Source organism: Primulina eburnea, chromosome 9 (assembly GCF_022965805.1).
Source record: "Primulina eburnea isolate SZY01 chromosome 9, ASM2296580v1, whole genome shotgun sequence".
Classification (NCBI taxonomy): domain Eukaryota; kingdom Viridiplantae; phylum Streptophyta; class Magnoliopsida; order Lamiales; family Gesneriaceae; genus Primulina; species Primulina eburnea.
Genome location: NC_133109.1, coordinates 28,134,127 through 28,195,074, shown reverse-complemented (window position 1 = coordinate 28,195,074; position 60,948 = coordinate 28,134,127). Strand labels below are relative to the sequence as shown.

The following is a 60,948-nucleotide window of genomic DNA, read 5'->3' as shown; positions in this document are numbered from 1 at the left end:
TCTAAGGTATCACTGGAAGATGTCAAGAAAAGGATCAAAGAAAATTATAACGAAGATCCTTTGGCATGGTGGGACAGAAATCAACTCAGGGCTTGCCTTAAAATCAAGGAAGGCAAAGAGTATGAATTTGTCCGTTGTAAACCCATCCCAATGAACATCATTGATCAGAGGGATATGCAGATTATAATCAAGGAACATTTGGACCTTGGATTAATCAAAGCAGGGATATCACCATATAGCAGTCCAGGTTTTCTGGTAAGAAATCATAGTGAAATTAAACGAGGAAAACCCAGATTAGTTATTAATTATCAAGAAATTAATAAGATTCTGGAGTTTGATGGATATTTTATACCTAGTAGAGAACACTTGATTAGTTGCATTCGCAATGCCAAGATATTCTCTAAATTTGATTGCAAGTCTGGATTCTATCAGATTCGAATGCAGGAAGAAAGCAAGAAATTCACAGCTTTCTCCACACCTCAAGGACATTATATTTGGAAAGTATTACCAATGGGATTGGCTAACTCACCCCAGATATTTCAAAGAAAGATGGATAATCTTTTCAAAGATTATTTCAAGTTTATGTTTGTTTACATCGACGATGTTTTAATAGCATCCAAAGATATGAATGAACATGTTAAACATTTGGAGATTTTCTCTAATATTTGCAAGAAAGAAGGTCTGGTTTTATCTGAAAAGAAAGCAGTCATTGCTACAAGAAAGATTGAATTCCTCGGAATTGAAATCGATGAATCAGGAATAATTCTGCAAAAACACATAGTAGAAAAGGTGCAGAATTTTCCAGAGAATCTCAAAGATAAGAAGCAACTTCAAAGTTTTTTAGGGGTTGTTAATTTTGCTGGGATGTTTATTAAAAACCTAGCAAAACACAGGAAGGTGTTCAGTCCATTGTTGAAAAAAGATGCTAGATTTATATGGACAGACGATCACACAAAAGGACTTATCCATTTAAAGAAGGTTTGCAAAAATCTTCCAAAGATGGCTATTCCTCAAGACGAGGATGATCTGGTATTATATACCGATGCCAGTGATCATTGGTGGGCTGCAGTATTAACAAAGCTCACACCAGATGGAGAACAACCATGCAGATATTGTAGTGGGTTATTCTCAGACGCAGAAGCCATAAGATGGCATATCAACGAAAAGGAATTTTATGCAGTAAAAAGGGCTTTTGAAAAATGGCCGTTATTTTTACTTGCAAAGAAATTCACTTTGAAAGTTGATAACACTCAAGTTAAAGCCTTTTTAAGGAATAGAATTGAGTCTAAACCGGAGAAGGCTAGATTATTACGATGGCAAGCTTTATGTCAAAATTATATTTTTGATATTACGATAATAAAATCTCATGAAAATATTCTTGCAGATTTTTTAACAAGAGATGGACAGCATTGACATTGATGCTATTATCAAGATGCAGAGGCATTTGAGGGAACACCTTGAAATGCTTCAAACCGAGTTCAACAAGTTAGCTGTTAACGCAGAAGTTGCGGGAAGGCTACAACAAGCTGATAAGAGAATTGTCTCTGATCGAATTACAGGATATTTACAGGCATATACTCAGTTATGGTCTGTAACGCAAAGGCCTATCCTCCAGGGCATTGAGAGACCACTGGTTTCTCAAATGGAGAGTTTTAGAGTACAGGACTCTATAACTGTAGCGGGGGATTCAAATACCCCTTGCACAAGTGTTAAGTCGGGATCATCATCAGATGAGTCGGCCAAAACAAAAATTGAGACTCCTGATCCTTATCTTGAGTCTTCAAGTCAACCCTTCACCTCGGGGATTGAAGAGGGAGAGATTAACCTTAGGCCTCGTATTGACAAAGGCAAAACTAAGGTTGATACTAATGAAAGTATAATTTCTCCATTTCAGGTTTATCAGCAGAATTGGGAGAAATTAAAAACACGAATTAACATTAACCCAGCCACAAGCAGGGTTGACGTTTCAGAAAAATATCCAAGGGTATGGATGAAACAAAATTCATATCCAAAGGAAGTTAAAGCATGGTATGAATTTGGGGCTCTTGCCTCAGTTTATACTACATCACCCAGCTTTCCAGAAATTTCAGGTCTACCAAAATGGATCCAGGAAGCTGTTCACGAGACTTGGGCAAACAATGATTATTTGTCCAGGGGAGATGTTCTGGAGCTATACTTTTTTAGTACAGCACCAGAACCAGCAGGAAAAGGTTCTCACGAAGCCTTTCATTTCATCAAGCTAAGGAGGCCAGATTTGAATGTCCAGAAATTTATCAAGGACCCTCCGACAGAAGAAACACCCCTGGTGTCTTCAATAACTGAAGATGACATTTCTACCAGAAGAGCTTGGGGTATTTGGGTCTGTCTCACTGAGATGGACAAAGTCAAGTTTCCGTTCAAATTCTACAATCATTCAGTGAACGGATCATTCCTGTTAAATACCATGACAGGAAAAACAACAAGTTTTGCAGAAGATCTATTTGAAAAGAAAAGAAATCTTTTGTGGAATAGCAAGCTGCCGGCAAGTAAAGAAACTCGTCGGAAATTCTGTAATATGGCACATGTAGGAAGATGGTCTGAAAACATCTGTCCAGAATGCCAAAACCAGAAGGAACCGGAATTTGGTAAAGGATTCAAGCCGAGATCTGATCGGAAACACTTTACCGATACCAGTACAAGTGGGGATGGACCACATTCACGATTTCCTCGAGGAAGCCGAAAGCCGAAGATTCCTCGACAAAATTAAAAGGGACATGTGACCCTCCATTACAAAAGCAGGACCACTACCATGTGAGTGGTAGAAACAAGACAACCACTAATTAGTGGTAAAGGACAAATAGACCACCAATAACAAATGGTGGATGACTCAGCAAGCATTGGATACCAATCTAAAAGGAATCCAATGAATAAAAGTAAATTAACTGGTCCCGAAAATTCATCCATAAATAAGGACAAAAAGGAAACCAGTTAACACACCAGAATCAAAACTTAAAAATGTATCGTGTATATTTGAAAGTTTTGAAAAGAAGAATAACATACAAGAGGAAAGAGGCAGAAGCACTGAAATGGTTAGTAAATCATTTCAAAGAGTATAAAAAAGATGAAATTACTGCCGATATCCTGGAAACTCATCGTCAATGGTATCTAAAAGAGATAAAGGAGGATGAGAAGTTGATGTCAAGATTAATAATCTAGACAGGGACCCCTCAACCACCAAATGGTCCCCAATGCAAGCTGTAAAGATTTGAAATCCGAAGTTCAAATCCGAAGGAGCCCTCTATAAATAAGGCAGGAAGAAGGAAGTGAAGATCAACAAATATTTTCTCCATTTCTTTCATACAAGGTTGTAATATTTTCTTTCAAGTTTTATGTGTGTTAAGAGTTCAGCTACGATAAGTAACTAAACAAGTTTCTCCTCCTCTACAGGAGGTTACTATGTAATAAATAAATGTTTGTGTTTGAATAAAAGAGATCTTGGCTCTTAGCCCCTCTCATGTATTATTTTTCAAAAATTTGATCTTTTGCTGTACGCTCTAAGGTAGGAAACGAATTAGAGCTGTGCTAAGTATTGCTGAAGGAATCTACGTCAGTAACCATCGATTGCGATCGTGTGGTTGGACTGTGAGGAACAGTTCGTAAAAAACGGTGGATATAACCCCGTGGTACTCTAGTCAAAAAGGTAAAAGATTCAATTTATTTTACGGAAGCATGATGGGCCTTTTACTACAAAAAAAAAAAAGAAATCAATAATTTGAAATAAATATATAAGGGCAAACTTGGAAATTTGAGGGATATGAGGAGTTGAAACAAAGTTTTAATGGGGTAGGGAGTTAAGAGGAGGTTGAGAATGGAAATAGGGAGTTTTTGACAAATTCCCCTTAATATTATTGTTTATGTTATTTTACAATAAAATTATAAAAATATCTTGATCCTTTGCTAGTTTTGGTAAACCCCGCAAACCCAACTCAAAAAAAAAAAAAGATTAGATGTTTAAAGAAAGACTTTGTTGGAAAGACTTCATTGGATTACACACACATGTGTATATAACAATAATTATTAATACAAAAAATAGTAGATTGTGTCAAAGCTAGTCATAATTGGTGGAGTAGCTGAACATTTGGTTAATTGTCAGGAGTTCGATTCCTCTTATCAATACTTTTTTGGACGAGTTTGTCACATATGGCTTGTCCAATGTGGTTTATCTGACTAACGTTGTTTGCAATGTATTGTGTTAGTTTGGAAGTTTACCCAATACACACCGAAAAATAACGTTTACGAGTTCTTATGTTATTAAAAAAAATAGTAGACTTGGTTGTCCATAACCTTTATGTATTAAGAAAACTAATGTAAAAATTTGTGATTTAAAATAACATAATGATTAGTATGTATGTGTCTTTAATATTATTACTAAACATCCATTATTCTTACGAATGATTTCTTGCATTTTATCATTATAATTTATACCGTCTTAGTTAAAATTAAGCTGGAGACTTTTTATTAAAATAACCATAAATATGGTTTGTTCTTTGCTATCGGGTCAGACCACTCACTAATCCAGTCATCCAGATATTAATAAATATCAATTTTTAAGCTTGTCATGAAAATCTTGTTCAGACTTGGTTTTGTGTGCGTCGATCAAGCCCATAAATATACATATTCAAGTTTCTTTTTTTAAAAAAAAAAATCATTTTTACACCAAATTATTCAAACTTAGCAAGTACTAGGTAATATAGATGAAACATTATTAAATCTTGAAGGCTCAAATCATACGTAAAAAATAGTCTTTTGGTATAAATAGTTGTGTCCGTACATCATCTTCGGCACTATGTTAGAAACATAAAGGCAACCAATCAGAGATCGAAAACACATTTGGTCGCAATGATTTTTTAAACTGTTCTGACGAAGGGATTGAGGGAACATATATATACATATATATGTATATATATATACACACACACACAATTAATAAATACATACACAGATATTTATTACATGATGGTTCCCATAGTTCCATATTTTTTGAAGGTCTGCTGTCTTATTTATTGCTTTCTTGTTGCCCTTTTTCCCAATTGGTCGACCAAAATCTTTTGTTTGTTTGAACGTAAATAAATTAAATTTTCTATTTTTTTTTTTCATTTGTAGACAACTTTTTTGATGATCATCTGACTACGAGTTGGGTTCCCACACGACGTCGGTGTTCTATGTTCAGTTCCTCTCACATATTTATGTGTGACATTTATCGGTTGCATTTATAAAAAATTAATCAGATATTTCATTATCTCAATAAAAAAAAAAATCCATTATATTTTCTCCATAAAAAATATATTACATTTCATTACGATCAATCATATTCACTCGCATTTTCTCACGTCATTGTACCGGATGTTCCTTCGGTTTCGTCTTGGTTTTCTTTGTCATTTTTAATATGTTTGTTCAGCTATCAGTTTTTTCACCAATCATTGAACAAAAACCGGGCTTCCAAATTTTTCGGTCTTAAGCTAGAATATCTCTTATTCAATGTATTTCTTTCGATACTAAAAATTTATTCTGCCGCAGCCATTGAAACGTGGCAAGTTATAATTTCTTTTGCTATTATGGACAAAATTAATATATTTTTGTTATTGTTACCACCATCGCAATTTGTCGAAATATGCATCAATCAAATCAAAATTATAAGTGGTAAAATAATTCTCAAGTTTATGACTGGAACTTGAGGATCCGTGTGGACGTTTCATACTTTCCATTAACAAAAATGGTGTTTTAGTTTGTTTAAAAGTAATATTACTGGTGGTAGTTGAACAATTTATCCATAATATTTGAAATTATATTCATTATAAATATAAAATAAATTAGTTTAATATTAAACAAAATCAATGGGTTATTAAGAATTGTTTGTGTTGTAGGGTCTAAAGAATCATAATATAATATTGACATTTCTTGTAAATAACCTCTTTTAAGTCTATGATCTAAAACTAAGCACATAAAAATATTTCATAAAGTTAGTAAAATATTTTTCTCATTTTGCTTTGATAATATAAATATATTGAACTAAAGCATCATAATTAAATTTAATATGTTCCCTAATTATACATGCAATGTTGCGACAATATGTTAAAACTAAATAAGAAGTAGGATAATGAACAACGGATAATTGGTCACTAGCATCATTAAAAAAAATTAAAATTTCACAAATACTAGTGCATATGTTCCATTGATTTGAAAACAAATAAATATTACAAGCTTGAACACGTTGATGAAAAATATGCATAACAAATTTTTATATTTAAAAGGCGATAATAATAATTTATATGTTAAATTCCAACGAGTTGAAACGTCTCATGCAAACTGTTTATGCCTCATACCATATATTTTATAAAATTTTCCACATTGTTTCATAATTTGGGGATGTGTTTATAGATAATGAATTGAGTTTCTAATTGGTTGAATATGTGATGCTTAATTTTTTAATTCATCTTGAACACACAAATTTAAAATATAACATGTGCATCTAATATGAAATTTTTACCACCTAATGATGATTTAAATATTTCAATAAGCTCAGTAGTACTAGAATAATATGTAATAGTATTATCAAAATAAATTGAAAAAACTTAGAAGTTAAATCATTTTATTCTAAAATAAAAATATAAGTTGAAAAATATTTTTTGTCATGTGTACTTCGTTAAAATATCTATATCCAAGCAAATACTGGCCGGGTAGTTATTCTTAGAAGATATTATTTTTATAATGTGAGAATCTATCATGGTTAAATTAAACTCTTGATAATTGATCAAATACTCACATATTTCACCAACTCTTACATCTCTTAATTTTGTAATTAAACTTAATTGATCATATTCTAATACCACCCAATAATTTACAAGATTAATATACGTAATAATGCAATTAATAATAAAAAGAATAGGTCTCTTGTGAGATGGTCTCACGAATCTTTATCTGTAAGACAGGTCAACCCTATCGATATTAACAATAAAAAATAATACTCTTAGCATAAAAAGTAATATTTTTTCATGGATGACCCAAATACGAAATTTGTCTCACAAAATACGACACGTGAATCTGTCTCACACAAGTTTTTGCTTAATAATAATAATTATTATTACTGTTACTTATTTAACTTATAGATGTAGATGTTTATTAATTAGCCAAAAATAAATTTTAGGTAATCAAATTATAATTATCTAAAAGGAAATAAATAATGCTAGTAAATTGGTGTTTGATTTATCTTTTTTTAAAAAAATGTTGTTTGATTTTCATTTTTGTAGAAAAAATAATGATGATAATTGTTGCTCGTTCGACTAAGAAGACGTCAACATCATCGGTACGACGCACAAAGCAACCAATGACGGATCGAAAACACATTGAGATTATATAAAGATTTTCGAATCAATCAATAAAGTGATGGAGGGGACACCAACCAATCGCTTTCTAATGGATTCCAAATAAATTATATATATATATATATATATATATATATATATATAATTTTGATAGTTTCTTGATATTTGATAAATAATTTTCATCTCAACGATGAATATAAAAATAAATACAATTGTTAGACATTATATCAATATCATATATATTTAATCAGTAGATAAAAAAATTTCATACTATTATATATATCAATAGATAAAAAAATATTTTATATATTTAATCAGCATTGAGATTCACCAAACTCACTCCTAGCAGGAAGTACAAATCGAGCTCTAATTTTTTGATCATTGTCAACTCTCTTGGATATAGTTTATACCCATGTGTTCATGTATACCTTGTTCAGCAGATTTTCTCCCAAGTTCTGCCCTTCTTAACTCGAAATAAGATGGATTCTTACTGTCATGGTAGTTTCTGGATCTTGGCGGCAAAACTCCCTCTGAAACCACTGATTTTTGTCTGTTGGTTTTCTTGAGAAACATTGGTCCCTTGGCCCGAAGGCCGTGGATTCCCCTATATTCGAATACTTTCTCATGTATTTTTTTCTTTTTATCTAGAATATAAAGGCTCCTTCATGTTTATGCAACTTTTTATCCCTTGGTAGAGTGGAACCTAAATATGTAAATGATTCTTTGACCCTGAAATCACAAATTTTTTAGATGTGTGGTTTCTCAGCCCAAAGGCCATGAACTCCCTCTTTTCTGTAGAGTGACTACCTTGATAGAATATCATGTTATGACAGTACACATGTTTTCTCATATCATCAACATAACGAGACATCTCTTTCACCTAAAAAATCTTTCATTTAAGAATCCAATATTTCTTTATATTCATATTTAGAGTCACATGTTTTTCTTTCTTCTTTTCATCTAAAAATACACTTAAATTTGTGAGTTTCAAATTCACATATCCCATTGGAGAAACAAATCTTCATCAACCACCATCTTTTCAGGGAGCTTGAATATTTTCATGTTGGTTTTTCCTTGCAAAATATCTTTAGAAACACAACAAAATTTGGTGGGACGACTAAATAAATCAAGAAACTTAGAGTGATATTTATCTTTCAACTCCTTATTGGATGGTTGTGCCCTCCAAGTGTTTGCACCAATACTTACTCCTTGAAAGCCACTATTAGTCACACCTTTGTATGATGGAGATTGATTGATAAAATTATTTACAACATGATTTACTTGTTGCCTTCCATTTTCAGCACGCACACTTGACCGATCCATATCACCAAAACCCTTTTTCATTTGTTAAAATATACCCGATTTTAAGTGGGAAATTATGAACAATAATTCTGATCAAACTTTTTTTTTATAAAAAAAATAACCCTTTCAAATATATTTGTGAATAATCAAGTGAATTTCATTTATTAAAATTCACATATAAGTCTAAAAGTCTTTCGACAACAAATGGGTCCCACTCCGTAATGAAGGTATGCAAGTAGAGATATCAAAACGGATTAGCAAAATAAGATTACCTGAATTTTTGTCTGGTAAGGAAATTACCAACTCTATCAACATATTTTAGGTAACGAGGTGAGCTTAGTCAATTTGTGTGTAATTTGACTGGTTACGGAGGGCGCTCGCAACAAACCAGAACCCACCATTAAACGCGGTGGGTCACATCTAGGTGAGTTGAGAAATTGACAGCCCAACTTACCTATTTTATATGATGGGTACATTGACCCGACAAGCATAGCCTATTTCGATATCTCTATTTGCAAGATGAATGTAATTATCATCCTTTATAAATCTTTATTTCTTGCAATCATAGCCAATTTTATTAGCTTTTGCAATAATTTATTACTGCTTATTAAGTATCTTTATAAATATAACAAAGATAAAAATAGCGTCGAGATCTGATATTTCGTCTTTTTCTTTTTTTAAAAAAATTCCATTATTTGACATTACATTTAGCTCCTCTGTTTTTTTTATAAAAAAATTCATTATTTTAAATTACAATTTAGTCTATCATTAATTTTACAATTATGATATGACTACATTTATATATAATAATTTCAAATTGCATTACTATCTTTAATTTTTTTTTTTTTTACCTTTACGATATTATCTTTAATATCTTATTTGAATAAATCGAATTAATCATAAAAAAGCTATAAAAACACCCTGCGCATTGCTATAAATCACTAACCTTAAATTCTACTGATTATCACAAGACAATGTAATCGCAAGCAAATCCGACCAATCCAACAAACGTGCATCCATACGTTTCTTTTTCAACTGGCAGCGTGTGCTGTGAAATCGACACAAAAACAACAAGTTCTTCAATTTTACACAATGTTGTAAATGATCGGAAACAGTGGTGGGGCGGGGCGGTCGGTGACCGCCTACCGCCTAGGCGATGCTTAGGAGGTTCCATTTTTTAAGTAATTTTTTTAATAAATAATCATATATAATCATGCAATATAATCACAAATAGTCATCATTTTTTTATGTAATGTGTAATTAAATAATGTTTAAACATAAAGAAGCTTCATACAATATAATATCATCTAGATAATATGCAAATAAATACATAAACTCCTCATCGGATGCTTTAGGACATCTTCAACTTGTTCTATAATACCTGCAATAAGATGTTTCATCTTATACACTTCTCTTTTAATAAATCTCTTACACAACTTGCATGCGATCCAATCCATTTTCTCTCTATTATACAACACATCATATTCTCAATCAATATAATTAGACTTTGACTTAAATTCCAACTCCGGTTGTTATCTTTTCCTGTCATTAATCTTCAACAATAAATCAATAATAAGAGTAAAAAAAACAAATTTGATTTTTGAAATGATAAAATCTGAAATATTATAAAAAAATATGTTAAATAATAAATATAGAATTACTAACCTAAAGCTTCTTGTTGCTGACGGTGGCGGACAATTTGTGTGATAAACTTAGTAGTTGATAATGATGAGTGAGAACCAAAAGTTAAAAACAAGAAAGTGGGTTGCGAGTTAAATAACTAGGATTTTGAGTTTTAAAATTAGTTGATTTTGAATAGTTTTTTAAAATTTGTTGACTACAATTTAAAAATATTGACTGCCTAACCTGGACCGACTGCTCGCCGCCTGGCTCGCCTGCTCGCCACTCCACCGTCCTCGACCGCCTACCCACAACCTTCGACTGACCTGCCCACCGTCGTATAGTTTGGACCGCCTAAAACAACCACCTCATCCGTAAGCGGGGCAGTCGAATGGCCGTCTACCGTCAAGGCCTAGGCACCGTCGAGGCGGCCACTTCGACCGCCATTTAGAACACTGATTTTACATTAAGATTTGTTTCTACAGTTATTAATTAATTCACTGTATATATATGGACTAATTTGGATATAGACAATATTATATTATATATATAAATTTTATACGTTTTTAGAAACAGATACAAGCAAGTGAAAACGAGTATTATTTATCGTCTCCTTAGTGAATCTGTGAACTTCGAAGACCAATATACAAACCTGGTGAACTTGTGACTGCAATGTTATGCACATGCATCGCATCATTGTAGATGCGAAACAAATAATAAAGAACTTGATTGTACATGGTACTCAAGATTCATGAATACCAGAGCACTGAAGATCAACTGCCACGACGACATGATGAATCCACTTGAGAGTGAAAAATTGTTTGGATACACAGTACTGTGTTAATCTCTGTTCAGACTAGTTTACATAGTTTCTAACGATTTCAAAAGCGTGAATTTCCTATTGACGACCACAGACAAGTTTAACAGCAGGATGGTGCATCAGATGCTAGGCGAAATAGACTTTATATCACCAAATCGTAGATTATCTTTGGATCAGGTAATATTAGCTCATGTGGGGACTACAAGGCCTCAATAAATCCATGCAACCAGTAGAAATAGTCAGAAATCTCTACTTTAAGAAGCTAAAACTGTTATCGGATGCAGCATATCCATGGAGACAAGCACTTAAACCGAGCAAACTAGATAAAAACATAGTTGTCAAGGTGCTAGGCGACGTCAAGGCGACGAGCCACTGCCTAGCGCCCGAACGCCTAGGCGACAAAAGGCGATCGCCTAGCCACGAGGTGATAATATAGAGAGAATGTGTTATATATTTATGTTCTACTAAAAATCAAATATTAATAATAATGAACTATATGAAAACCTAAATATATAAAGCTTCAAGTAACAAAAAACAAAAATATCTCAATATTGTCGATAAATCAACACATTCAAATCTTATGCTAGACAATTTAATTTTTCCAAAACAATCTAGACTCAGATCAATCACTTTCTAATAGAATACGTATCGACATGCAAAACTAGGCTATTTTTTTAAAATAAATTACTTATGGGCTGAAATTAGTTATGGACTTATTTAGTTGGGCTTGGGTCATTAAAAAATAAAGGAGAAGCCTGCTTATGCGATGCGCACAGGCTGCTGCAAAGAGGCGATTCGCCTGGAGAAAGGCGGTTTCAAGGCGCTAAAGGCGCTCGCCCAGCCATGCACGTCGCCTGGTTGTCAACTAAGGCGCTGAAGCTCCGCCTAGCGCCTGAGGCGCGCCCTTTGACAACTATGGATAAAAAAAACATTATGGTTCAAGACATGAGAACAGTGTCTGTACATGAATAAATACCCTTAAACGGATGCCAACCACAGCTATTTCAGGTGATCAAATGCACATATTATGAATTTTTCGACAAGCTATTACTAGAAAGTAGACAATATTGAAATAATATATATAAGTTGTCCAACTGAAGTTCAGTAATACTTTCCGGATCATACAGGATGAAAGACACATGAGCCGAAAACATAGATAATTTCATATCCTGTTCTCCCTCTATACGGTAAACCAAACACAAACTGCACATCACAAAGTTTCTGCAAGGACATTTCTTCCTAAAAAATGATAGATCTAGGAAATTACATTGAAGCAGATGAAAACCATGGGTGATATTAGATCAAGAACAATCGTCAATCTTAAATTTTCAACTATCCATGAACTTTGTCCCTCTGAGTATTAGAACAGTTGGTTCTTTCAAATTTCGGGTGGGACAAATTTGCTTTCCCTCGGAAAAGAGGTGTGGATCGCAATACGTATACTGCTCATAACGGGAAGTATTGACAAATTTACTACATATTAAGGAAGGGTAATCAAACAGAGAAATTATAATAGCAACGGAAATTATAAAAATCTATTTTTCACAAGAAAAAGTGTTACAAAAGAATAACCATATATCACCTACAAAAATGTGAAGTTCGTCATGGCACTCTAACCCAGGTTGCTCATTCGTCCACAATGGTCCAAATCATCCTGAACGGTGTAAACTTATAATTATCAGCAAATCAAGGGAGCATACTAGATTTTGAAAAAAATCAACAATGCAAAACAAGATTTTATCATACCAGAATATCGATAAAGCAAGAAGGACGACCAGATATCCGAGCTTGAACAATCTGATCTTCTTCTCCCAATGAAGTTGGTTGAAGATCTCAGTCACATCTACCAAGTGGCGCCGCTGAGTATATCTGATCATTACCCAAGAAATGATGGAAATTATGATTCCAAAAATCAAGGAAGACTTTACAAACTAGTACTCAAATCCATTACAAATAACAGACATTGAAGTCTCTTTGCCAAACACATGACAAGCAATCAGCTAATGGCTTCTGTAATCTCATTTCACTTCTGAGTAAATTAATGCCTCAGTTTAAAATCAAGTCAGATAGCTCTAATACTTTTTTCAAAGCATTTTTTATCTTCCAGCACGAAACCGTTCAACTAATCAGAGTGCCAGTTAGATAAATATTTCAATGTGTTAACCAAACCATAACATAATTTGAATTACTAATCAATGCATCCCTACTAATCTTTCTATAACCAGGAATTCACTGTTGAAGTAGCCCTTTTATTGGATAGTTTCTCAGGTAGATCATTGATCAGTATGCCTTTAAATTCATACTGTCATGGTACCATTGTTCCCTAATAGGAACCAGAGATCTATTGTGAATATACACAAGATTGTGGGATACACGTCATAGACATTGATTCTCGCATTTTTCTCAAATCTTTATTTATTTATTTATTTTTTCACAGGGGTTTATGATTAATGATTCTCTCCTTTTCGTCAAACTTATGAAATTACATATTTTGCTCAAATTGCATCATATAACTTTAACACCGTGATTCTCAAACTCAAGATTCTACTCACTGAAATCTAATTATTTTAGGGATAAATCTTTAAAATAATTTTCATTAATCAACACTTATCAAATTTATGTGAAGCAATTCACCTGAGTACTATCAAAAGAAAATATAACACTGATAAAGTGATAATTACATCTTTTCATGGGTAATAGTTGACTACAAAACAGAAGTATGTTGTCAGTCAAAATAAAATTCTTCTATGCAACATACTCACGTGGCAATATTCGGTGGGGTTTGTATTTCTAATAAAAAGTTTTCCAACAGAAAACAAATGTTATCAGATTTTTCTAATGATCAGTTCTTGTAGGCAATATAGTCAAAAGAAGAACTTACACTTTTATATTGTAATATAAATATGGAAGACAGAGCAAGAACATAATCCAATGTCTGGCGGTAAGATGGACAAAGCATAGAACTCCTTCAGCAATGAACTCAGGCCACACAACCCAATTTATTCTAGATGCTGAATCATATGGGTTGATATAATCAAACTCTAAATCGGCCAAGCACATTAGCTGCAATTTGAATAATAATTCAGTTTTCATGTAAGCAGAGAAGAAGAGGGGGAGGCATCATGAAAATGCAGAAGAAAGAGAGACAAATAAGGGATGCTATAAGAACATACTTCGGCATTTAGGTTCTACAAAAAAACAAGACATCCAAATAATATGTTGAAAACTCATGGCGTAACACCCACTTGACAACCGTGTACTTCATTAAAATCATTTACATTTTCATCATATTCTAGTTATTTTCTAAACCAACGAGTATCATGGTTAGTCGGCAACTCGGCATTTACAGAATACATCTTACACTAAACACTTTCCACGATCTTCATTTTGATTTCACCCTTTCATTCCTCCTCAACCATTCATAAACATGTTGATTCTTCTCGAGTGATCAGCGCAGTTACTATCAATTTGTGAGCTCTCTCCTTACAGCACACTTTTCAAAAATATAACTTAATTATCCGCATAAACTAGAAAGAACAAGTAAATCAGTTTCAACTGAAAATTTGCATTTTCTTGCTCATTCATGGAGATTTTATCTTCCCAATTTCACCATGTATAAAAAAAAGTCAAAAGCTTCAAAGTCCTCAGCCCAACCTTGTCAACACAATTAAAGACATTTTCTCCTCCATTAATAGTCATCTTCCAACACCCAGAACAAAAAAGAAAACGAAAAATCCTTATTCTCATCAACAGAAAATCACTCCACAAACACATATTTAATTCAGCCCGTGATGTATAAGCACCAACTAAGAAAACCCATCAATTATTTTTTGAAAAATAACAAATAAACGAAACATCAACTAATCGGAATCAGAAGGTGGAGTAAATATCATGTGAAAACAGGCATATTGCCGGAATTAGAGAAAAATATCAGGCACTTTTTATGAAAATACCTGGTAAAGAATAAGGGCAAGAATAGTTATCAGTAAGAAAAAGGCAAATAACCATGAAAACAGATCCGCCATTGCCTCCACTCCAACTCCTCTCGCCGCTTTTTCGATTGTGCTTTCTCATGTTTTCGTCAGCGTCCGATACAATCTATACTATTTCCTGAATCACGATGTCGCCAATCCTTAACGATTTTAAAAGCAAATTAACGACTTTAAGCAATTCTAGTCGTAATTATTTATTTTTTGAAATAAATAATAAATCAGCAAAATTATCATACTCCTTTACTTTTTGTTTATTTATTTATTATTATTATTATAGTTATATAAAAACAATAATTTCTCACATTTATTGAGATATGTCCACAAAATTGATTCGTAAAACCATACGTTTTTCGTGGTTTTTTTAAAGCATTAGTGGTTTTAATTTTAAAACAATTCAAATCCTAAATCGATCCAAACCATAGTTATTTGCTAAATCCTAACAAAGGATTTTGTGTATAAAAAAAATTAATATATAAAATATAGATAACGGAGTAGGTCTCTTGTGATACGGTCTCACAATCTTTATCTGTGAGACGGGTCAACCTTATCGATATTCACAATAAAAAGTAATACTCTTAGCATAAAAATAATAATTTTTCATGGATGACCAAATAAGAGACTTGTCTCACGAAATTGATTTGTGAGACCGTCTCACAAGAGTTTTTGTGTTGATGACATTGAGATTAATGTATCGTATAATGATATTTATAATAATTATATCATAAATTTTTTTAATTATATAATAAGATTTTATATCACAAAATTTTGTATTTAATATATTTGATAAATAAAATTTTGTATTAATTACTTGTTAAATACATGACTATATCTTTAGCCCAAATGAATAATTAGTCTGTTGGTGATTTTTCTCGAGGGGAAAGACAGCTGAAATGGGTCAATTAAAAAAATAGGAGTGAGAAATAAGTTATTTAAAAAGCAAGAACTCTGACTTTTTTTTAAGAAACAAGGAGTTGCCTCCTGATTATTATATTAACCGTAATTAAACTTTTAACTTAATCAATTAATTGTCCTCTTCTCTTTATTCTCGGTCGACACACATATTCCCTAATTAAAATTTACGAGCCTATCTATTCTTCCATCCAGAAAAATTGGTCGACCAAATTTTTTTCTCGGTCGACCAAGAAGAAATTTCTTCTTGGTGGCCCAATTTGGTGTTGGTCGACCAAGAAGAAATTTCTTCTTGGTCGACCAACAAAATTTTTGGTCGATTCTTCTTGGTCGACCAATAAAATTTTGGGTCGACCCAAAAGACTGGAATTTTGGATCGACCCAAGTTGGTACATAAATGCTACTTTGTCGACCCAAGTTAAATATGTGCTTCATATGTTAAATCATGTAATATTATGTAATGAAATTGTGATTCATATGTTAAAACATGCAATATAGTTGTGAAACTATGATCCATATGTTAAAACATGTAATTGTAATTTTTATGTTAAAACATGTAATTCAATTGAAATCTTATAACATATAATTGTGATTTTTATGTTAAAACATGTAATTCAATTGAAATTGTGATTCATATGTTAAAATATGTAACATGGTTGTGAAATTGTGATGTAAATGTCAAAACATGTACCCGAAATTTTGCTTGATCGACCTAAGCTTGGTCTACCCAAAATGTTTAGGTCGACCAAGCAGATTTCTGGTCTACCCAATCTATTTGCGACGGTTATGCATTAACCATCACTAATTAGCGACGGTTTATCTTAAACCGTCGCATTTTCGCTAAATGCAACGGTTAAAAAACCATCGCAGATCTGTTTTTAGCGACGGTTTAATAAAATCGTCGCAAATATTGAATTAGCGACGGTTTGGAAATTAGCGACGGTTTTTCCCAAAAGTACCCAAATTTCTGGGTCGACCAAATCTTGGTCTACCCATGTTTTTGGGTCGACCAAGCCAGAATGTTGGGTCGACCAAGGTAGACCCAAACTTGGTCGATCCAAAATTTGGGTCGACCAAAGTAGACCCAAACAAAATGTTGGGTAGATCAAAATTCAAAATGTTGGTAGACCAAAATTTTGAGTGATTTATACGAATCCAAAATTTTACGAAGACATCAAATATTACTAATGTTGGTTTCAAAAATTACATAAAGTTAAGAAACGGTTGGGTCGACCATTTCTTCTTACGTAAAGTTAAGAAGCGCTTGGGTCGACCATTTTTTCTTACAGAAGAGAAACCTAATTTGGAATCGACTAAATGAGATAGATGAATTTAATATTAAAAGTTTAAGTTAATAGTGTATTTAGGCTTAAATAAAAGGATATTTTTATAAATTGCGCTGTGAATCCGTTTTTTTAAATAAGTCAGGATAGAGTCCTTTTCCCTAAGGGGGTGTATTGGTTATTGACTTTTAATGACTTTTATGGAGTTTAAAAGTCTAGAGGTATTCAAACTAGACTTTTATATACTCCATAAAAGTTTAGTGGTATTCAATGCAAACTTTTAGAATTTTAAAAAGTCATGTGGTATTCAAACTTGACTTTTAAAAATTCTACAAAAGTCTATAGGTATTCAAAATGTCAATAGACTTTTAATGACTCTATGGAATTCTATTAAGTACAATAATTATAGCCTAAGGTACAACAATAAAATGTCAACAAAAGTCTTTGATTCAACCTAAAGATTTGGATGTACTTTTAATTGAGAAATATCTCAATCTCACATACTCAATACAAACTTTCATTCTTTTCTTATCTATTTATTTTTCCTTTTATTTGTACTTTTTAAAAGCATAATTAAAATTTAATTTTTTATTAATTATTATATAACATTTTATTTTTAATTATTTTCTTTAATTTTAGTTAATCTAGATCTTAAATTATTGTATAAGCAAATTCATACCGATACTATACCAAAATTTTCGGTATACCGAACAAAAAAAAACCTTACCTTTTAAAAAAATATTATAATTTATTGTTTTAAAATATTATATATTTTAAATTTTTTGTATATTTTTCGGTATTTCGGTATATACCAAAATTTTCAAATTGGATACCGTTATCGTACCGAAAAATTCGGTATTGTTACCGTACCGTACCGAAATTTTCGGTATACTTAAAATTCGATAAATTCAATATTTGTTTGTTACGGTAATCTCGGTATACCGAAAATTCGGTATTTTTTCCCACCTCTAACAGGGTTTGCATTGGCATGTGCTATATTACACAATTTTCTTTGAAAGAAGTGTCAATTTGATGAATTTCAAATTGAACCAGATAATTAAGCTCAATTGTCTTCATCAGCACAAGTTTATGAAGGTGACGACTTTTATATGTTATTTAATACTAAAAAACAACAACGACCAAATGCTAATGCATGGAGGGATACTATAGCCAATGGAATGTCAAACGATGTTGATCAAATTGTCAGTAATGATTAGATTTTTTTTATAAAATACTACTCATTATTTTGAGTGTTCTTTTAATAAAATTTTATTATAAACTTATAAAAATATTGTTCATTAATATGTTGAATTGACATAAAAAATTGAAATTTTGATTTCAATAAATTGGATAGTTCATTTGTCGTTTTTCACAAATTAAATTGATTTAACTTTTAAGTAAGTAAAATTCATTTACATTGATAAATAAAAATAATAATTTAAAATTGAAGAGGTTATCTATGTCAAATAATTATTTTCAAAAAAATAATAAAAAATTAATCACAATTATAAACTACAAAATTCACATAATTCTATGAAAATTTTTACAAAAGTCTACAAAAATCTTGAAAAAAAGTCTATAAGAGTCTATAAAATTTTTTTTACAATTCTATAAGATTCTATAAAATTAAATAAAAATCCACCATTTTAAAAAAATCATTAAAAGAATTTGAAAATATAGAAGGAATACACCCTATAAATTTCCGCTGCTGCAATCCATCAATGGAACAATTCTTCCTATTCTCCGTTGTAAGCAAGATGACCAAACAGCAAGCAAATTGGTCTCCGTACGACAACAATGGCGGGTATACACGCAAAAACCCTAGTCCATATCTCCGATTCGGTTCCGAACGCTAACTGTTTGTTTTTATGCGCAGGACATGCGTTGCCATAGCTGGAGCTGATTACTGTGTGGTTGCGGCCGACACTCGGATGTCCACTGGCTACAGCATTCTTACTCGCGATTACTCCAAGATTATTCAGCTGTAAAGACTTCCTCTTTTACTCGAGAATTTCGTTTTTGAGATTTCTGGAGTTTCATGTCTCTGTCTCTAAAATTTCTGGGATACAAGTATGATCCATCTGCCCGTTGCGTTCCTGGATTCTCCCCTAGGAATAACATGCGTGGATGGAAGTTTAGGCAAGGAACTGGGAGAGGAATAAGCGTTAAGCGGTTTAAATTTGATGATTCAGTATTTTTTTAGGGGCAGAAAGTCACTTGATTCCTGGTCTAACGTTTCTTGAATTTTAGAAGTTTACTTAAGGGAGTGTTTGCTATCACTGAGACACTGACATAAGTGAGAATCTTGGCTTGTAACATACCGTACTTTTTAAAATTTGCGGAAAAATTAAAATTTTCTTAAATATAAACTCCATACGGTCGTCAACTCATCGTTCAAAAACAGAATATTTGAAATCAATCACCAATAAAATTTTCTAACAAATTGTTTGCTCAAACACCTCACATCAAAAGTAAAATCAGAGTATATTGAACATTTCATAAAAACTTAAAACATGGCGGTCCTCGGGTTTAGCCTCCCGCTCAGTCCAAGCCTGCTCCTTGGTCCCCACCTCCTGTCTCCTCATAAACATCCTCACCTGCATCGATCAAGTCTAGTGAGTCTAAAGACTCAACACGTATAAACTGGAAGTAACAAGTACTACATAATAAAATCACATGCGACTTTAAAATAGAACATACATATCTGAAACTTGAACGTAACATGCTTGAAACTTGAACATCATAAACTTAAACTTAGACGTGCCATCAACATAAAGCTTTTGCTTAACATACTTGCAACATAAACTTGAGCGTATATAACATAATTTTGCGTAGAGGGATGTTTCAAAGCAAGTGACCCATAACATAATAAAAGCCTGATCAGACACATCACAGTACTGGACTGACAGGGACGTATTCACTGCCACATACATAAGATCCCCGTTCATAAGTTTAACGGGTGGATTAGTCCCTGGTCATAAGTTTACCGCTTTCCAATCCCGATCTGAACCCGTTCATAAGTTTAACGGGGCGGAGAGGTCCTCGGCCACGTTCACCGACTTCCAAACCCATTCATACATTTGGTCACAAGACAATTAGCATACCTCAAAACTTGAAATATTTTCTTGCACGTCAACGTACTTACTTGGCGTTGAGGGATTCGTTGGATTCCGCTTGGGGCCGCTGCTGCAACATACTAAACATGGGTTCAAAAACTTACTTGCATAACTTAGACGTAGGTACTCGAGCTCACCACCAAAATGATTCAATAGCTTAGGACATTCTAGTTCACTCGAGACTTGACCTCGTTTAATCGTCGTTCTAAACCATAGTATAAAACCCCAAATCAAAACTTAAGGTGAACTTAAAAATATTTCCCAAAAATGATGGTACACGGACCCCGTGCCCAGGTCCGGCTCCGGGTCCGTGTAGGCTCGGTAAAATGTGTGAGAAGAAATGGGAAGGCACGGACCCCGTGTGGAGGTCCGTGTGGGGGTCCGTGTAGACTCGGGTGTTTGACACTTATGGAGATGCAAGGACACGGACCCCGTGTAGAGGTCCGGGTCAAGGTCCGTGTACTCTCGGTGGCTCGAAACTAAGGAAAAAACAAAGGCACGGACCCCGTGTCAGGGTTCGTGTAGGGGTCCGGCTAGACACTGTGGGTCGAAACTTGCGTGAAGAGCTTGACTTGGTTCATTCTCCTCAACCAAACTTAATGGCTATAAGTCTACACCCCAAGGCACTTCCTAGCACACTAAGGCATGGTACTCAACTAAGTAAACCATCAAAATTATTCCCAAAAGCGACAACCAACCAACGACAACGACACAACCCGAAATTTGCTACTGTTTATCTTCCTACGACTCTTGAATCAACTTAGTGCCTATCGACGCAAAACAAAACACCAATAACCATTCCAACATCATAAACAATGTACCTACACGCAGCAGCTATCACCCGTCGAGCCCCAACGAAGCCTGCAACACTGAAACTTCAAGAACACGTCAATACCATAATTTTTCTGAAAACGCAGTTTGAGCAGTCCCACGAAAAACGCCATAACTCACTCAATTTTCATCCAAAAATTTCGAATTTTATATCAAATCGACGGCAACGAAAAGTTCTACGATTTTTGTGTTGAAAGTTTTCTCAAATTCGTGATCGAAAAATCGCAGTATTAAGATTGACAGCGAAAAACGAAAATTTCAGATCCAAAAATGGTTTCAAAAGTGATCAAATCATGATTGCTCAAACTTCTACACATAACACATGTATTTTTACGCACAAATAACAACACAACGCATAATATGACGAGATCGATGCAGCAAAAACAGAATATACGTGTCTTTGATGCGAAAACTCACGATACGGCGATACCGAAGCGAAGACGGAGCGACGGCTGATCCGGGACGATTGTGGCACGATTTTCTTTGAAGAAAGCTTAGCAAAACCTTACTGGAATTTAGAGAAAGGGGGCGGCTGCTGTATGGTGAAAGAACCCTAAGTTTTTCTTATAAAAATATGAGATAGAAAGAATGAATTGTGTGTGTGCATATGGCCGAGAGTGTGTGTGTGTAAATGTGGTTAATTTAGGACTAATTAGGGGTTAATTGATTTAATTAAAATACTAATAACCATTTGGCATGCTAAAAAAAAAATATTAACCCAAGGCTAACTTTACAACCTCCCCTAATTAAAATAAAACACACAATTGTTAAACCCTAAAAGTTTTAAAATGTTAAAATCACTAAATTAATAATTTAGGCTTTAAAATGCTTAAAACTAATAAATTATTTAAAAATGCCCCTTTCCAATTTAAAATAAAATACCGCATTTTAAAATTACCCAAAATCGTCACCGGTCTCTTCTTCGATCCCGCCTCGAATAATCGCCTGAAACATGAAACTCGAAAAACATTTTAACGTGCATCACATAAACATGCATAATTTGAAATAATGCATTTAAATAAGTCATGCATGGCTAAAACTCAATTTAAATTAAAATAAATGATTTAACTATTTAAACAATCGCATGGGTTTTACGTGTGCGAAGTTTGGGCTCTACATGGCTTTTGGTTAAAGAAACAGTTTGTGTGTTTCTTAAGTCCCTGTCATAGTTTCTGCTTCATTTAATTAAATCCAGACGTCGGTCGAATGCTGATTCTAGTAAAATTTTAATATTAGAATAACTTATTTATCAAAATCTACCCATTTTTTCCCAATTTATTCATAATCTAAAAATTTAATCACTTCTTTACAAACAAACAAACAAAAGTTGTATATTCATCCAGAGATTTACTGGAGTCTATTCATTCTAGATATTCGATGAAATCTGCAAATAGACTTTTCCAGAGTTTTTAAACGTCCGGTGATGTTCAAATTTGACTTTTAAAACTTTATGCAAATCTAGAGGTACCTATAATTTTAATGATTTTCAATGACTTGTGAATTATTGAAGTACAAACCTTGAAATCCAGAGCTTAACTATAAACAATAAAAAATTCTCTTCAATTCACTCTAAAGATTCGGATAGATGTTTATTATATCCCGATAATCTATACGAATCTTCTATTTTCCATCTCTAAAGATGTCTTTGTATACACGACAATTGCAAATCTTTGTGATGGTATTTTTGAAGCTTTTATGGATGTATTTTTACTGATAATCTCTTGCTATAGTATGTTGTGGTGGATCTATTTACTATAATCAACAAATAAGTCTGTTACGTCTTCAATAATCAGAAGTGTCTTCCAATTTCAATTATTACGGATTTCGTGTTGTTTAATATGATATAATATAATAATTAAAATTTTTGAGTTATTTAATAATTTTAAAGCTTCTAATTGTTTACCATATTAAAAAATCGTAACTTTTTTGGAGGTTTCATTTATCTTACAATGTTACCTCCAAGATTATTGCAATTCAAAAAAGTTGATTTTAATACAAGGAATTGAAAGAAGTACTTTTTGTCCTGTTATATTATTACTCAAAATTAATTTGATAGTCATGATGTTGTTTCAAATAAAATTCTGTCGAAGTAAAGAGAAGATGAATGGTTGTGTGTGTGTGTGTGTTTTTGGCAAATGGCAAAAGGTTTATACTTGTGTATTATTATTACATTTTTCCCGATTTTATGCATACTCAACTAATACTATTGATGGTAGATTTACAAGCAAAATATAATATGTGGACAATTGAAGAAATCAATGAATTGCTAAAACTTATGTTTGATGCTGACATGAGAGGATGGCGTATTGGGAATGAGTATTGAACAAACGAAACTGTAGGAAAAAAAAGACTCCCTACTCTTAACACAATACATGGGTGTCAAAAGACTATTGCACGATATTGAAGCCATTTGAAATAGTTCAAAAGACGATACCACAACTATTGTAAGCTTAGAATAAAATATGAGATACATGAACATTCACAGAACGATTTGCGAAAAATAGATTAGTCCTATGACTATTATTACATGTTCAAAATTGTAACAAACTTTGTTTGAATAACTGGAGTCTCGTACTGCATAATTTCACCCATATTCTCGTTTACTCAGGAAGAATATCATTTGAACAAACATTGTGATTATTGGATTAATTTAGTAATAACATAACAGAAGTACTATAAAAGTCTCTTTCAATTGCTTATATGAAACTCTTTTAATTGTGTTAATTTATTGGAGGTAAATGCTGCAGGAAAAAATAATAAAAATGAATCCTCCAAAATAGTTTTGTAGCAAACAATTGGAAGGTTTTAAAATATCAAATAACACATACTTTTTAATGATTATAGTAAACAACACAAAATTTGTAGTAATTGCAATGGGAAAAACTTCTTATTTTTTACTACATGACTGATTGTCAATATATTTATAAAAGCTTAAAAAAACCTTACCAGAAATTTGCAGCCGTGAGCTTTTTTTTTTTTTTTTTTTAAGAAAGAGATTTGCAGCCCCGTGTTTTTTTTTGAGAAAGAGATTTGCCGCAGTCGTGTATACATAGAATCATCTTTTGAGATGGAAAGCGAGGATTTATATGAGGCACCGGAGTATTTCAATTAAAAGTCTATTCAAATCTTTAGAGTCAATGAATGAGAATTTTTTATGGTTGTGCTTTGGGCTTCAAGGTTTGTACATAAAGAATTCCACGAATCATTGAAAATGTGTTGAAATTTTAGATACCTCTAGATTTTCATAGAGTTTTAAAAAGTCGAAGTTTGAATTTCATCACTTTTCAAAACTCTAGGAATGGTTAGTTTGGATACCACCAGACTAGTGTAAAATATATAAAAATTTAGATCGAACGACTTCATATTTTTTAACTCTTTAAAAGTAATTAAAATCTGAATAAAATATATAAAAGTTTAGATTTAATGATTCTCATCGCAAAAGGGTGTTCTTGGTTGATTTGAGGTCTGTTCGGGAGTGCAATGTATGTTGTCTACTGAAGATTGAGACGTTACCGGTGGTGAAGAATGATGGATTTGTAGCACTTTCAAGGGCAGGTTCTGATGGATTTTTCTTTAGTGTAGCTACAAGATGCCCCTACTTCTTTGTGATGTACGGAAACGTGGGCTCATGGTTTTCAGAATCCACGATATATGACTGTCATTAGATTATCAGAGTTGGGGGCTAATGCAGAAAATGATATGCACAAGTTGGCATCAGAAACGGGTCATTGCATTTTTCTAGGATCATTTTGGGACAATGAGTTTGATACCTTTTGTTACGGTCCTGCTATAAATGGAAAGAAATCTGTTTATTCTGAAGTTACAAAAGTTTGTGACTTGTATAATTCGTGGGGACTCCTTTCCGAGCTTTCATTGTCAGGCCGTGATTGTTATTGTGGTAGTTTCCTTGTGAGAGAGGAACTCTCCAAATCCTCTCTCCCCATTTGGACTGATTGGAGGCAGAAAAAACTGTCAGTTTTGGGGTTTGGCATTCTAGATGCAAATCTTTTTGCACAGTTGTCCACACCTTATAATTATGGTGGATTTATATTAATCAGGCTAATGTCATCAGGGAAGTTAGAAGCACAACAATTCCATGTTTCATGGGAATCTCACAGATGTTCGGATATGGCTTACAGGAGGATAAATATAGATTTGGAGGACAATCTTTTGTATCTGATGGACGGTTCAGAATATGACGGGGAAAAGAAATTTCACCACCTGAAATTTGAATTTCTAAACGCCTACTTGAAAGATAATCTAGCCCAATACATAGTCAATCAAAAGAAGAGAAAAAAGGGAAGAGAGGAGTGAAACTGACCAAGAAAAGTATAAGGTTGAATCAAACTTTAATTTAGGTCATGAAATATGTGCTACATTGAAAGATTTTGGGCTTCCAAATGTGAGATCTTCTGTGACAGTTTCTGATATATTGAAAGATATTATTTTTCCGACAATCACACATGATATTGCTTTAAGAAAGATTTGGGAAACTTTGTCAACAAATATGTTGTGGTTGGCTTTCTCCCCTTACATGCATTTTCTCAAGAATATCGAGAAACATCAAGAACCCTTGGAGTTCCTGGGCATACCCTTCGTAGAAGACCATCGTGCCGCAGCAGCAAATGGTCTCGCAAAGTGAAGCAGTCTGATGCACTAGTAGGCCCACTTCTCCCTCCTCAATTTTTGACCATCTTTCATAAACTTTGCACCAATGAACGTATGATGGAAGGAGAGCTCCAACTGGAAGAAACAGAAGAGTTCTCAGTTAATTCTCTCTTCAAACTAGAGTGTGATAAAGTTATGGAAGCTGTCCGAGATCTTATTAGAGATTCTGATACTAAAACTCTCGGTGATGATTTTGTTTCTCTTGACGATGATAAAGATGAGATAAGCTACGTGGCTACAAATTCAAAGTTCTCTTATCACAAACCATTAGCATTCTCAGAAAGTCTTTTCATTGTAGTTGATGAAAAACCTGAATGTGTGAATAGCATATTTACAAACCATGTTTTCAGGAGAAACCAAGAGCTATATGATATTAGTGTGGTGACAATAGGACAAGAGCTGTTTGATGTTGGGTGCCCAGTGGTACTGAAGTTTGAAGACCGTGGAATGAACTTCGGGCAGAAGGAGCTGGAGTTGTACCAAAATTTGAAGCAGTGGGACTTAAATTTTCAAAAAAAGTTTTAAGCCATATCAGGATTATATTTCCGGGCTCAAAGAACTGAAATAACAATGTAATCATTGGGTTAGTGAGCTGTCCATTGTTGGGTTATCTGAAAACTTATATTAATAATATCTCGTTACCTCAGATAACCCAACAATGGACAGCTCACTAACCCAATGATTACATTGTTATTTCAGTTCTTTGAGCCCGGAAATATAATCCTGATATGGCTTAAACTTTTTTTGAAAATTTAAGTCCCACTGCTTCAAATTTTGGTACAACTCCAGCTCCTTCTGCCCGAAGTTCATTCCACGGTCTTAAAACTTCAGTACCACTGGGCACCCAACATCAAACAGCTCTTGTCCTATTGTCACCACACTAATATCATATAGCTCTTGGTTTCTCCTGAAAACATGGTTTGTAAATATGCTATTCACACATTCAGGTTTTTCATCAACTACAATGAAAGGACTTTCTGAGAATGCTAATGGTTTGTGATAAGAGAACTTTGAATTTGTAGCCACGTAGCTTATCTCATCTTTATCATCGGCAAGAGAAACAAAATCATCACCGAGAGTTTTAGTATCAGAATCTCTAATAAGATCTCGGACAGCTTCCATAACTTTATCACACTCTAGTTTGAAGAGAGAATTAACTGAGAACTCTTCTGTTTCTTCCAGTTGGAGCTCTCCTTCCATCATACGTTCATTGGTGCAAAGTTTATGAAAGATGGTCAAAAATTGAGGAGGGAGAAGTGGGCCTACTAGTGCATCAGACTGCTTCACTTTGCGAGACCATTTGCTGCTGCGGCACGATGGTCTTCTACGAAGGGATGCCCAGGAACTCCAAGGGTTCTTGATGTTTCTCGATATTCTTGAGAAAATGCATGTAAGGGGAGAAAGCCAACCACAACATATTTGTTGACAAAGTTTCCCAAATCTTTCTTAAAGCAATATCATGTGTGATTGTCGGAAAAATAATATCTTTCAATATATCAGAAACTGTCACAGAAGATCTCACATTTGGAAGCCCAAAATCTTTCAATGTAGCACATATTTCATGACCCAAATTAAAGTTTGATTCAACCTTATACTTTTCTTGGTCAGTTTCACTCCTCTCTTCCCTTTTTTCTCTTCTTTTGATTGACTATGTATTGGGCTAGATTATCTTTCAAGTAGGCGTTTAGAAATTCAAATTTCAGGTGGTGAAATTTCTTTTCCCCATCATATTCTGAACCGTCCATCAGATACAAAAGATTGTCCTCCAAATCTATATTTATCCTCCTGTAAGCCATATCCGAACATCTGTGAGATTCCCATGAAACATGGAATTGTTGTGCTTCTAACTTCCCTGATGACATTAGCCTGATTAATATAAATCCACCATAATTATAAGGTGTGGACAACTGTGCAAAAAGATTTGCATCTAGAATGCCAAACCCCAAAACTGACAGTTTTTTCTGCCTCCAATCAGTCCAAATGGGGAGAGAGGATTTGGAGAGTTCCTCTCTCACAAGGAAACTACCACAATAACAATCACGGCCTGACAATGAAAGCTCGGAAAGGAGTCCCCACGAATTATACAAGTCACAAACTTTTGTAACTTCAGAATAAACAGATTTCTTTCCATTTATAGCAGGACCGTAACAAAAGGTATCAAACTCATTGTCCCAAAATGATCCTAGAAAAATGCAATGACCCGTTTCTGATGCCAACTTGTGCATATCATTTTCTGCATTAGCCCCCAACTCTGATAATCTAATGACAGTCATATATCGTGGATTCTGAAAACCATGAGCCCACGTTTCCGTACATCACAAAGAAGTAGGGGCATCTTGTAGCTACACTAAAGAAAAAACCATCAGAACCTGCCCTTGAAAGTGCTACAAATCCATCATTCTTCACCACCGCTAACGTCTCAATCTTCAGTAGACAACATACATTGCACTCCCGAACAGACCTCAAATCAACCAAGAACACCCCTTTGCGATGAGAATCATTAAATCTAAATGGTATGCCTTATCTCTACCTCATGGTTGTATTCAGTTCATTTACTTAAAATTGTTTAAGATGGTATGCCTGATCTCTACCTCAATAGGATTTCTCTTTTTATTGGACACATTGAATCATGGAATTGCCATAGGGAGAATTCAATAATTCCGTTTGAGGAGTTCTGGGAATTCATAAAAGCTCTTTTCAAGCATTAGTATATTTTATCAACACACGGCTTTCACATATGCATGCCTGTTTATTCAAAATTTCCAGTTTTGCCATCCAGATTGTATTTTTTTTGTATAGTTTTTAGTAACATATACCTGCGTTTATCTAATAACATAGAGCGGACAAATCAGTGATGGCCTCTTCAGGTTTCCATGCTGATGTACGAGCTCTGCAAAAAGTCTTGGCTGCTAGGCACCTGGTGAGTTGTTGAATCATTTTAAATTGAGCTTGTGGTTTGAGTTTTTCGATATTCTCCTTTAAGTATTTGTGTGTGTGTCAAGGTAGGAGCAGACACATGATGGTGTTAGATGGTATATATTTTTGGAACTGATGCTATGTAGAGTTTATGCTTTTTGACTTGTAGATCTATCAGCACCAACACAACAAGCAAATGAGCTGTCCTGCAATGGCTCAGCTACTTTCTAATACCCTTTATTACAAACGTTTTTTTCCGTACTACTCTTTCAATGTTTTGGGTGGCCTTGACAGTGAAGGTAAGATCTTGATTCTCGACTACTAAGTCGGGTTTTTGGTCAAAACTCAAAATGTTCCACTGAGTCAATTTTTCTTCTCTATGATTTACCTGAATTCTGAAGGAAAGGGCTGTGTCTTCACATATGATGCTGTTGGATCTTATGAAAGGGTGGGATACAGTTCCCAAGGTTCTGGTGCTGCTCTCATCACTCCCTTTTTGGACAACCAACTTAAGTCTCCAAGCCCTCTCTTGTTACCCGCTAAGGCATGATCCTTACCATAGTTCTTTTTGACAATACATTTTAATTTTAATTTTTATTATCTAAAAGTATGCGGGGAATACTGCAGGATGCAGTTACTCCACTGTCAGAGTCAGAAGCCATTGATTTGGTGAAAACTTGTTTTACTTCAGCAACAGAAAGGTTATATACACGGTATGTCTGTAATCTCCTTTGTTCAGTCGCTTGTGTTGGCCGTGTGATCTGTTGTCAATTTATTTCTTGTTTAACTGGGAGATTTCTTTCAACAATTATTTTTTGGCCGTTGTATTTTATGATATGAAGGCCTAAATGGATTGTTGTACTAGTCCAATCTCTTCAATTGATTCTGGTTGTGTGGAACCAAGTGTACTGTGTTTGTTTTCTCTCACTTAATATCAGTAGTGTATTATATACTTGTAAATTTTGACTTCAGTTTTATGAAAAGTATGTCTATCCTTGCAAGTTAATTACTAGTGAGGGTAGAGCTGAAAGCCTTTATGGGGCTGGAGGATCATTTGGTTGTCAAATTTAGGAGAAATCATATTCTCATGATCGGGCTGGAGGATCATTTGGTTGTCAAATTTAGGAGAAATCATATTCTCATGATCAAGGAAAATTAGTGCTGTGATTGGGACTATGACTAGTTTCAACAGCTATTATGCACAACTTTTTACCGTGCTTGTTAAATTAAAATTATTGAAAACAATTGGAGGAATTTCTTATAGTTTTCATGATTTGTTAGAATTGTGTTTCTTTGACTGAAGCTGTTTTAGTACATGATATGTCTATGGAAGTTGATAAATACTCGGTAAAATAAAGTTATCAACTTTTCTGAATTCTAAAACCTGATTTTATTGGAAAACAGATACCCCAACAGTTCAGCATACCATGTGCTAAATTATCATTTAAATCTGTTTCTGCACTTCAATTGAATGTATTGTAGTTTCATGTGATCTAGGAAATGAAAAAAAAAATTGTGAAGGTAGATAGTACATAGCATTTATAATTATTTCGAACTAAAAGCACACGGTTTTAGCAACTGTATGATATGATATTATGCTTGAGTTCTGTAATTTCTTCTGGTACGTTACAAACAAAGCCGTATGGTCTCTCTTTTAGCCGCTATCTTATGTCAAAATTCCACACTATCAACATCATCGCTGAATCATTTTTTATGGTTGAAATTTACGGCCTTAGAAGTATTCACACTGAACCCTTTCTTTCGAAACTCTGGTTTGTTTCACAGGGAGACAAGCTGGAGATTACCGTTTTAAATGCTAGTGGACTGCGTCGTGAGTTCATGGAGCTCAGAAAAGATTAAACCCCCCGATGGTTGCTGCTTTGTCTACTCAAAAGGCATGCCTTGTTGTTTCTTTATCTTTGCAGAATGCATTATTGTGCTTCATTGGTTTCTTTCCAAATATTTGAAATAGATCTGTTTGTATTTTACTTATCTTATAAATTCGTGCTTGCTAGTATAATGATCAAAATGCCCATAATGTGTCTTCAAATTCTGCCCTTTCATATCACCCTTTCCCATTCAACTAAATTAATCATAATTGGACAAAGAAATAAAATCCAGAGCTGGATTGCTACACGCATCCATAGATGTCAGCTCTCCTTCAAAGACAACCCGTATCCGAGCGAGTCACTAAAGTAGCAGATAACATTAGCTATTGTAATTATTATTCTTTTTTGGCAAAATTTCAGATTTGTATGTGGAAATGGGATCTAAGTGGTTGGTAACCTAAGATGTTCCAGCATATAGTGATGTAGTTCGTGTGGTGGTACGTGGTATCAATGTTTTTATAATCGGACCGGTGATTGAATCGGTTTAGTTTCTGTCAAATCGAAAAATCGTTATATTGTAGAAAAGAATAATATAATATAGTAAATAATATATTTTAAATTATAAATATCTTAAATATGTATATAAAAATAATAAAAAATATATAATTGTCTAAATTTAAAATATAAACAATATACATATAATCAAATATAATTATATATATATTAAAAATAAATAAATTTAAATAAGGTCTAATATTAACTAAAATAATTTTTTTAATAAAGTTCAAAATAAAAATAATCATATATAAGATAAAAAAATAAAAGTTTAGATTTTAAATATAAAAAAATTAAAAATCGATTTTTGAAAAAAGTTAAAATGTGCGAATTGGCCGGTTTTGACCGGTTCAACCGGTGAAGCCCGTGACCAGTTTCCGGTCGAACCGATCGGTCTGGTCCGGTCCGATTTTGAAAATACTGTGTTGTACTTATTTTCCATGTGCGGACCTTGAGTTTTTTCTTGATCGTGCAAAAGACATACCAAAGAATGGAAAGTGGGAAAGTGACAGATAAAAAATTAATGCACTTCTCAGGCGTTCCAAGGTGCACACAATCCAATACATAATACTGATTTAATCAGTTTTGATATGTTGTTCATCAATCATACCCAGCGTTTTATCCATTTCACATTATATATGTATTTATATATATAAATTAGGAGGACACAAAATTGAATATATTTGATGAGCATCATATCATTTAATAATTAAGATTTAAACATGATTCAATTAATTTATGATATATCCATAAGAACATTGAATGTTTGAATATATCTATTTTCAGTATAATTATTAAATTAGTTAAAGTTACATAAAACCATTCATTTAATGCTCGATATTCACCATTTTTCTTTTATCTATTTTTAAAATTTCAATAGTATTTTATCATCATAAAAATTTAGAAAATATCAATTTGAGAATATGGTCGGATTAGGGCGGAAAAAAAATAGTTTAGATGGCCACAAAAAAAAATATATGTAAAATGGTTAAAATTTTAAAAATACGACAATCTTCAAGTGATCATTATTTTGGTATTGGTAACTAGGAAATTAAATGGTATATAAAAGTGATGTTTTTGTTTGTAGTTAATAAATTATCTTTCCAATGAGAGTTTATATATATATATATATATATATATATATATATATATATATATATATATACACACCAAAGACTACCCAGTGATACTATGGGGGATAATTGAACAACAAAATAAAAATTCATAAAAAATAATAATAATGAGCAATTAATAAAAAGAAAATGCAGGAATTTAAATGCAAGAATTTAAATGCAGGAATTTAAATACAAGAATTTAAATGCAGGAATTTAAATACAAAAATTTAAAAGCAGGAATTTAAAAATCTTTAAATATTTAAAAAATCTTTAAATAGGCGGTTTAACCGACAATATAATATATAATATAATTTATATACAAGTATTTAACACATAAATAAAACACACATTGGAATCAAAATAAAAACTTCAATATGAATCTTCAAATGATTTACAAATTCTTTAAGAACATAAAGCTTGAAGGATAAGAACACTTTGAATGTGAGTGGAGAAAGTAGGAAAAGTAGGAAAGAGAAGAGAGAAAGAGAAAGAAAGAGAGAGAATATAAAACTTGGTATCAAAAAACTTTTCTAACCAGAGTCATGCTTAGGGAAGACTCAAATCAACCATTTTGGAAAGAAAAATTCCTAGCAGGATTACCAACTCTTTTAAGAGAAAAAGTTAGAAATAAAATTAGAGAATCATGTGGAAAACAAATAATTCCTTATAATGAATTTACTTATGGTCAATTAATAAGTATAACTCAACAATAAGGTTTAAAAATATGTAAAGATCTAAAATTACAAAAACATTTAAAATGGGAAATGAAAAGAACAAAACAAGAATTAGGAACTTTTTGTCAACAATTCGATATAAATCCTAATAAACCTTCTCCTTCTAAATGCGTAGGAAACTGTAGCGAATCCTATGAAAAACCATATAGAAAAAATTTTAAATACAATAAGAAAATTTCTAAATCAAAAGAAGAATTTTATAAGAAACCTTATAAGAAATTTAAAAATTTCAAACAATATCCTAAAAAATCATTTAAAGATATTTAATGTTATAAATGTCATAAAAAAAGACATACTGCAAATTATTGTAGATTGAATAAACAATTAAATGAATTAGATTTAAATGAAGAAATATTAAATAAAATATCTAATCTTTTAGTTGATTCTTCTGAGTCTTGTAATTCAGAATGTGACACCCTGACCCGTTACGATAATAAATACAGCGGAATTTAAAATTTTCTTGCAAATGGAAGGAGTTTCAAAATACATTTCTTTAAACATCTTTACAAAATAGCAATACATGATCATTTAAATGACATAACAAAATACAAAACATCATTCCTATGATCATGCCAAAATCTTCCTTCCAACGGTGTATGCATATGACCCCTATCCACAGTCAACGTCCAGGGCCTCCACTCTGATCTGCATCACATGAAATAACTGAAATGAGAATAAATCTCAGCAAGTGGAACTCTTACATAGCAATGCCAATAAACTCTGTAAAACATAGCTTTGAAATCATTAAATACCATCAACTCTAAAACATAAATACTGTATCAATAACATAACAATAAGATGGTATTTCTCTTTACTCTGGTTGGATTGATATCAATAGTATCTCTGGCTGTGGTGCTCGTATCCCAAATCGATATAAACCGATAACTCTGAGGGATATAAGCCTATGGGCGTTGATCAACTAATTGCATGCAATTCTCTGACTATGTTTCTATCAATCCAATAAAACATTTGAACTCTCTATAGCATTTAAACAATCACTTTAGAAATTCTATCTTTTCTCTTGTATTCCCTTTTCAATAAATGAGACATACAATGCCTCCAATACATATACAATTGAATCAATACATAACTATGAATCAAATGAAGGGAATAACACTTTGAAATCATTAGAACACCATACATATATAATCATGTGAGCAAATGGATGAAATTCCACTTACAAACCAATAGAACACCTCCAACTATACTCTTGGTACACCACCTACAACAATAATCCATAAATAACACCAACATCAACTCTATAATCCAATAATCAAGCCAAAACAACACTCCCAAATCATCTCTTTCCCAAAACAAGAGAAAACACTACCAAAAACTTACCTTAGCTACCTCTCACCACGTAGAAGCTCGATCTCAACTAGGAAATCCAAACAAATCCAAGAATCAAAGGTAGGAAATGAAATGAAATGAAGGAAACCCTTGTTTCTAGAGAGGAAAATCGAGAATGGAGGAAAGGTAAGGTGAAAAGTGAAGTCAACTCAACCAAAAAGCAACTTAAAGCTTCGCCCATACCTCAATAATGCATGACCGCGGGTGCGCTACAACAAGCACCGCGGGTGCGCTATGCTCTCGGCCACCAAATTTAAAATCCATGCACGATGACCGCGGGTGCGGCGCTACAAGTACCGCGGGTGCGGTCACCACCGCGGGTGCGGTCCTAACACTGCTGCGGGTGCGGTGTACTCACGGCAAAACCAACAAAATCCAACATAAATGACCGCGGGTGCGGTCCTTGCAAGGAGTGCGGGTGCGGTACAGCTTCGGCCAAGAAACAAACCAATGCAACTAAAATCGATCCGAAACTCTGAAACGAACAACCAACAACAACTAACACCTCAAGAACATAATAACCAATCCACAAATCCATAGAATCAACTATACTATAACCCAAAACACAACTATAATCATCTAATCATAAAACCCAATAACAAATAAAGCTTAAACCATACCGTACACCGGGCTCTGCTATTACAATCTCCCCTCCTTAAGGGAATTTCGTCCTCGAAATTGCTGTCACAGCACAAACAACTCAGGGTACTTCTCTCTCATCTCAATCTCTGGTTCCCACGTAGCCTCTTCGATCAAATGGTTCCTCCAAAGGACTTTAACGATGCCGATCTCTTTGTTCCTCAAAACTCTGACTTTGCGATCCAAAATCTGGACCGGAATCTCTTGATAAGTCAAATTCGGCGTCAAGTCCAATGGCTCGTGGTGAAGAACATGGGAAGGATCTGCAATATACTTCCTGAGCATCGATACGTGAAAAACATTATGGACTCTGTCAAGATTTGGCGGTAGGGCTAATCTGTAGGCTCGGTCACCAACTCTGTCCAAGATCTCAAAGGGGCCAATAAACCTCGGACTCAACTTACCCTTCTTGCCAAATCGCATCACACCCTTGAGAGGTGCTATCTTTAGAAATACATGATCGCCAACCTCGAACTGCAAAGGTCTGCGACGAACATCTGCATAGCTCTTCTGTCTTGACTGAGCAGTCCTCATCCGCTCACGGATAACTGCAACAACATCGGCTGTCTGCTGGACCAACTCTGGTCCCAACATCTTCCTCTCACCAACCTCATCCCAAAACAAAGGGGATCTACACTTCCTGCCATACAGCGCCTCATACGGTGCCATGCCAATCGTCGCCTTGTAACTGTTATTGTACGTGAATTCCACAAGAGGCAATTTAGAATCCCAGCTACCAGAATAATCAATAGTACAAGCTCTGAGCATATCCTCAAGAATCTGAATGACTCTCTCTGACTGACTGTCGCTCTGAGGGTGATAAGATGTACTAAAAGCTAACCGCGAACCCATAGCTCTATGCAAACTCTTCCAGAACTCTGAGGTAAATCTAGGGTCACGATCAGACACGATCGACACAGGAACCCCATGAAGTCTAACAATCTCTGCTATGTAATCCTCTGCATACTGATTCATTGAGTACGTCGTCTTGACTGGGAGAAAATGCGCTGACTTGGTCAATCGATCGACAATAACCCAAATGGAATTAAAACCCTTCTGCGTCCTGGGAAGACCAGTCACGAAATCCATAGTGATATGCTCCCACTTCCACTGAGGAATCGGCAAAGATAGCAATGTCTCGGCAGGTCTCTGATGCTCAATCTTCACCTGCTGACAAGTAAGGCACTGAGAAATGAACAAAGCAATATCTCTCTTCATACCTGGCCACCAATAGAGTCGACGAAGATCCTGATACATTTTCGTGCTGCCTGGATGAATTGAATAAGGTGCTGTATGAGCCTCTGTCAAGACGTCTCTACGAATATCATCGCCAATAGGAACACAAATACGGCCTCTGAAAGTCACCAAACCATCACCATTCAAACCAAACTCTGAGTTCCCTCTCTCCTCGGCTTTAGCTCTCAACTCTGTCAACTGAACATCATCAGTCTGCTCTCTACGGATCCTGTCCGTCAATGTAGCCCGAATGACCAACGCTGAAAGGCGAGCAATGGTCCCCGGAACTACTAAATCAATCTCCTCTCTCTGCAAATCCATCAACAATGGCCTCTGAATCAAAGAACTCAATGAAGCACTCGACTTTCGGCTCAAAGCATCAGCCACTACATTCGCTTTCCTCGGGTGGTAACTGATCGTCACATCATAATCTTTAACAAGCTCTAACCACCTCCTCTGCCGCATGTTGAGCTCTTTCTGGAAAAACAGATACTTCAAACTCTTGTGGTCTGTGAAGATCTCACACTTTTCGCCATACAGATAATGTCTCCAAATCTTCAGGGCGAAAACCACAGCTGCCAGCTCTAAATCGTGCGTCGGATAATTCTTCTCATAATCCTTCAACTATCGAGACGCATAGGCGATAACCTTACCTCGCTGCATCAGCACTGCACCGAGACCCTTCTTCGAAGCATCAGTATAGACAACAAAGTCCTCTGAACCACTAGGCAATGAAAGAACAGGAGCTGTCGTCAACCTGTCCTTCAACTCTTGGAATGCACTCTGGCAATCAATAGACCATTCGAACTTCACAGTCTTCCTCGTCAGACTGGACAATGGCAGGGCAATCTTGGAGAAATCTGAAATGAAACGACGATAATAACCCGCCAACCCAAGGAAACTGCGTACCTCAGAAACAGTAGAAGGAATAGGCCAATTCTGAATCGCCGCCTCTATCTTCAATGGATCAACAGCAATGCCATCCTTCGAAACGACATGACCTAGAAAAGAAATCTGATCCAGCCAAAACTCACACTTCTTCAGCTTGGCAAACAACCTCTTCTCTCGCAACAACTGAAGAACAACTCGGAGATGCTCGGCATGAAGCTCTCTAGTCTTGGAATAGATGAAGATATCATCGATGAAGACTATGACGAAGCTATCCAGATAAGGCTTGAACACGCGGTTCATCAGGTCAATAAAGACTGAAGGAGCATTGGTCAGGCCAAAAGACATAACAAGAAACTCATAATGACCGTACCTGGTCCGGAACGCTGTCTTGGGGATATCGGACTCCCTAACCTTCAACTGATAGTAGCCAGACCGAAGATCAATCTTCGAGAATACAGTAGCACCATGGAGCTGATCAAATAAATCATCTATCCGTGGCAACGGATACTTATTCTTGACAGTCACTTTGTTGAGCTCTCTGTAGTCGATACACAGCCGCAAAGAACCATCTTTCTTCTTGACAAAAAGAACCGGAGCTCCCCAAGGCGAAGAACTCGGACGAATAAAACCCTTATCTAAAAGATCCTGCAACTGCGCCTTCAACTCCTTCATCTCAGTAGGAGCCATCCTGTACGGAGCCTTAGAAATAGGAACCGTACCTGGAGCTAGATCAATCACAAACTCAACATCCCTATCCGGCGGCAAACCCGGAACATCATCCTCGAATACATCAGCAAACTCCCTCACAACATCAATATCATCTATATTCAACTTAATCAGTCTATCAACATCCACAATAGAAGCCAGAAATACATCACAACCTCTACACATCCACTTCTCAGCCTCAAGACAAGAAATAAAAGGAAGGACCAGCGAAGTACCTGTGCTGGCGAGAACTCCTCCCTGGCCATCATCTGCAAAAGCTACTGTCTTAGCAACACAATCGATAACTGCACGGTAAGTCGAAAGCCAATCCATGCCAAGAATAACATCAAAGGCAACCATAGGGATAACAATCAAATCAGCGAAGACAACTCGCTCCTCAATACGAACAGGGCACGCAAAAACAATCGATGTCGGGCACAACACGTCCCCCGAAGGCAAAATAACATTCAACTGGAGGAGAAGAACAGAGGGAACTATACCCAACGATCTCAAAAACAATTCAGACATAAAAGAATGAGTAGCACCAGTATCTATCAATGTCGTAGCTACTCTGCCTGAAATCAAAATAGTACTAGAGATCACAGAAGAATCATGATTAATACCTTCCTTAGTCATCGCAAAGATACGACCCTGCACCTTCCCTTGGCTCGCTCCCTTAGGAAAATCTCTGGCAATGTGGCCTGCAGTGCCACAACGGTAGCAAGAATGAGTGCCAAATCTGCAATCTCCTCGATGATGCTTGCCACACTTAGGCACAACGGCTTCTCGGGATCAACTGGAACTGGTGGTGGTCTAGGACTCGACTCCATCTTGCCCTTGCCTTTGAAACGATCTTTGCCTCTCTGGTTCGAGCCCCGGCCTCTCTGAACAACAGCTTGGTGCCTCTCTCTGGTGATGTCCTTCTCATCCTGCTCGGCTAACAACGCCTTGGACACAATCTCTTTGAAAGTCACAGCCTTGGACATGTTGATATCTCTTCGAATCTCAGCTCTAAGGCCTCGAATGAAATGAGCACCTTTATCCTTGTCGTTCGAAGCAATATACAGAGCAAATAAGCAACCCTCCTCGAACTTCAGAATATACTCATCAACGTTCAAACCACCCTGACGAAGCTCCAAGAACTCCGTAACCTTCCTCGCTCTAAGGGCGTCGGGAAAATACTTGTCGTAGAACAAATCAGTAAACTCTGACCACTTCAAAGTCGAAACATTGACACCAACTTTGGTTGCATTCCACCAGATACGTGCAGCCTTTACCAACATGAACACTGCACAACTGATCATGTCTTTATCCTCGTACTGGAGATGATCGAAGATTGCTTCAAGCCCCTTGACCCACTCAACAGCCACTAACGGATCAGTGCTACCTGCGAATTCCGGTGGATCCATCCTCTTGAAAGCAGAAAAGACGGCATCAGTGCCAACTGCCTGAGCTACTGGAACTCTACCTTGACCTCTACCCTGTCCTGTTCCTTGCAATCGAAGCAGCTGCTGAATCTGCTCGCTATGAACTTTAGCCTGCTCCTTAAGCAACTTGCCGAACTCATCGACAACTCTAGAGGAAGAACTATCCTCACCCTCTACGGCTTTCTTCTTAGGTGGCATACTCTACAATGTGCTCACAAAATATATATCAATATATAACAATGAATAGATGCAAAAGAAAACATACCCGGACAGTTGAAAGTAGACGAAGTCATATGCATTGGTCCGAAGAACCGGGGCTCTGATACCACTAAATGTGACACCCTGACCCGTTACGATAATAAATACAGCGGAATTTAAAATTTTCTTGCAAATGGAAGGAGTTTCAAAATACATTTATTTAAACATCTTTACAAAATAGCAATACATGATCATTTAAATGACATAACAAAATACAAAACATCATTCCTATGATCATGCCAAAATCTTCCTTCCAACGGTGTATGCATATGACCCCTATCCACAGTCAACGTCCAGGGCCTCCACTCTGATCTGCATCACATGAAATAACTGAAATGAGAATAAATCTCAGCAAGTGGAACTCTTACATAGCAATGCCAATAAACTCTGTAAAACATAGCTTTGAAATCATTAAATACCATCAATTCTAAAACATAAATACTGTATCAATAACATAACAATAAGATGGTATTTCTCTTTACTCTGGTTGGATTGATATCAATAGTATCTCTGACTGTGGTGCTCGTATCCCAAATCGATATAAACCGATAACTCTGAGGGATATAAGCCTATGGGCATTGATCAACTAATTGCATGCAATTCTCTGACTATGTTTCTATCAATCCAATAAAACATTTGAACTCTCTATAGCATTTAAACAATCACTTTAGAAATTCTATCTTTTCTCTTGTATTCCCTTTTCAATAAATGAGACATACAATGCCTCCAATACATATACAATTGAATCAATACATAACTATGAATCAAATGAAGGGAATAACACTTTGAAATCATTAGAACACCATACATATACAATCATGTGAGCAAAGGGATGAAATTCCACTTACAAACCAATAGAACACCTCCAACTATACTCTTGGTACACCACCTACAACAATAATCCATAAATAATAGGGGTGTCAATCGGGTGGGTTGGGTCGGGTTGCGGGTCAACCCGCGAAATTTTTTTTTTTTTTTTCAACCCGAACCCAACCCGAACCCGAAGCAACCCAAAAACCCCCAACCCGAACACGAACCCGTCTAACCCAACTCAACCCGTCTAACCCGTCTAACCCGATTTTTTTTTTATTTTTTTTAAAAAATTAATGAAAAAAAATCGAAAAAATAAAAAATAATAATAAATATAGAAAAAAATATAATCGTTTAGCTGCCTATATAGCGACGGTTTTTATTTAAACCGTCGCAATTGAAACCGTCGCCGATTTATATGAGCGACGGTTTTAGTAAACCGTCGCTAATAGTTTAGGGTTTAGGGTATTAGCGACGGTTTTAGCAAACAGTCGCTAATAGTTTAGGGTTTAGGGTTTAGGGTTCGGGGTTTTAGCAAACTGTCTATAAATTGTCGCGTTTAGAGTCGTTTTTAACATTTGCACTTAGTCATCCTGAGTGTTTATTAAATTGATATATCCGTTATCCTTACAATCAAAAAAAATGTCAGAACAAACCATATTTAGACGAAATTACAAACAATTTGTGGTTCCTAATAAAAAGTACAAAATTGTTGATGTCAATCGAAAAAAGAGTCTTGAATACTACGAACCATTTGTATTTCCTACGCAAGTCTCGCAAGTTGTGTATTTGACTTATCCAACAACAAAGAGAGTAGAATCAGATTGGATGCATGTGAGTACTCTACGTAGGCGAGCTTATGTCACTGATGTTGAGCCAAATACTGAGCATAATCAAATTGATGCGAACGATGCATTTCAAAATCATGGGAGCTATACGTTCACACACATCAACATGTAGATGGATCTTTCGTTGACACGCGATCCCGCCTGCTCCACGTAAGTTTATTAAATTTCGTTATTTTCATCAACGCTACATTAAAAAAATTCAATTTGATTCATTTTAAATCAACATCACAGGAGGAGATGGAGCGTTACATGACTGATTCATTTTGTATGAAACACTTGTATTATTATTTACAGATTAATAATATGATTACATTTCTCAAATTTTGTTAATTTTTTTTTGGATTATACAGCACAATATATTTGTATTTCAGATTTAAATAATTATAACATTTAAAAAAAAATATTTGCGACAGTTTTTGTTGAAACCGTCGCAAAGTTAGCGACATTTTATACAAACCGTCGCTAAGTAGCGACAGGTATTAACAAAAACGTCGCCGATCTAGATCGGCGACGGATTTGTTAATACCCGTCGCTATTAGCGACGGTTATACTCAAAATCCGTCGCTATTATACTCTGGGTCTAGAAAATAGTTATATAAATTGTAAAATTTTTTTAAAAAAAAACATGATGGGTTGGGTGGGTCGGGTGGGTCGGGTCATTGGGTGACCTGATATTTTTTTCAGGTCAACCCGGGGCAACCCGAACCCACCCGAGAAATTTTTTTTTTCGGGTTTGCATTCGGGTCGACCCGTTTCGACCCGAACCCGAAAACCCCCAACCCAAACCCGATATTTTTTGTGTCGTCCCGTGTCGGGTTAGCGTGTCGGGTTCATTTTTGACACCCCTAATAAATAACACCAACATCAACTCTATAATCCAATAATCAAGCCAAAACAACACTCCCAAATCATCTTTTTCCCAAAACAAGAGAAAACACTACCAAAAACTTACCTTAGCTACCTCTCACCACGTAGAAGCTCGATCTCAACTCGGAAATCCAAACAAATCCAAGAATCAAAGGTAGGAAATGAAATGAAATGAAGGAAACCCTTGTTTCTAGAGAGGAAAATCGAGAATGGAGGAAAGGTAAGGTGAAAAGTGAAGTCAACTCAACCAAAAAGCAACTTAAAGCTTCGCCCATACCTCAATAATGCATGACCGCGGGTGCGCTACAACAAGCACCGCGGGTGCGCTATGCTCTCGGCCACCAAATTTAAAATCCATGCACGATGACCGCGGGTGCGGCGCTACAAGTACCGCGGGTGCGGTCCTAACACTGCTGCGGGTGCGGTGTACTCACGGCAAAACCAACAAAATCCAACATAAATGACCGCGGGTGCGGTCCTTGCAAGGAGTGCGGGTGCGGTACAGCTTCGGCCAAGAAACAAACCAATGCAACTAAAATCGATCCGAAACTCTGAAACGAACAACCAACAACAACTAACACCTCAAGAACATAATAACCAATCCACAAATCCATAGAATCAACTATACTATAACCCAAAACACAACTATAATCATCTAATCATAAAACCCAATAACAAATAAAGCTTAAACCATACCGTACACCGGGCTCGGCTATTACAATAATTCAGAATTTGAAAAATTTTCTTCTAAATCCAATGATGAAAATGAATCTTTACAAATAGATGAATTAATTACATCTAGTAACGAATCTGAAAAACAAATAAATATGATTTCAAAAGATCAATAATTCCTTCTTGATATTCTAAAAAACATAAATGATCCCGATATTCAAAAAAAATATCTTGATAAAATTTTAAAATCTCTCAAAGAAAACAAAGAAGAAATAAAATATACTACTTTGCAAAATACTTCTAAAAATATTTACGTCCTAACCAATATTTTTGAAAAAAGAAAGAAAATAAAAAATAAAGAAATAACAATCCAAGATTTACAAAAAGATATAAAAGAAATAAAATTAGAACTAAAAGAATTAAAAGAAAAACAAAAAGAAGATTCTGAAGTAATCAAAGGAATATTAGATAATAATAATATTGAAAATTCCGAAGAATATGAAGATAATGAAATTAAAAACATTCAAAATATTGAGAAAATTCCAGAAGACTTTCTTTTTGTATTAAGAGAAATAACCTCTAGAAAATATATACTAAAAATAAATCTTGTCTTTTCAGAAGATTTTAAAATTAATACTATAGCGCTTTTTGATACTGGTGCTGATTTAAATTGTATAAAATCAGGGATAGTACCTAAAAACTTTCAAGAAAAAACAAATGAAAAACTTTCGACTGCTAACAATTCTAAATTAAATGTTAATTCAAAAACAGAAGCATCAATTTTAAACAATGGAGTTTTAATTAAAACTACATTCATTCTAATTAATGATATACATCATACTGTAATTCTAAGAACACTTTTTATAGGATTAATTACTCCATATAATGTAAATAATAATTCTATCTCTTTTAAATTTAATCACAAAAAATTAGAATTTGAATTCTTAGAAAAACCCCGTACAAGAAATCTCAATTTAATAAATACATATTCTATGTATGAAAATAATATTAATGTACTTATTGAAGGGAAAAATGTTCAAAATGATATTTCTCTAAAAATAATAGAAACTTATGGATATAAAAGGGATTATGAGAAAATTTTAACAAATTTATTTGATCCATGCAGGAAAATGGCATCATCAAGCAAAGTTAATTATTCCCAACAGAAATTCCCCATAGAATTAATTTCTTTTGGAGATATCAATCTCCCTGTTTATTCTCAAAACTCACAAAAATGTTTCAGGACTTCAAGACCACATGCTCCGGAAAAATCCCAAAAAAACCTTATTAAATTCAATATGGAACGTCCAACCAAACGATTCCAATCAAAAAGTCATAGTCTTAAACGCCTTGGCCTATTATTTCTGTAAAATAAATCTTTCTTCCCAATCAGCACATGAAGCCGATTAAGAAAACGTATTATATTATGTTGTTTACCAAGGGAAGGTGACAGGAATCTACAACCATTGGATCCGAGTGGTTGAAGTTATTAAAAATGAACAAAATTCTTTTTATAAAAGTTTTAAAACCCTTCCTGAAGCTCTAGAATCAGCCAACCGTTTTATTGGTCCAAATTACTTTATTGATTATCCAGTCAGAAAAGATATAAATACCCAAAAGAGTTATGGTAAACAAATAGCCAATGAAAATAGTTTTCCAAAAAAGAGTTTTTATGAAATTCCTAAAAAAGATTTAAAAACTGATTTTCAATTTTGTAACCATTGCGAGACGATGGTAAAAATTTTTAAAAGACTAAATGATTCGAAATCATTAATGTATGATAAAATTAAGGAATTAACGGAAAAATTACAAGAAACAGAAACAGCCCTTAAGGTAAACCTTATTAACTTGGATCTTCTTAAAAAGATTCAAGATTTTGAAATAGACAATCCCAGTCTATTAGACAGACCTAGTCTATTTAATTCTAGCCAAAAACTGAGCCCAACAAGATTTTTCTTTAGACCACTTACAGAATTAAGCATATTACCTACCCAAATAAATGACATTATTTTCTCAAAAGCCAAAGAAAATTTCTACCAAAAATTCCAAATGATCCAAGAAATTCTTTTCTTAAAAACCAATAACATAAAAATTATTCCTTTAAAAGGAATAAATGAATATGCCAAACATAAAATAGATTGCCAAAAAGAAATTTTCGACATAGACAATTGTTCTTGTCAACTTCAATTCTACATCCTTTCTACTCAAATATATTTTTCAACCTTCAGAGATTTTTTCTTTCAGTTTCATAATAAGGAAGAAAGAATAAGTATAAATTCTTTATTAGATTTAGGATTAGTTTCAGAAATCATCATCACAGATAAAGATGACAAGACAGTCTCAACAGTATTGCACTTAAAAGTGCAATCCAATATCTCTTTGATACCGGCAATAATGAAGTAAAATTAGAAATGAGATCAACATGCCCAGAATGGATCAGAACAGATATAGAACCAGCAGTTCACAAAATTTGGGTCAAGCCCTTTTATAAATGGAAAAAACAAAAAGAGGAACCCGAAGTCCATCAACCAACCATTTGCAGAACTACAATCCAAAACCAAATAAAACATCAGAGGTTACAGACATTAGCCTTCAAGCATAAATTCATCGAAAAAAGAAATGAAGACTACAGATTATATTTTATGAATCAGATTTACAAAATCTACATATTGGGCTCATCTCCTTGCGTTGATCATTTTCCAGATTTCTATACAGATGCTCCCAAAGCTTTTTATTTTTATACTAGAATGTACAACAGATTTTTGGAAGAAATAGAAGACATGAAGACAGAAGAAATCTTCCAATTCTCTGAGGAAGATATTATCCTTGAAGATTTACTCGATGAAGAAGAAATGCACAATTTAGATACATAATTGATTTGTAAAATTGTAAATTTTGTATTGTATAAATATATATATATATATATATATATATATATATATATATATATATATATATATACGTCAAAATGATGCAAGCATGACAAAGACAAATACTATTCAAGATTCCAAAAATACCCTTGAAGATATCTATAAAAGGAAGACAAGGCCTCCAAGGGAATGCAAGTTTTTTGATACCAAGTTTTATATTCTCTCTCTTTCTTTCTCTTTCTCTCTTCTCTTTCCTACTTTTCCTACTTTCTCCACTCACATTCAAAAAAGTGTTCTTATCCTTCAAGTTTTATGTTCTTAAAGAATTTGTAAATCCTTTGAAGATTCATATTGAAGTTCTTATTTTGATTCCAAGGTGTGTTTTATTTATGTGTTAAATAATTGTATATATATTATATTATATATTATATGGCCGGTTAAACCGCCAAAATATATATAAATTCCTATATATATATATATGTATATCTTTCAAGATTTTGTGGTGTTCTTTGCAAAAGTATACTCTACATACAATCCTTTAAAGATTGTATACAATCAGAAACTGGATGAACCTCAAATCTTTAAAGATCTTTAAATTCATGCATTTAAATTCTTGTATTTAAATTCTTGCATTTGAATTCTTGTATTTAAATTTCTGCCTTTAAATTCCGCATTTATATATATATATATATATATATATATATATATATATATATATATATATATATATTACATATTATATGGCTGGTTAAACCGCCTACTTATTTATTGTTGCTGCATTTTCTTTTTATTAATTGCTCATTATTATTATTATTTTTTATGAATATTTCCTTTGGTGTTCAATTATCCCCATAGTATCACTGGGTAGTCTTTGGTATCAGACTACTTAATGATATACATCATACTGTAATTCTAGGAACACCTTTTATAGGATTAATTACTCCATATAATGTAAATAATAATTCTATCTCTTTTAAATTTAATCACAAAAAATTAGAATTTGAATTCTTAGAAAAACCCCGTACAAGAAAGTCTTTGGTATCAGAGCCCGGGGGGGTGGGTGGGTGGGGGTAGAGTTATAAGAATTGTTTTTACGATATTAAAATTTGAGTTTAAGTCACTAGTAGAAAAATCAGATTTTACTTCGGCAGACTTTACTTCGGTAATAATAAATTACGAAGTAATATATTACCAATAACTTCAGTAATAACACAACCGAAGTAACATAATATATTTTACTTCGGATGTTTAAAAACACGGGCTTCACTATATTTTTTTATTATATTTTACTTCGGCATATCAATATTGATGAAGTAAAAAATAAGAAAAATAAGTTCATGCTGAAGTAATAAGATGAACCGCGCAGATTAACAAAGGAAATTAGAATGTACTGAACATTTAGCGACGGTTTTTTAAGAACAACGGAGTTTTAGAAACCGTTGCTATTAGCGACGGCGTTTTAGAAACCGTCGCTGATTAATCTCGATTATATCACATTTCTTTCAGAGAGGAGCTCATTAGATCGATCCACATTTTCCTTCAAAATTAACCCTAACACCACGCCGTTCCACTCACCGAGAGGGAAGCAAAACACCACCACCGTTCAAAGCACTGAGACGGAAGAAGCAACTGAGATACACAACCGCCGTCCCCTGCGCCTTTGTTTCTTCTCCATTTTGACTGGAACAATATTTCTTTACCTGTGTTAGTCCGGCACCAGTTTCCCGAGGTATGATATTGATTGGAACGATAATTGGTTCATTTCTTGTTGTCGTACCTCTGTTGAGTTATTTATTGAAAATGGCCTCCACCACTTACAAAAATTGAGTCGGTTCTGGTGTGGAAGTTTGCGCGTTTGATAATCGTGGAATCGGTCGGAGCTCCATTCCCAGCAAAAAATTTGAATATACGTAATACACTACTATACATTATAAATCTTTAGCTTTAGTTGAAGATATTTAATAATTTCCTTTCGTTGTTAGAAACTTATATATGATTGTTTGGCTATTATATTACTTTTTCTTCATTTAATTATCCTTATACTATGATTTTCTACTTTATATTTTATCTTCGGTTTTTTTGTGTTAGTTTTATGCATCTTTTGTTACTTGGTGGAAAAATAGAATAATCTTTAAAATATTTTCAAGACTGGATTTTTATGTGTGACCCACTTTAATTCTTCTTGAATAAGAGTGGGATTCAAATTTTTGTGAAAATTTGAGTTGTATCTTTGCATTTATCTCGTGTTATTGAAGAGGATGAATGTACTTTAACAGGACCAAAACTATGGCAAGCGATGCAATAGCTTTAATGGATCACTTGGGTTGGAAAAAAGCTCATGTTTTTGGCCATTCAATGGGTTAGTTCTTTGACTTTACAATTTTAAGTTGGCATTTTTTTGACCAAGTTCTTCTCCTTTAGGTATGAGTTTAATGGAATTCGATTCTCATTTCGCTTCTCCTGAATAGATTTTGGGTCCTTAAAGTGGAGAGTTCCACAATGTTTCTGTTGTTTCTATTACTAAATATGTCTGCAGAATATTAAATATACCTCTGTAGAATCAAAATTCTGCATCAAGTGGGTTTTTTGGTTAATTATGAGCTCGTTTTCTATAATGCAGGACCTATGATTGCTTGTAAATTGGCATCGATGGTACCTGCAAGAGTTTTATCTTTGGCTCTATTAAATGTAACTGGTGGAGGTTATGAATGTATACCAAAGGTATGAATCCTTGTAGGTAGGATCTCTTTGGTTTGGCATCTAATGATTTGTTTTTGGAAATTTTGCAATGAAAGGGTTGTTGCCGATTCTTAGAATTTGATGTAGTACATCATATGAACGGGTGTATTTGTGTAAGATGTCAAAATAATTCTTACGTTTTCAGATCGATCGCCAGAGTTTGTCGATTGCAATTCGTTTTCTGAGGGCAAAAACTCCTGAGCAGAGAGCAGCTGTTGATTTAGATACACATTACTCACAGGTTATATCTAGGAATTCTTCTTTACACTTGGCGTTTATTGGTACATGCATCATGTTAATCATATCAAAATTGTCTCATTTATTAATTCTTTACGTTAATCCTCAAATTAATATGGTTTTACTTTTTTGTGACAGCTTGTTCTTCGAAAAAAAATATATTGTACACGGGAAATTCTTATAATTGTTTTTAAGCATGGGTTAATTATATTTGTGTTCCAAGATTAAGTTTTAATTTTCCTAGCTAGCTTGGCGGCTCATCCAGCCTTACGTTTTTATGTTTTAATAATTATAATTGACACATATTTGCAGGGGCATATCCGAGTTTAGGGCGCGCATTTCTTCACCGGAAATTAAAGACAATTTATGCCTTTTGTTTGTGTTTTGTATGCTTTCGGTTTGATGTGTTATATATGTGTGCGTTACTGGTCCATGGATAAATAAATTTTCTTGGTGTTCGATATGCTACATCATTTTTCTATTTGGGTGGTGACTTATTTGAAGTTTTGTGGTTTTTCGAAATTATTTATATAATATCTTGATTAAATTGGTTTAGTAAGTGCAATTGTCTTCATGCAATTGGGGTAATATGTAATGGATGTAGACTAGATGGAAACAACAGACGCTATCTCAGCTGGAGAGTGGTGACATGTTATGAATTTTTATCCGGTGTTATTTCAAGATGCAAATGAAATAAGTTCGTACTTTCAAATGAAACCTGCCTCTACCAGTACTGATATATTTTATATCTGTCAATTTTTATTTGAAATAGAAGAATCTAATGTATTTTTTTTTTCAAATTTCAGTTTGCAGGATGCATCAAGAACCAATATTACACCCAATGTCAATATGACGAGGTCAGAAGTGAATGGAGTGAATTTGTTTATCCTATGTAGGTGCTTAGATGTATGGTATATGTTGGGACAAATATTTTGTTTGTCATTGTGGATTTTTGGATATACTTTTGGTTTTGTGGATATATTTTTTGGGTTACTTGTGGATTGATGAATATGTAATTGTGAATTCGTGGATATTAATAATTTTTAGATGGATAATTTATGAGTTTAATTATATTAGTGTATTAAGTCATATATTGCGAAGTCTTTTTTTAACAATTACTTCATCAAAATAAAAAAAAATGAAGTGTAACAGGTAAATTACTTCGTTGTTATTTGCAAATTGTGAAGTAACATAATATTAAATACTTCGTCAATAAGAAATCAGACGAAGTGATAAAATTAATTTACTTCAACATTGTTTTGTAAAAGCGAAGTTGTTTTGAGCAATTACTTCATCAAAATACAAATTACTGAAGTCTTTCGAACCACTTACTTCGTCAGTAAATGTAAATTTTGAAGTAACATAATATAAAATACTTCAACAAATAGGATAAATGCTGAAGTTATAGACTATATTTATTTTCACAAATAAGATAAATTGTGAAGTTGTTTGTGTCTATTACCTCATCAAAATACATAACTACGAAGTCTTTCAGATGAATTACTTCGTCGATTATTGTAAATAATGAAGTAAAATATTATAAACCACTTCGCTAAATAATAATTAAGACGAAGTTATATATAATATATTACTTCATTATTTACAATAATCGATGAAGTAAAACACATTTCTTACTTCGGCACCGGTCCAATTCTGGACCGGTTTTCCTTCGAAAACCGGCCAAAGACTTCAGTATTTTCAATCATACAACTTCGGTTATTATGCAAAGTAAAAGGTACATCTAATACTTCACGTCCATATACTTCGGCAATTAACTACCTTATTACCTCATTGAATACGCGAAGTAAAAAGCGATTTTTCTACTAGTGAGTATTTTAGTTTCTCTTGAGTGTTTTTTGCCTAAGAAGGTCTGGGTAGTAAGTCCTAAAGTAAAGGCTGTAAAACCATATAATTGCTTAGGATTGTAGAGAGAAATTAAAAAATCGAAACAAAATTTTTAATAGAATGAATTCAATTTTCTGTAGATCTACTTCTCTTAATTCTGCTACTACAACTTCTTATGATAATAGAAGGATAATAAATACTGAAGAAATAGTCATAGAAGATTTTAATGATAAAATTAATAACTATAAAATTCCTAAAATAAATAAAGATCAAATCTATAAAACTTCAAAATATCAATTCTTCCAAACAGATTATACAATTAAAACAGAATTTCAAGTAGATAAAAACTTTCTACATAAAGATTTTTATGCTATACATTATAAAGAAAAAAAATTATGGTTTTTTGAAAAATTTACGGATATCAGAAAAGATATTCAAGAAAAATTCTATGAATTTATAAATAAATATAAAATTCACATTTTATTCTTCGATTGGTTTGAAATATACTCTTATCAAAATTCCTTAGAATACCCATTTTCAATGTAAAGGCCCGAAGGTCTGGGTAATAAGTCCTAAAGTAAAGGCTGTAAAACCATAGAATTGCTTAGGATTGTAGAGAGAAATTAAAAAATCGAAACAAAATTTTTAATAGAATGAATTCAATTTTCTGTAGATCTACTTCTCTTAATTCTGCTACTACAACTTCTTATGATAATAGAAGGATAATAAATACTGAAGAAATAGTCATAGAAGATTTTAATGATAAAATTAATAACTATAAAATTCCTAAAATAAATAAAGATCAAATCTATAAAACTTCAAAATATCAATTCTTCCAAACAGATTATACAAATAAAACAGAATTTCAAGTAGATAAAAACTTTCTACATAAAGATTTTTATGCTATACATAATAAAGAAAAAAAATTATGGTTTTTTGAAAAATTTACGGATATCAGAAAAGATATTCAAGAAAAATTCTATGAATTTATAAATAAATATAAAATTCACATTTTATTCTTCGATTGGTTTGAAATATACTCTTATCAAAATTCCTTAGAATACCCATTTTCAATGTAAAGGCCCGAAAATCCTTACTTGAAAATTTGCGGAAAACTAAATTTTTTTTAAATAATTAAAATGTATCATTCATAAGATAAACGGGTAAATAAAGTTTAATGTTCAAAAATAGCAGCGGAAGAAATTATTGTTTGCAAAATGACAATTTAAAATAATCCAACAACCGATAAAATGTTTGAGCATAAAAATGATAAATGATAAAAATGAGGTCCTCGGGTTCCACTACTGCTGACCCAAGCTAGCTCACTGGTCCTCGCCCTCGGCCCCGACATCATCAGTACCTACAACAATCAAGTCTAGTGAGTCTAAAGACTCAGCATGCATATATCGTAAATAACAAGTAAATATATAATAAAATCGCCTGCATGTGAAAATATCATGTCATGAAGTGTAACGTAAAATATCATTCCATGAGTAATTATAATACGTGCATAACTGAACTGAAAATATCATAAGTGAAAATGTTTGCTCCTAGGAGCCCTGTAATGAAATAGCTTGTAATAATTTTCTGGTGAGATTATGGTCTACGCAAGTGGCCCCTGAACTGACCGGTAACTGGCGACCGGGTGGTACCAAATTGAACTGACCGGTAACTGGCGACCGGGTGAAGTAATAATCCCATGATATTAAAGTGACCACAAGCAATATCGCATAAATCTCAAAATGAATATTTTGCACGTAATATAATTAAATAACATCATTAAATATCCTGAAATAATTTTACCACATGGATTGGATCGTTCCCAGGCTCGCCGCGACCTAAATTTAACATGAAAAATATGCAAATGATTTTTCTTGACCAAACTTTGTAATTGAATCAGAAAACGAGACAATTACGCCCAACGACTTCTTATTTAATCATGACTCCGTGCCAACCCGAACCAACGCCGAACCATCATTTAGTCATGATTAAAATACACCTAATATGATGAAATAATGCTCCTAAATGGATGAGGACCGAAATTATGGTGAATGGAGGCCAAAACATGAAACGCTCTTTCGAGAGTCAATTTGGCACATCGCACCGTAAATTCTTGTACGACCTCAAAAATGATCCGAATCACAAACGGCCAAAAACATGACCTTCCAAACTTGATGGGGCACTTTCCAGTCCAAGTCCATAGGCTAAAAGCCAACCAAGAACTCGAACGAGCCACTGAACCGCTGCCGCAAGTTGCTGTCACAAAATACAGCAGCTGTGCTTTGGTTTCCTTGCATTGTTTGCGAGGCTAATGGCCATTGGGGGTTGAACCACTGACCAAAACCTCTTACCAACATCCTAAGGAATGATGTGAAGCATGGCTAAGGGCCCTAGACCAGCCACAATTCGCCTCACCCCAGAAACAACTCATGCGTTCCAACCGAGCACCAATTCTGCACGTAGGAGGCATTGCTTTTGTTTTGCTGTCACGAATCGTTCCAGTGGCCATTTGATTGACCATGACACAATCTAGACATCTAGGGGTATGGTATGAACCGTGGCTAAGGGCCAGAGGCCAACCAAGATCCACACCATTCCCTAAAAATCGAAACAACACTAGCTGTAAAATGGGAAGGCCGAAGGGGCTGTGGGCTGTTCTGGTGTTTTGTTGTAAAAACCGATTCACCATGGACCAAGCCTCCAAAAATTGCAACTTAGTCACGTCTTAGACTTGCTAGAGAAGTGTTTTAACCATGGCTATAGCCCTTAGGGCAGCCAAGATCAGATCCATTTCCCTTTTACAGCAACACAGCAGATTTCGAAAACTCAAATGGCCAAGATGGAGAGTTGCTGTCATTTTCGGTTTCTGTCATGCATGGGGCTTGTTTGTGTAGAACCCGCATTTAGACTACGTATAAGCCATGCATAATTCTAGTATTTTAAATTAAATTGATTTCATTGCATGAGTATTTAAATTTAATTATTTTAGCAAGTAGTTTAATTTTATCTTTTCAGTTAATTCAGTGAGGCCGGACTTGAGTTGGAGTTTAGAGATAAAATTTAAGATTTACGAAATCATTTCCAGAATTTAATTTAGCTAGCTAATAAGTTAATTTAAGTTAAAAGGAGGTTTAAGGAATTATTTAAGCAACTTGAGGTAAGTAGGAAATAAATTCATTTAAGTTCCATAATTAAGAGATTAATTCACTAAAGTATATAAATAATAGGTAAGGCTTTTAAGGGTTATAAATTTACTAAATAATCAACATTTCTCCTCCACTTAATCTATAAATTTCGGCCACCTTAGAATATTAAGCAACTCATTTGCCAACTCATCTTTGACCCATTCTTTGTCAAGTTTTAGCATGCAAGCCTTTTTGATTATTGATCAACCTTAATTAATTAATATTAGAGCTTATCCTAACCTATTCCTAGCTTGGTACAATCGGCCACCTCACCTCCATTAACACTCCAACAAATCATTTGATATCAAACAATAATTCAAATTTCAAATAGAGGAGACTTGGTCTTGCCATTCCACCTATATTGCACCCATTTCCCTCACTCTCCTGACCACCATTCTCCTCCCCTATCCACCGAAAATTTGAGAGCATTTCAGAGGTAAAATCAGTGTAAAAACCGTGGGTCTCATAGCTAGAAACAAGAAAGAAAATCAGTAGCAAACAAGGTAGCACAAGCGCTCCACCTCCTCCGCGCCGAATCGTCTCATCTTTTCGTTTCTCACTCAAACGAAACCAGACATGCATATGTTCTTCCTTGAATCTTCAATCAAGTCCTATTATCAAATTTTTTTCATTTCATGATCATCATTTCCATGTTGAAACCGAAATACATCAAGAAATTTCAGAAAATGTAACATGCAGATTTTTCGGTTTTCTCTTGTGCTTCACGGGTTGTATTGCTTTGATGGTTTCAGGTATTGGTTTGATTCCAGGCTCCCAAGGCAACATATATACATGTACTAGGATGCATTAAGGCCATGTTGGTCCATTCAAACAAGCTCCACGCATGATAGAAATTGAAATGACAGCAGCTTTTCCATCTTGGCCATTTGAGTTTCGAATTCTGCTATGTTGCTGTCAAAGGAGAAATGAATCTGATCATGGCTGCCCCAAGGCCTATAGCCATGGTTAGATCACTTCCCTAGCATGTATAAGACGTGACCAAGTCGCCCTTTTGGAGGCTCGGTCCATGGTGAATCGGTTTTTTTCAAAATAACTCAAGAACCGCCCCTCCCCACTTTCGGCCCTCTTTTTTTTTTTTACAGCATGTATGATTCGATTTTGTGGAATGGTGTGGATCTTGGTTGGCCTATGGCCCTTAGCAATGGTTCATACCATGCCCCTAGATGTCTAGATTGTGCCATGGTCAATCAAATGGCCACTGGAACGACACGAGACAACAAGTGAAACACAACACTACACACGCATGTATGAGTGTTCTCGGTTGGAGTTCTTATGTTTGCTCGAATGTTGCAAATTGTGGCTGGCCTAAGGCCCTTAGCCATGGTTCAAATCATTCCTTGGGATGTTGGTAAAAGTCTTTGGTCGGTGGTTCATGCCCCAATGGCCCATAGTCTCGAAAACGACACAAGAAAAGCAAAGGTGCAGCTGCTGTAATTTTGACAGCAAGTGTGCTGCTGTTCTCAGGCATCGTTCGAGTTTTTGATTGGCTTTTAGACTATGGCCTTGGACTGGACAGTGCCTCATCAAGTTAGGAAGGCCACGTTTTTGGCCGTTTGTGATTCGGATCATTTTTGAGGTCGTACGAGAATTTACGGTGCGATGTGCCAAATTGACTCTCGAAAGAGCGTTTCATGTTTTGGCCTCCATTCACCTAGATTTCGGCCATCACCATTTTAGGAGCATTAATTCATCATTTTAAGCGTATTTTAATCATGACTATACGTTGGTTCAGTGTTGGTTCGGGTTCGTTTTGGAGTCATGATTAAATACGAAGTCGTTGAGCGTCATTGTCGCATTTTCGGAATTCATTGCATAGTTTGGTCAAGTAAAAGCTATTGCATATTTTTCATGGAATATTTAGGTTGCAGCGAGCTTGGGAACGATCCAATCCATGTGGTAAAATAATTCAGGATATTTCAGTATGCCATTTAATTATATTACGTGCATAAAAATAGAAAATACTTATTTTTGAGATTTATGCGATATTGCTTGTGGTCATTTCACTATCATGGGAGCAGTACTTCACCCGGTTGTCAGTTACCGGTCATGGGATTATTATTTTACCCGGTCGCCAGTTACCGGTCAGTTCATTTTGGTACCACCCGGTCGCTAGTGACCGGTCAGTTCAGTTTGGTACCCCCGGTAGCCAGTTACCGGTCAGTTCAGTTCAGTGCAGGGGCCACTTGCGTAGACCATAATCTCAACAGAAAATTATTACAAGTTATTTCAGTGTAGGGCTCCAAGGAGCAAACATTTTCACTATGATTTTCAGTTCAGTTATGCACGTACTATAATTGCTCATGACAAGTTATTTTCACAGTACGCCTCATGACATGATATTTTATCCAATGCAAAACTTTACTATATTATTTACTCTTTATCTACGATGTATGCATGCTGAGTCTTTAGGCTCACTAGACTTGATTGTTGTAGGTACTGATGAGGTCAGGGCCGAGGGCGGGGACCAGTGAGCCAGCTTGGGTCGGCAGTAGTGGCACCCGAGGACCTCATTTACAGCACTTGCCATTTTTTTAAGATCAAACATTTTATCAGTTGTTGGATATTTTAACTTGTTATTTTGGCGAGTAATAATTTCTTCCGCTGCTATTTTGAACATCAAAAACTTGAATTATCAGTTGATTTTGTGAATGAGGCAAATTTAATTATTTTATAAAAATTTTTTTTAATTTTTCCGCAAATTTTCAAGCAAGAATTCACAGGCCTTTACAGTTTGAATGGACCAACATGGTCTTGACACACCCTATTATGTGTCTAGATGTAGCCTAGTTTGCCTGGAGTCGAAACATCCACCTGAAACACCAAAACAAGTGAACCCGTGAAGAGCACAATGAAGGGCCGGAAATCTGCATTTTTTTTGTCAAAGTTCTTGATGTATTTCGGTTATGCCATGAAAATGATGATCATATAATGTTTAAAAAATGTTACTATAACTTGATTGAAGAGCTAGGGAGAATATAAACATGCCTGGTTTCGTTTTGAAAAGAAAACGAACGAAACGACGACGACGCAGCGCGGAGGAGATGGAGCGCTTTGCTACCTTGCTTCTTTCTCGGTTTTTCCCTCTTGTTTCTAGCTATGAGGCTCACGATTTTTGCTCTGAAATGCTCTCAATTTTTCGGTGATGGGGAGGGGAAATGGTGGTTAGGAGAGTGAGGGGAAATGGTTGCAATATAAGGGGAATGGCAAGACCAAGTCTACTTCTATTTGAAATTTGAATTTGTTTGATATCAAAAATGATTTTTGGAGTGTTTGTTGGGGTGCATGACCGATTCTACATGTCATCTCAAGGCTATGATATTGATTATTAATTAATTAATTAAGGGTGATTAATAATTGAAAAGACTATCATGCTAAGGGATGACAAGGGATGGGTCAAATGTGAGTTGTCAAAGAATTGCTTAATCACCTAGGGGTGGCCGAAATTTGCAATAAAAATGAGGGAAAAATTTGATTAGTTAGTGTATTTTAAACTTTAAGAGCCTTGCCTATCCTTTAAATAATTTAGTGAATTACACACTAATTATGGAACCCAAATGAACTTATTTCCTACTTACCTCAAGTTGCTTAAATAATTCCTTAAACCTCTTTTTAACTTAAATTAACTTATTAGCTAGCTAAATTAATCTGGAAATGTTTCCTCACTTTTAAATTTTATCTCAAAACTCCAACTTCAGTCCGGCCTCACTGAATTAACTGAAAAGATAAAAAATTAAACTACTGCCTAAAATAATTAAATTTAAATACTCATGCAATAAAAAAATCATTTTAATTTAAAATACTAGAATTATGCATGGCTTATACGTAGTCCAAGTTACGGGTTCTACATTCAAACTCTGTTAATCCTATTACAAATAATATAAAAATCTCAGATACAGATAGTAAACTCAAAAACCCAAATTTTAAACCATATCAAATAACTGAAAAAAGTGTTAAAGATATTAAAGAGAATAATTCTAAATTTATAAAAATAATACAAGATAAATTGAGTAAAATGGTAACAACAACCAGTAGTTCAAATCAAACTGTTCCTGAAACACCAACCTCTAATCTTAGAATAAATACCTTAAATCGTGATTCAGATATTAGTGAAGCTTTAGAACAATTCCAAAATCCTACAAATAAAATCAATAAAATAGATTGGAATCAATCTTCACAAAAGCTACAAATTATTCCTGCTCCAGATTTAGGAATAATAAAACCCATAACACAATCTCATTTTAATGCTTCTTCCGTTTATGATTGGAACATAGATGGAATGACTGAATATAATATTCTTATTATTTTACATCAAATGACTATGGCAACAAATGCCTATAAAACTCAAACAAATACACAAGATAAGACCATAGCCGAACTCTTTATAGCTGGTTTTTCTGGCCAAATTAAGGGTTGGTGGGACTATTATCTTACAAATCAACAACAAGAAGATATTTTAAATTCTATAAAAACCGATGAAGATGGGATACCAATTTTAGATGAAGATGAAAATCCCCAACAAGATGCTGTAGCTACTTTAATCTTAACAATTTCTTTACATTTTATAGGCGATCCTTCACATTTAAAAGATAAAAATGCTGAATTATTATCAAATCTTAAATGTAAAAAATTAAGTGATTTTCAATGGTATAAAAATACTTTTCTAACCAGAGTCATGTTTAGGGAAGACTCAAATCAACCATTTTGGAAAGAAAAATTCCTAGCAGGATTACCAACTCTTTTAGGAGAAAAAGTTAGAAATAAAATTAGAGAATCATGTGGAAAACAAATAATTCCTTATAATGAATTTACTTATGGTCAATTAATAAGTATAACTCAACAAGAAGGTTTAAAAATATATCAAGATCTAAAATTACAAAAACATTTAAAATGGGAAATGAAAAGAATAAAACAAGAATTATGAACTTTTTGTCAACAATTCGATATAAATCCTAATAAAATTTCTCCTTCTAAATGCGTAGAAAACTGTAGCGAATCCTATGAAAAACCATATAGAAATTTTTTTAAATACAATAAGAAAAATTCTAATTCAAAAGAAGAATTTTATCAGAAACCTTATAAGAAATTTAAAAATTTCAAACAATATGCTAAAATATCATTTAAAGATATTGAATGTTATAAATATCATAAAAAAAGACCTACTGCAAATTATTGTAGATTAAATAAACAATTAAATGAATTAGATTTAAATGAAGAAATATTAAATAAAATTTCTAAACTTTTAGTTGATTCTTCTGAGTCTTGTAATTCAGAATTTGAAAAATTTTCTTCTAAATCCAAAGATGAAAATGAATCTTTACAAATAGATGAATTAATTACATCTAGTAACGAATCTGAAAAACAAATAAATATGATTTCAAAAGATCAACAATTCCTTCTTGATATTTTAAAAAACATAAATGATCCAGATATTCAAAAAGAATATCTTGATAAAATTTTAAAATCTCTCAAAGAAAACAAAGAAGAAATAAAATATACTACTTTACCAAATACTTCTAAAAATATTTACGACCTAACCAATATTTTAGAAAAAAGAAAGAAAATAAAAAATATAGAAATAACAATCCAAGATTTACAAAAAAGATATAAAAGAAATAAAATTAGAACTAAAAAATTAAAAGAAAAACAAAAAGAAGATTCTGAAGTAATCAAAGAAATATTAGATAATATTAATATTGAAAATTTCGAAGAATCTGAAGATAATGAAATTAAAAACGTTCAAAATCTTGAGAAAATTCCAGAAGACTTTCTTTTGTATTAAGAGAAATAACCTCTAGAAAATACATACTAACAATAAATCTTGTATTTTCAGAAGATTTTAAAATTAATACAATAGCGCTTTTTTATACTGGTGCTGATTTAAATTGTATAAAATCAGGGATAGTACCTAAAAATTTTCAAGAAAAAACAAATGAAAAACTTTCGACTGCTAACAATTCTAAATTAAATGTTAATTCAAAAACAGAAGCATCAATTTTAAACAATGGAGTTTTAATTAAAACTACATTCATTCTAGTTAATGATATACATCATACTGTAATTCTAGGAACACCTTTTATAGGATTAATTACTCCATATAATGTAAATAATAATTCTATCTCTTTTAAATTTAATCACAAAAAATTAGAATTTGAATTCTTAGAAAAACCCCGTACAAGAAATCTCAATTTAATAAATACGTATTCTAAGTATGAAAATAATATTAATGTACTTATTCGAGGGAAAAATGTTCAAAATGATATTTCTCTAAAAAGAATAGAAACTTATGGATATAAAAGGGATTATGAGAAAATTCTAACAAATTTATTTGATCCATGCAGGAAAATGGCATCATCAAGCAAAGTTAATTATTCCCAACAGAAATTCCCCACAGAATTAATTTCTTTTGGAGATATCAATCTCCCTGTTTATCCTCAAAACTCACAAAAATGTTTCAGGACTTCAAGACCTTATCCTCTGGAAAAATCCCAAAAAACCTTATTAAATTCAATATGGAACGTCCAACCAAACGATTCCAATCAAAAAGTCATAGTCTTAAACGCCTTGGCCTATTATTTCTGTAAAATAAATCTTTCTTCCCAATCAGCACATGAACCCGATTCAGAAAACGTATTATATTATGTTGTTTACCAAGGGAAGGTGACAGGAATCTACAACCACTGGACCCGAGTGGTTGAAGTTATTAAAAATGAACAAAATTCTTTTTATAAAAGTTTTAAAACCCTTCCTGAAGCTCTAGAATCAGCCAACCGTTTATTGGTCCAAATTACTTTATTTATTATCTAGTCAGAAAAGATATAAATACCCAAAAGAGTTATGGTAAACAAAAAGCCAATGAAAATAGTTTTCCAAAAAAGAGTTTTTATGAAATTCCTAAAAAAGATTTAAAAACTGATTTTCAATTTTGTAACCATTGCGAGACGATGGAAATTTTTTTTAAAAGACTAAATGATTCGAAATCATTAATTTCTGATAAAATTAAGGAATTGACGGAAAAATTACAAGAAACAGAAACAGCCCTTAAGGCAAACCTTATTAACTTGGATCTTCTTAAAAAGATTCAAGATTTTGAAATAGACCATCCCAGTCTATTAGCCAGACCTAGTTTTATTTAATTCTAGCCAAAAACTGAGCCCAACAAGATTTTTCTTTAGACCACTTACAGAATTAAGCATATTACCTACCCAAATAAATGACATTGTTTTCTCAAAAGCCAAAGAAAATTTCTACCAAAAATTCCAAATGATCCAAGAAATTCTTTTCTTAAAAATCAATGACA

At 33.9% G+C, this 60,948-nt stretch overlaps 2 protein-coding genes across 4 annotated transcripts; one reads left to right on the top strand and one right to left on the bottom strand.

The window, feature by feature from the left end:
* Window positions 1-12,417: 12,417 nt before the first annotated feature.
* On the bottom strand, window positions 12,418-15,215 carry LOC140841440 (protein cornichon homolog 4-like). 3 transcript variants are annotated; one of them, XM_073208859.1, is made up of 5 exons: window positions 15,057-15,215; window positions 13,985-14,166; window positions 12,850-12,972; window positions 12,686-12,757; window positions 12,418-12,545 (listed from the first exon to the last, which is right to left on the bottom strand). In XM_073208859.1, the coding sequence occupies exons 1-4, from the start codon at window positions 15,126-15,128 to the stop codon at window positions 12,730-12,732; spliced, it is 405 nt and encodes a 134-aa protein (XP_073064960.1). In that variant the 5' UTR covers window positions 15,129-15,215; the 3' UTR covers window positions 12,418-12,545; window positions 12,686-12,729. The 3 variants fall into 3 exon arrangements, with proteins under 3 accessions (XP_073064960.1, XP_073064959.1, XP_073064958.1); XM_073208858.1 differs by having other exon boundaries at window positions 12,690-12,757; XM_073208857.1 differs by having other exon boundaries at window positions 12,418-12,757.
* A 3,747-nt stretch (window positions 15,216-18,962) lies between these two features.
* LOC140841439 (proteasome subunit beta type-1-like) lies at window positions 18,963-30,870 on the top strand. The gene is made up of 7 exons (XM_073208855.1): window positions 18,963-19,091; window positions 19,164-19,271; window positions 28,741-28,822; window positions 28,988-29,117; window positions 29,220-29,362; window positions 29,446-29,535; window positions 30,604-30,870. The coding sequence occupies exons 1-7, from the start codon at window positions 19,009-19,011 to the stop codon at window positions 30,676-30,678; spliced, it is 711 nt and encodes a 236-aa protein (XP_073064956.1). The 5' UTR covers window positions 18,963-19,008; the 3' UTR covers window positions 30,679-30,870.
* Window positions 30,871-60,948: the final 30,078 nt, after the last annotated feature.

Bases quoted from the DNA above. Each gene is read 5' to 3' on its own strand.
- LOC140841440 (XM_073208857.1), bottom strand. From the start codon at position 15,128: ATGGCGGATCTGTTTTCATGGTTATTTGCCTTTTTCTTACTGATAACT. The intron at 14,167-15,056 runs GTATTTTCATAA...TTCAAATTGCAG, and splicing joins TTGCCCTTATTCTTTACCAG to CTAATGTGCTTGGCCGATTT. The intron at 12,973-13,984 runs GTAAGTTCTTCT...GGTAATGATCAG, and splicing joins TTATATTACAATATAAAAGT to ATATACTCAGCGGCGCCACT.
- LOC140841439 (XM_073208855.1), top strand. From the start codon at position 19,009: ATGGAACAATTCTTCCTATTCTCCGTTGTAAGCAAGATGACCAAACAG. The intron at 19,272-28,740 runs GTAAAGACTTCC...CTAATAACATAG, and splicing joins TACTCCAAGATTATTCAGCT to AGCGGACAAATCAGTGATGG. The intron at 28,823-28,987 runs GTGAGTTGTTGA...TTTGACTTGTAG, and splicing joins TCTTGGCTGCTAGGCACCTG to ATCTATCAGCACCAACACAA.